Source organism: Triticum aestivum, chromosome 2D (assembly GCF_018294505.1).
Source record: "Triticum aestivum cultivar Chinese Spring chromosome 2D, IWGSC CS RefSeq v2.1, whole genome shotgun sequence".
Classification (NCBI taxonomy): Eukaryota; Viridiplantae; Streptophyta; class Magnoliopsida; order Poales; family Poaceae; genus Triticum; species Triticum aestivum.
The window spans coordinates 451992135-452064223 of NC_057799.1; the positions used below are offsets into that span (position 1 = coordinate 451992135).

Sequence of the window (72089 nt, forward strand, 5' to 3'; positions counted from 1 at the left end):
TCCATGTGCTTAAACCGAATCACACAGAACAAGGGAGCACCTAGCTCTGATACCAATTGAAAGTGCTAGTTATCGACTAGAGGGGGGGTGAATAGGCGATTTTTATGAAAGCCTTCAAAACACGGGGGCTTTGAAGACAAACACAAGAAATGAACCTATTGATATGCAGTGGAAGGTAGACTACACTAGACAAGCCATAGTCAAGTAAGTAATGAACTGAAAGCACGAAGACTATTAGCAGCTAGGTAGAATGGACCAGGATGGAAGATAGTATGAAGCCAATCAACAGTGAAGCCAATCAGATCAAGCAAGCAAGCAGTGACTTCACGAAGGCATACTGTAAGTAAAGAGAGGTAAAGGATAGAACCAGTTGCTTGGTGAGGACAAGGATTTGTTGGACCAGTTCCAGTTGCTGTGACAATTGTACGTCTGGTTAGGGAGGCTGAGATTGAACTTAGAAGACCGCGTCTTCACCTTCTTCCCCTTGAGCTAAGAACACTTAGTCCTCACCCAATCACTCTGGCAAGTCTTCAAGGTAGAATTCCAAACCTTCACAGACTTCGTTCACTGGCAATCCACAATGACCCTTGGATGCTCAGAACGCGACACCTAACCGGCTGGGGGATTCACAGTCCTCAAGTGTAACAAGTCTTCAGGTCACGTGGACAGAAAGACTTCGGTGATGCCTAGCACTCTTTGGCTCTGGGTGTTTCGGGCTTTGTCCTCGCAAGGATCTCTCTCTCAAATGCTTTGGAGGTGGGTTGCTCTCAAACGACAAAAGTCGTGCACTAACTCTGAGCAGCCACCAATTTATGGTGTAGGGGTGGGCTATTTATAGCCAGGAGGCAACCCGACCTGATTTATCTGAAATGACCCTGGGTCACTAAGGAACTGACACCTGTCCAACGGTCAGATTTCAAACACACGCGGCAGCTTGACTTGGGCTACAAGTAAAGCTGACTCATCCAGCTCTGGATAAGATTTGCTCTCATTGTCTTCGCTCGAAGACATAGGATTTGGTTGAGCATCACTTTAGTCACTCTGACTTTGTTCACTTGGATCCCACTTAACAGTACGGTGGTTCCTATGACTCAACAAAGAAGAAAAGGAAACAACTATGTCTTCGCACTCCATAGTCTTCACGTGAATGTCTTCTCAAGTCATAATCTTTGTTGTGAATATCTTCACAGACCACCATTATCTTCAATGTCTTCACACATTTTTAGGGGTCATCTCTGGTAGGTAAACCGAATCAATGTGGGACTACTATCTGTGTTATCCTGCAATTCTCACAAAGACATTAGTCCCTCAACCAAGTTTGTCGTCAATACTCCAAAACCAACTAGGGGTGGCACTAGATGCACTTACACTTATGCTAAGTATATGAAAGATATTGATACAAATAAAAGAAAGATACCGGAAGCTGATATTTCCACCATGCTTGCTAATTATACTTTTAAAGGTGGAATACCAAAGAAACTAGGAGATCCAGGAGTACAAACTATACCATGCTCCATTAAAAGAAACTACATTAAAACTGCTTTATGTGATCTTGGAGCCAGTGTTAGTGTTATGCCTCTCTCTTTATATCGTAGACTTGATTTGAATAAGTTGACGCTACTGAAATATCTTTGCAAATGGCTGATAAATCAACTGCTATACCTGTCGGTATTTGTGAGGATGTGCGTGTTGTGGTTGCAAACGTTATTATTTTAACAGACTTTGTTATTCTTGATATTCTTGAGGACGATAGTATGTCGATTATCCTTGGTAGACCCTTTTTGAATACTGCAGGGGTTGTTATTGATTGCAACAAAGGCAATGTCACTTTTCAAGTTAATGGTAATGAGCATACGGTACACTTTCCGAGAAAACTACCTCAAGTCCACAGTATCAATTCTATTGGAAAAAATCCAACAATTACTATTGGAGGTTTTGAATTTCCTCTTCCTACTGTCAAGAAGAAATATGATATTATTATTATTGGGGACGTGCATATCGCCGTTGAGGTAACCTAGTGTTATTCAAAAATTCTTCGGTTTCATGCGATTCGGAATGAGTTTGTTAACAAGACTTGATCAACCTTGTTAGTGGATTCCTTTTGATGAGCATGAGGTGGATGAAGTTACAAAGCACAACTCTCTGTACCCTCCTTTTACTTTCTGTTATTTAGATTAAATAACACAAAAATAGTATTTTCTGTCTGTTTTCTGAATTATCCTTGCAATAAAAAATACCCTGAAAATAAAAGTTCTCCAAATGTCCTGAAAATGAAATATGATTTTTTGTAGAATATTTAAGAATATCTGGCACTGAGAACACACCAGAGGGGGCCACCACCTGGCCACGAGGGTCCAGGGCGCGCCCCCTGCCTCATGGACCCCACGTGGCCCCCCTCCACTTATTCCTGCACCCACTCACTTCGTATTCCTCCAGAAAAAATCCACACACAGCTCAAACCCGTGTTCTAGCTTGTTTTGCTGCGATTTTCATCTCCTTGCTCAAAGCTCCACTCGCAAAACTGCTTTGGGGGATTGTTCTTCGGTATGGCTCTCCTCCAATGGTCCAATTAGTTTTTGTTCTAGTGCTTTATTTATTGCAGATTTTTGTTGCTTAGGTGACCCTGTTCTTGAGCTTGCATGTCAAATTTATATGGTCCCAAGTAGTTTTAATGCATGATATAGTCTCTAGGCACTTGTGGGAGTAGTTGCTATCAATCTTGTTGAGTTTGGTTCACTTTTATTTCGAGTCACTAAAAATTTCAGAAATTTTTCAGAGGAAGAAATATGTTTAGGAAAATGTACCAAGGTGGTTCATCAAGGAAGCAAGCCCCAAGGCTCGCGATACGTGAGCCGGACTATGAACTACCAAGAGAAGCTCAAGTACGGCCTTGTGAATGGTCGTCAGAAGATTTTATGGTCCAAGCAGGCATTAAGGAGGAATTTGACGCGTATGTGCGTAACGCTGAACATGAGGGCTTCGTGTCAGATAAGTGCCCCCAATATTACTACCTTACTGATTCCTTTGTGAGAAGGTTTAAATTTACATCATCACGCAATTCTCACACTGTTCTATTTGACCTTTATGATAAATCTTATACCATGGACCTGGAAGATTTTAATACTGCTTGTAAACTCCCGCAATGGGGTAATGTTAGTGAACCTCGCAAGTCTGAATATAAAGACTTTCTTGCTAGTTTAACTGTGGGGGAATCTAGAGAAATCACGCAAGCTACCATAGGGAGCATTCATTTTCCTTCCATACATTATTTTGCTCTCTTTATAGGTAGATGCATTAACGGTAAGGATGAGGCTTGTCACATGTGCATTCCAGATCTTAGTGTCCTCAAGAGTGCAGTATTAGGAGATAAACAATATAACTTGGGGGCTATTGTTGCACGAAGGTTGCATCATAACAGTATAAGTGGAGATTTGTTTGGGGGAATTTATGCAACCCGTTTAGCTAATTATCTTGAGGTACCCATTCGTGAAAATGATATGGAGTTGCCTCCTGCTTATCTAGATTTTAATGCTATGGTTCACCATCAGTTTGTTGAGAGGAATTCATAGTCTCTCCAGTACCGACTAATCTTTGACAGACGTCATGTTGTCCATATTGCTCTCCCTGCTCCTACTTTCTTTGACTTTCAGGCAAAGGGGAGATATGTCATAACCAGAGAGGAGGCGAACGAGTACGAGAGGAGGACGGAGGCAGCTCACCTCCAAGTTGCAGATCTTGAGGCAGTAGCTGCTGCATCTCAGTACGACCCCAGTTACAACTTTGGATATCCGCCAGGCCAGCCGTGGCCATAGACCAACTTAGGCCAAAAGCCTAATCTTGGGGGAGTACATATTTCTCACTGATATTACATTCATGTTCACACACTCATTCTAGTAGTCGGTGCTCATACTTTTTAATTGTACTATCCATGCTAGTTTATTTTCTTTTCTAAACTTCTTCTTGTGTGTTTGAAAAACCTTAAGAAAAACCAAAAAACTTAGTTGTAGCTTTTAGCTAGTTTACTTTTCATGCCAGTAGTAATAATTAAAACAAAACCCAAAAAGATTTCTCGTTCTTCTTTTGCTTGTTGGGAGCTTTCCCATGTAAATAGTTTTATTTCTTTTCTTTTCTTTGGGGGTTGAGAGGAGAAGACCATGATGAAAATGTTGAAGTGACTCTTATATGCATTATTGTTGATTTAACAAAGAGCCCATATTACCTTGTCTTCTCCTTTGTATTAAATGATTGCAGATTCCAACTTAGTACAATGCACGTGCACTATTATTATTATCCACACCGTTCGGTCGTGCAAGTGAAAGGCAATAATGACGATATATGATGGACTGATTGAGATGAGAGAAGCTGGTATGAACTCGACCTATCTTGTTTTGTAAATATGATTAGTTCATCATTCCTGATTCAGCCTATTATGAATGAAACATGTTTGCAATGACAATTGGAGATTATAGTCTCATGCCATGCTTAATTAGCTAGGAGTTTATAATGGTTTACCTTGCGTGCCAACATGTTATTAAAATGGTTGTGATGTGGTATGATAGGGTGGTATCCTCCTTTGAACGATTCGAGTGGCTTGACTTGGCACATGTTCACGCATGTAGTTGAAACAAAATCAACATAGCCTCCATGATATTTATGTTCATGGTGAATTATATCCTACTCATGCTTGCACTCAGTGTTGATTTATTTTAATGCATGTTCATGACTGTTGTCGCTCTCTAGTTGGTCGCTTCCCAGTCTCTTTCTAGCCTTCACTTGTACTAAGAGGGAATACTGCTTGTGCATCCACTATCATAAACCCCAAAGTTATTCCATATGAGTCCATCATACCTTCCTATATGCGGTATCTACCTGCCGTTCCAAGTAAATTTGTATGTGCCAAACTCTAAACCTTCAAATGAAATTCTGTTTTGTATGCTCGAATAGCTCATGTATCAACTAGGGCTGTCTGTATCTTCCATGCTAGGTGGGTTATTCTCACGAGGAGTGGACTCCGCTCCTCACTCGCGAGAAAATGGCCGGTAACCGGGATGCCCAGTCCCATGCTCAAATCAAAATAATTGCAAACAAAACTCCCCCAGGACTATTGTTAGTTGGAGGCACCCGTTGTTTCGGGCAAGCCATGGATTGATGCTTGTTGGTGGTGGGGGAGTATAAACTTTACCATTCTGTTTGGGAACCGCCTATAATGTGTGTAGCATGGAAGATATCAAGATCTCTTGGTTGTTATGTTGACAATGAAAGTATGCCGCTCAAAATATTATTTATCTCTATTTCAAAAATCGAGCTCTGGCACCTCTACAAATCCCTGCTTCCATCTGCGAAGGGCCTATCTATTTACTTTTATGTTGAGTCATCACCCTCTTATTAAAAAGCACCAGTTGGAGAGCACCACTGTCATTTGCATCCATTACTATTAATTTATATTGAGTTTGACTATGATTGGATCTCTTTTACCATGAATTACAATGTCTAGTCAGTCCTTGATCTTCAGAGGTGCTCTGCATTTATGTTTTGCGGTCTCAGAAAGGGCTAGCGAGATACCATCTTGTTATATCATATTATGATTGTTTTGAGAAAGTGTTGTCATCCGAGATTTATTATTATTGCTCGCTAGTTGATTATGCCATTGATATGAGTAAACATGAGACCTAAATGTTATTGAGAATGTGGTTAGTTCATAATCTTCAATGAAAACTTGAATGATGGCTTTACATATTTGCAAGAACAAGAGCAAACAGAGTTTTAAAGGTTTTTCTTTATCACTTTCAGTTTGTCAACTGAATTGCTTGAGGACAAGCAAAGGTTTAAGCTTGGGGGAGTTGATACGTCTCCATCGTATCTACTTTTCCAAACACTTTTGCCCTTGTTTTGGACTCTAACTTGCATGATTTGAATGGAACTAACCCGGACTAACACTGTTTTCAGCAGAATTGCCATGGTGTTATTTTTGTGCAGAAATAAAAGTTCTCGAAATGACCTGAAACTTCACGGAGAATATTTTTGGAATATATAAAAATACTGGCGAAAGAATCAACACCAGGGGGTCCACACCCTGTCCACGAGGGTGGAGGGCGTGCCCCCTGTCTCGTGGCCCCCCTGAGGCTCCACCAACGTCAACTCCAACTTTATATATTCACGTTCGGGGAGAAAAAATCAGAGAGAAGGATTCATCGCGTTTTACGATACGGAGCCGCCGGCAAGCCCTAATCTCTCTCGGGAGGGCTGATCTGGAGTCCGTTCGGGGCTCCGGAGAGGGGAATCCGTCGCCGTCGTCATCATCAACCATCCTCAATCACCAATTCCATGATGCTCACCGCCGTGCGTGAGTAATTCCATCGTAGGCTTGCTGGACGGTGATGGGTTGGATGAGATTTATCATGTAATCGAGTTAGTTTTTTAGGGTTTGATCCCTAGTATCCACTATGTTCTGAGATTGATGTTGCTATGACTTTGCTATGCTTAATGTTTGTCACTAGGGCTCGAGTGCCATGAATTCAGATCTGAACCTATTATTTTTCATGAATATATGTGAGTTCTTGATCCTATCTTGCAAGTCAATAGTCACCTACTGTGTGTTATGATCCGGCAACCCCGAAGTGACAATAATCGGGACCACTCCCGGTGATGACCGTAGTTTGAGGAGTTCATGTATTCACTAAGTGTTAATGCTTTGGTCCGGTACTCTATTAAAAGGAGGCCTTAATATCCCTTAGTTTCCAATAGGACCCCGCTGCCACGGGAGGGTAGGACAAAAGATGTCATGCAAGTTCTTTCCAATAAGCACGTATGACTATATTCGGAATACATGCCTACATTACATTGATGAACTGGACCTAGTTATGTGTCACCCTATGTTATAACTGTTGCGTGAGGAATCACATCCGACATAATTATCCATCATTGATCCAATGCCTACGAGCTTTTCACATATTGATCTTTGCTTAGTTACTTTTCGGTTTCCATTGTTACAATTACTAGAAAAACTGCTATTGTTACTTTTGCCACTGTTACCGTTATTTCCATACTACTTTGCTACTAAATACTTTGCTGCAGATATTAAGTTTTCCAGGTGTGGTTGAATTGACAACTCAACTGTTAATACTTGAGAATATTCTTTGGCTCCCCTTGTGTCGAATCAATAAATTTGGGTTGAATACTCTACCCTCGAAAACTGTTGCGATCCCCTATACTTGTGGGTTATCAAGCAGCAACCAGAAAAGTATGCACGCCATTAATGAACTGGGGAGAGCGTCGATCATCGTACATCCATTGCAGGTTCATCTTCATTACACAACACCGAAAAGACCAAATTAATACCAGTTCATACATAAAGTTCATACACACTTATTCTCATAAAACAACATACAAACTCTCTAGCTAAAGCATTTAAATGGAACAACAAATGCGATCAAGATCGTAACTAAGGTAACAATTGATCCAACAGCATAGTGATACCAAGCCTCTTTAGTAACGACATATTTTCTAATCTTTCTAATCTTCAAACGCATTGCATTCATCTTGATCTTGTGATCATCAACGACATCGGCAACAAACAACTCCACTTTCATCTTCTCTTCTTCAATTCTTTTCAATTTTTCTTTCAAATACTCATTTTCTTTTTCAACTAAATTTAACTTCTCAACAAGAGGGTCGGTTGCAATTTCTGGTTCACATACCTCCTAGATAAAAATATCTATGTCAACTTGATGGGCATAATTGTCATAAACACGGAATGCAACAAATAGTTATAAAAGAGAATATACCATATCCGAATCATAAACCGGACGAGGCCCGACGGGGACGGATATCAAAACCATGCCACTATGTATAACAAACAACGTACGGGTAAGAAAATTATACAAGTAACTATCTAAATCACACAAACATGGTTTTTTTATAAAAAGGATAAGAACAAGAGGCTCACCAAGGTGGTGCCGCCGATCGACGGTGGTTAGGACGGGGACAGGAAGGCACTAAGTAAACCACACCTACCTATGCAAACTAAGAAGTTAATTTGAGTTCAAATTGCATATAAATCAAATAAACTCCCACATATAATTACCCCCAAACTAAAACCCACAAATCACTATACTTATAGAGCATTACAAGAGCTAATCTGGCAATCAGAGATGAAAGGACAAAGTTGCTAAACTTTGTGAACACTTGGATGGTTTCAAATCTTGTCAAATTTTGGCAGAAATGAAGGATGAGCTCGAGTAAGAGGGGAAGAACAGAGAGGAGAGGAAAGGGGAAAATGGGCTCGGGCTGGACGAAGGGTTTATATAGGGGCATCTTCAGTCCCAGTTGGTTATACAAACCGGAACTAAAGGGGCTCGCGGGGCCCCAGCCTAAGCCAACCTGCCACCACCCCTTTAGTCCCGGTTTGTGACACGAACCGAGACTAGAGGTACGCCACGAACCGAGACTAGAGGTACGCCACGAACCGGGACTAACGACGCCCGCATCCTAGCCATTGAAACCGGGATTAATGATCACATTAATATCGAGCCGTAATCAAACCGGGACTAATGAGGTGAACGTAAGACCGTTTTTCTACTAGTGGAGTATCGCGGCGAGGGGCTGCATCATGCTGCCTTGAGGAGGGGATGAATTCCTTCAGCTTGCTTCGATCGATCCTGTCCTGTTTGGAGTTTTATATGTGCAAACAAAGGACACGGCCCGTTTGCTAGGAGTGTCACACGGGCCTTTAAGTGGAAGGAACCATTTCCGGCAACAAATTTGACGAGATTGATCATATACCAAATTTGATATAATTTCCATACGGTAGTTTTTTTTTGCGGGAACTTTTCCTTACGGTAGGTTTCAATCATTTTTTAGGATACACTTATTATTCGACACGATCTCGCCAATAACACATCTCAAAGAAAATTTATTACAATGGAATAAGGACTCTCCTAGCTGACGAACATTGGTGTTACTCAAAAAAAAAGCTGACGAACATTTGCTCAGCAGGATGACAATGGTGAACGATTTTGGGCAAAAAAAATTTTTTTGAAAAACTGGCAATTTCTTCGTAAAGAAGACAATGTATTTTATCAAACGGCTGCGAGGGTGTTCGCTGAGAATTCCTTCCTAGCGAACATTCACCAGTTGTTTCACAAAAGAAGAACATTCACCAGTTAGCATTATTGTAGAGTAAGCAGTGGTTAATTAGCATTACTGTATAGAATCTCTCCTATCTAAAAAAGATAAGAGCATCTAGAACATGACCCCCAATACCCACCCCAAACGCCCGGGCAGGCTGCCCGTTTTTTGGCCACCCAACCGGGCACCCCATAGCCGGCCCAAAAGCCCGGACTGACCGACACTCTTCGTACCCGGCCCATATCTGAGGTGGATATGGAGACGCCCATGCACGCCCGGACACGCCCGCTCCTCCTTCACTCAGAGGAAAAAACAGCACGATAAATAAAATCAGGCCCTTCCAAGCCATGGATGAGTTCAAGCAAGAGAGTAGAAGGTGCATGCAACGGCAAAATTCAGCTTTGCATGCCATCCTTCTTCGGATGATGCCTTGCAATTGCATGGCACATGGAAATAGAGTACATGTGCCGGAAGGGAACGTTTGGTTTTTGGATGTATATACACTCTATATGGAAAAATAAATTAGCAATTCAACAAAAAGTCAAAAAATCTGAAAATACTTTTGAAATAAATTTGACCTCCTATTATACTTGTGAGAAAATTTCACAAAAATAAAATCATCCTTTGACTTTTTTTCAAAAAGACAATTTTTTGGTCAAAATAGTGTGAATAGTGACCTATAATAGCAAATATTTTTTGTCTTTTTTGCCCTGAAGTTGATGTTGGTTTTTTTTCGTGAAAATTTATATACTAGTGTAAAACAAAGTCAAGTTTAATCTACCCGCAAAACATATGTGTGTTGAAGACACAGAAAAAACATTAATTACCCACAAAAAAGAAAAGAAAAACATTAATTGCGCGCACGTCTAGATAGTTTTATGGATTCAATAGTCCTCTAGGAAGGCGATGTTACTGGCAAAGCGTGCGGACACGAAGTTGTGCCAGTTCTCCTGGTGCAGGACGTTCTTAGCGGCGCCCCTCCTCCTCGACATCACCATGTCACAGCTGAGCGCGTCGCCCGCGGCGTCGCCCAGCTTGCTGGCAGCTCCGGCGGGGGCATCATGTCCTGCGACGAGGTCTCCCAGAGCGCCGTCCACGGTGCTGCCCATACGGCCGTAGGAAACCTTGCACTCGGCGAGGTCGGAAAGCAGGCCTCCGATGAGCTTGACCGTAGACGTGATGCTGTGCGCGGTGGCGTTGGCGGCGATGATGGCGAGATCGCGCGTGTTCCTTGCGGCGGCGGCCGCCGCCGGGTCGTCGGAGGAGAGCACGCCGACGCAGTAGTCGTAGCCAGGGTACATGTTGTACAGCAGAGAGGAGCACATCGAGTTCATGATGGCGGCAGGCGAGGCCGTCCTGTTTGAGTTGGGGACCAGCCTCGCGATGTTCCTGGCGAGCAGGACCAAGGCCGCGTTGGCCGAGTTCTCGTGCGCCAGAAGATTCTTGGAATAGCCCCACCTGAGCATCACGGCGAGGGTGCAGTTGGAAGGGCCAAGATTGTACGCGTCCAGGAGCTTGTCCCCCGGCTTGCGCCCGGCGACGAGGTCGCCGAGGGCGCTGGCGACCTTGCCGCCCATGTCGCGCGCGTAGGATTCCGAGCATCTCGCGAGCTCGTGGGACAGGTCGTCGATGAGGTCGACTGTACGCGTGACGTTGTGCGCGGTGGCGTTGGCGGGGATGATGGCGAGGTCGCGCTCGTCCTTGGCGGAGGCGGCGGAGGCCGGGTCCGAGGTGGAGAGCACGTTCACGCAGTAGTCGTGGCTGGGGTAGGCGCAGGTCTTTGCGAAGACGGAGCATGTCGCGTCGATGATGGCAGGGGAGGGCCCGGGGTCGGCCATGGCAGCGGCGGCGAGGAGGACGGAGGCGAGTATCGCGGCGAGGGGCTGCATCGTGCTTTTTTTCTTTTGTGTCTATAGGCTTCGATCGATCTTGGCGTGTTTCGAGTTTTTTATACAGTTTTGCTAACAAAGGATGCGGGAATTTAAGTGGAAGGAGCAGTTTCCGGCAACAAATTGATGAGATTGATCATATATCAAATTCCAATATAATTTCCTTACGGTTGGTTTCGTTTCTTAGGACACACTTTTTTCAAGTGGAATTTTTAGGATACACTTACTCCACACGATCTTGCCAATAACACGTCGCAAAGAAAACTACTACCTCCGTCTTGGTGAAAGAAGTCATTTGTGTAGTTTTGGGTCGACGATTTAACTCTCTAAATATGTATTATATGTGATAAGAAATATATATTTAGAAATTACATCCGTGTAGAAATCTAGTGATATACTTTTCATGACATATAACACATATTTAGTTGCTCAAATCGATGACCTAGAATTACGCGAGTGACATATTCACCTAGACGGAGGTAGTACAATAGTATAAGGACCAGAGCAGTCATAAGCATCGTTTCCCCCGAGAGCTCCCGTGTCGCTCCCGCGGGCGGCTCGGGAGCAAACCCTAGCCGCCGCCGCCAGCTCCCCACCGACCGTCCCTCCCCCCTCGCCGCCGCCGCCGGCAGTCGCCGGGCAAAGCCCGCGCGGCTCGGCGGCGGGGGGGGGGCTTTCTTCCTCCTTCGTCAGGGGCCGGTGGCCTCGACTGGAGCCAGAGCGGCTGCGCATGCTCGGGGTGGCGCCGGGGCTTCTGGGCGCGCAGAGCTAGCGCGTAGGAGGCACGCCGGAGGGGATAGCTCGAGGCCGTGTGGATCCAGCGCATTCTGCGCGCGGTGGTGCCTGGTTACCGCGTCCATTTCGCGGGCTCGATGGGTGGCGGCATCCGGAGGAGCGAGGCGACGGGCGCGCGTGGCTCGTGAAGGCGCCGCGAGCTGGCGCTGCGGGGGCGCGTGGCTCGCGGAGGCGCGGAGGGCGCGACGAGCTGGCGCCGACGGAGGCGACGGGTGCATGGCTGGACTCGGCGCGCGGGGGCGCTCGTCTGCAAGGGAGCGCGGCGAGCGGTGGCTACGTCATGACGCGGCGGCCAGATCCGGGCGCAGCGTGTGGATGGTGCTCTGTCGTCGCCCCCGCACGGATCTGCGGTGCTGGTCAGGGGTGGCGCGCGTGGGGCCCCGGGACACCCATATCTGGCGTGTAGGAGGCGAGCTGGGTGGGAGGACTCCGGGCGACGCGGATCTGGGTGTGATGACCGCGGATGGTTCGTGACCGCGGGCGGTGCTGGAGCAGAGGGGCTCCGGCCGTGGTTTGGATGCGAGCTGCAGGACCCGTTCTGGTCTCTGCAGGCCCGTCGTCGGTGGAGGCTTGATGGTGGCCCTACACAGCGGTGGTGCGCTTGTTGTGTGTGGGGTGCGCGGTCCAGTGAAGGCAAGGGTCGACTTCGGCCTGCTGCGTGGGAGTGGCTGCCCGGGTGAAAGCCTGGCCGGTGCTGGCCGGTCGACGGCGACGGCGCCTGTGGGCGTCGCCATCCTCCTTGGAAGCGTCGTCGGGAATCTCACAGCCGGATCTTTCGGATCAAGTACTTCGGGTGAAAACCTAGATCCTGCTGCAGGGTCGGGCGGTGGCGTCGTCTTGACCGTCGTCCCCTCTTTAGGGCGCCGTCTTGAAGACTTTGATCCCTGTGGTGCCTTCCTACGACTGGACGTGCACGGTGGCTTCTGTGGCAATGATGACGGCGGTGAGCAATGCCGGAGGCGTGGCCCTGGTCGTGGTAGCCGGCTCTTCTTCTTCGGCGCGTCTGTGGGAGTGCCTCGACTGTCTGTTGATGTGAAGTCAAAGCCGTGGTGGGGGACCAGTGGTATACGATGACGTGTGACAGGTGGTTCGTTCGGTGATCCTCCGTGACGCCACCCCTGCCCAGTTTCCTTAGTAGTTCACCGTCGGAGTCGGAGCTGCGCTGCCTAGTGTGGTTTGTAAGGAGTGTTGTGCTGCAGCTTCTTGTGCTGATGTTTTTCTTTTTGTCTTTTGATCTTCGGATCCTCTGATCCTAGGACCTTCACCATCTTATTGTTTTTCATTGCTTTCTGCTATTATCAATGAATGCCAGCAGTGCTAGATCTTTCAAAAAAATAGTATAAGGACCCTCTTAGTACGTTCGCTTCGCTCGGCAGGATGACATTGTGAATGATTTTGGTGCCAATTTTAGTTGAAGAATGTGGCAATTTCTTCAGACTTAGCATGACAATTTCTTACAGAAGACAATTTATTCCTAAACTGGCTTTTGCTGGGGATTCCTTTCTACTCACTCCGTTCCTAAATATTTGTCTTTTTAGAAATTTCAACAAATAACTATATACATAGCAAAATGGGTGAATCTACACTCTAAAATATGTCTATATATACCCGAATGTGGTAGTTCATTTAAAATTTCTAAAAACAAATATTTAGCAACGGAGGGAACAGCGAACATTCGCCGGTTAGCACTACCATATAATAAACGGTGCTAGTTAATTAGTTTTCTTATTTGTTATCGCCGCATGCCGGCCTGTATAGAATTATTTGGTATAAGAAAAACTCTACCAAATGCTCTAAAAATCGTTTTACCATACTGGCAAGCAAGCTCGTACGTTGCAACGGAAGAATAAGTATTCATGCATCTTGTTTGTGAAAGAAAAAAATGTAAATTATCCTTCCCTAAATCTAAGGAACGTAATAGTAAGATAAATATTACAAGCTTAATGAAATCGCAAGTTTGAATTGTGGTGCAATATTGATGAGTGTATGATAATCCTTCAAGCCAGGTAGTCTGCGGATGCACATCAGAAGAAGAAAGAAAAAGGTTGTACCTGTGACAATTCATATGATTGTGCACTGACAAAAAAGAATTTAAATTTACATGCACTGCATAATACTCCCCCCTTTCTTTATATAAGGTATATTTGTTTTTTAAAAAGTTAAAGGAGTGCGTGTTTGACCGAATAGAAAAATATATCAATATCCATGATATGGAATTTATATCATTTGATCCATCATAAAAAGTAGTTTCATATTTTATCTATTAGGTATTGGAGATGTTATTATTTTATTCTATAATCTTGATCAAACATTCAAAAGGTTGACTTGCACGGAAGTCATTACACCTTATATTCTGGAATGAAGGGGGTATAGCAGTAGCAAAACGAAGATCGACGGGAGGCGATAGAGCATTGTACCCCATGTATTTGAAGCGACCGTCAATACTCTTAATAATACAGCATTGTACCCATCTTCAAGCGAGGTAGTCTGTGGCGCCGCTCCGGCTAGCTGCCCGTGGCCAAAGTCCGACTATTTAAGCCAGTCGACGTCCCCAACCCTAGCCACAACCTCTTTCTCCCTCTGCGCCGCCAGCCTGAGCATATTTCTCTTTGTCTCCACCTCCCTCTTCCTTCGCCGTCTGACATGGCCCGACAGAAGAAGACCACCTACCCTATGCTAACGCCAGAGCACCACTTCCAGATCGAGGATGAGATCCGGGTGAGGTGCATCGCCCGCATCGCAGCCAGCCTGCCTCTGGTGCCCTGCTCACCGAGGTGGGTGTCGTGCATGCCCGTGTGGCTGGTCGCGTCTGAGGAGGAGGCCGAACGACACTCCCCACAGGAGGCCGAGCAGCAGGCGACGCAGCCCAGGCGCTGACGGTGTTCCAGCAGACATTTCTTTGCCAGCGCCGGTCTTTGTTGATGAGACCAAGGAGGAGGAGGACGACGCCAACTCGATTAAATCTAGTTTAATTTAATGTTTTTATATGTTGTAATTAATGTAATCTGCGGGCTGTTTATTTTTTATTTGAAAATCTAGTTAAAATGTGAAATGTGTCCGTCTGTGTTAAGCGCAGGGCTGGCAGATAAAACCGCACTTCGAGGTCCGCCTCACCGACCCAAACTGACAAATCCCGCGTCCGTTGGGGGGGCGTGTTGGGGTTGGCCTAAGCCCATGACAGGGTTGGGTTGGGGGGGCGTGTTGGGGTTGGCCTAAGCCCATGACAGGGTTGGCCTAAGCCCCTGACAAATCCCGCGTCCGTTTGGTTCCACGTAGGACGCCAATGGGATAGTCCAAGTTGTTTTTTTTAAAACGAAGGCTCGCGAAGAGCCCGGCTTTGAATTAACAAAGCCATCAACCGGCCAGGAAATACAAACACAAACAGACCCCACGACCAAACGATACAAGGGGACACTCTAGGAAGCTTACAACTCAACGGGTCGCATAAGCTCAAAAAGAATACAGGAAAACAAAGCACGAAGCTTGTCCTAGCCGAAGACTACAGCCAAACATCCATCTAGGGATGAGGCACACATGAGCACGACGAGGACCTGCTTGCAACAGAGTGTGGCAAGTGAGCCCGACCACGCCCAAGTAAAGACAACACACATCCGCCGTCTCTCTCGCCGCAGAGGGACCCTTCCCTCTCGCCATGGCTTGCAAGGCGCCGTACCCGGCGGACTTGAGAGACGCTCACCCTAGAGCAGGGGACGTGCCAGCTTCGGGACCTGGAGCAGCCGCAGCACATCACCACTTGAACATTCGAGCACTCCGCGACTGCCGCATCGCCACAACCTAGAACGCCTGAGAGCTGCAGGAAAACCACCAGGTGCAGCTACAGAAGAAAGACAGCAGAGGCATCAAGTAAACCGACAGGCCATCGAGGAGCATTGCCAGGCAGCTGACGGGGACGCCTACAGCCATGCCGAAACTCGTGAAACCGCCGTCACCGGACCACCCAAGCCACCCAAGCTCCGACCTTTGAACCCCTCACCTGAACGCAACCCTCCCCAGGCGGCGCCCCCAAGGAAGACACGACGCACAGCGCGCCGTCGCCGCCCAATCCAAGCCGGATTTTGGGCTTTCACCCGGGAGGAGGAACAGGGGTGGAAAGGGGAAGGACCTTCTGCAGCACCTCCAAGGAGGAGACGGCGTCGGGGACGTCGCTGCTGCCAGGCTTGGCCGGCCAACGGGCCGGCCAACGGTTTCCCGCGGCCCAAAACCAGACCACCGGTCACCCACCCACATCATACCGGCGCTCGGAGGGAGGGTGGCTCCTCCCCTGTCTCCCTCGTCCCCGCCGCTTCTCGCTAGTCCAAGTTGTCACCATGTCTGTTTCTCCTAGCCTCGTAGACCATGTTGGTTAATGTAGGAATGGAACTGCACGATGGAGTCATCAAATCCATTCTCAGATGCTGAATATTGTCATATCCACATAATTTCAGGTTGACCTACTTGGCCTTTTCTTTCTGGCAATGAGAACACTCCATCGTCTATGTAGAACAAAAGGATATCATAATGGAGCACAAGTGGACCTTATTTGCAGTGAGGTTAAGACTGATGACTGAGTTGCTGGGAATGGGAAGCATGTCTCCATGAATTAAGGTAGCCTGACGCTTCTACGAGTAGTTCAGATGAGCCATCCAAGCCCTGAGAACTCCAACGATTCAAATGGGTTTCATCCAGGCCTTCAAAACTCCAAGGTTTTGAATGGGTTGACAAAATACCATTCTGCAGCACCTATCCACAGTAAAGAACCTCAATACGGCGCAACAATTGAGAGTTGCTGTTTCAACTATGTTCCTATTTTTTTCACTTCAAATTTCTTAACTGAGCCGAGCATTGACTGACTGGTAACTTCCATCAGCAGCCCATCATATCTTCATCTTCACTAAATTCTGATGATATTCAGCTTGCATGATTCTTTCAAGCAAGTAGCTTTAAACAAATCTGGGAAACGAAAGGATATAAGAATAATAACCAATTACATGCCCAAGGATAAATCATCATGTTAAAGCTGCAACTATGCCGCAGTATGTGCAACTGTGCCATTCGTGCATATGCAATAAAATTAGTTATTACACTGCAAAATGGTCAAATTACCAAGAGAAATGTTTGAACATATGCAAAGCAAAATAAGAGGTGGACACTTCCCATTTTACTCACCAAAATAGTAGTACTACATAGTGGAGAAGAGTGAACCTATGAACTGCAATAAAGCTTAAGCGGGATTTTCAATCCTACTGCCTGACCGGCCACAGATAACCATGCTGGCAAGTATTGCAGAGATCGATCTTTATCTCCCAGTTTATGAAGAAGCAACTTCATCCAGTCACTGGTTCCACATGGATGCAGGGTGAACCATGGCCTACTTAGGTGGGGATGCTCCTGTAGGAGTGCAAGAACAGCTCAATCATTTTTAATGAGTCTAAGCTTTCAACTGATTAGTAAACAAGAAAGCATGTATGTGTATTACATATCATTATCAATGATCGGCTACAAACAGTCCATACCTCTCGAGTAATAAATGTCCACTTTGATTCGTTTAACAACTGAAGTGAATGAGGAGGAAGATCCTTTTTTATCTCATCTAAAGTTAGCAGCTGCCCACCTAAGGACAAGTTGCAGACGTTGGCTATCAAAAAGGAAGCAGAGGAAGTAAATATCCAGTAATGTTCTGAAATGTGCATACCAGCCTGAAGACCTTGAAAGTATAGCACCGGAACCTTGTAAGAAAAGCTGTAGACAATATGGAAATCATAAAGATGAACATTATCCCTAGAGCTCTGAACCTGCCAAGAGAAAGAAATCATGGCTGGCGTATATTTAAATTAGGAACTGAAGATTTTTGCTTTTATAAGAAATTGAAAGTTTATCGCGAAAAGGATCGCAGTTATCTCAGCCCTTGCAGAAAAAACTGAGAACTAGTACTAGTAGCTAGTAAATGATGCGAGGCCAATGTGATCCTTTCTATTCCGTGCTTTACCACCCCAAAATCACAGGCACAAATGAAAGAACTAAATTTGGAACTTGGCATCGTGCATCACTATAGGTTGCTACAAGATATTTACATTTCTTCTCATGTGTGCTCATAATAGATTTGCGATGCAAGTCACTGAGTCTCTGGGGTATGGTCAATTCAAATTGCTGATTTACGCGGCTATTTAATGATTTGATGAAACTGCTACACTTTTATAGGATAGATATATACTGAACATATGAAACAGCTGGGGTGCAGAGCAATGTAATATAGCAACATGCTGGTAACAGAAACATATGATACTGGAATAGAAATACCCACTGAAAACTTACCGAGGTATCATGCCCTACAACATCATCATCAGGGACAGGGTCGTCACTGCTCTCCTCAATCTGTTCCAGAAGGAGACATTCAGTGAATTACTAAAACGCGCAACTTCATATTACTATCAGATAGCCAAAGAAAATAACAGCCCGCCCACCTGGCTTCCTGCACGAATTCGATAGACTCCTTCGAGGGCTACAAACCCCTCTGTCTGCAGAAAACAAGCCAATCCATGGGTTATCGCAAATTCACAGTCCTAAATCTTGCACAGTGACATAAAAAATAACAGAAGAGATAGCAAAGAGATGAGGAGGTCAAGTCTGTTGAGCATTTGACCTCAGATGGCACCCCCATCTTGCGGCAAGGCCTCCACTCCCAGTCGGGAAGAGCGTCGACATCAATCCCCCTCCACTTGGTGACCAGGGCCTTCGCTGAGGCGTTGAACTCGTCGAGTGACAGAGTCCCGTCGCACGCGGAGGAGCTCCCCATTGCGAAGACGAGCGCGGTAAGCAACGACCAACGAGGCGGTCAAGAATCCCCCCTGGCTCTATTTGGAGACGAGTTGAGTTCAGCGGCCGAACCAGTCGATCGATCGATCGAGATTCCGTCGCCGATCCGGAGTCCCGCGGGCTGCGGTGCTGTGCTCGGAAACAAACCTAGTCCTTCTCGAATTGGACTAGTGGTGGGCTGGTGGCGGTCTGCGCGGCGGGCGGGGACGGAGAACGCGGGGCCGTTGCTGGATAGGAGGCGCGCGCGGCTGGGGCGGAGGCGGCGGCGTCGCCGCAGAGGTGGGAGGTGCGTCAACGTCGGCTCGTCGGCGACGTGCCTCCGACTCCGGCGGTAGAGTGAAATTGTGTATCACTGCACATTTCTAAAAGAAACCCTGATAAAACTGGATACCCGGCGCCGGGCAGGGAGTCCCGGAGAGGTGAAGGTTTAGGCATAGGAAAATCATAGGAATAGAAAAATTATAAAAAATAAAATGACATGTATCTCAAATTCTATGAGTAGGAATAAGAAAGAAGATGCCCTTCGATTCACATTATAGGATTTGTTTTATTGAGTCTAGGCTAATGTTTATTTTTTATGAAATGTGAAGGATAGAAAGAATTCTTTCATAAGAATAGGATTTCATTCTACCAATCAAAGAGCTCTAAAGGAATTTTTTTTATAAAAATTATGTCTTATAAAATTTCTACAAGATTTTTCTTAGGAAACGGCTGGGGCGGCAGCGGCGTGGCCGAGGTGGGAGGTGCGTCAGCGTCGGCTCGTCGGCGACGTGCCTCCGACTCCGGCGGAAGAGTGAAATTGTGTATCACTGCACATTTCTAAAAGAAACCCTGATAAACTGGATACCCGGCGCAGGGCAGGGAGTCCCGGAGAGGTGAAGGTTTACGAAACGGCCCCTCAAGTACCTCGTATTACATCGATTCTCTCTTTCCAAGGTTCATCTGATCTACCGTGCCAGCCCATGCAGCGAGCTCTCCGGCTCCGCTGCAATGCCACTGCGACGGCACCTACGACGTGTAACATGAGACGTGCTGCACAGCCGGCCGCGGTGGAGGATGGACGGGTGGAGATCGCTACCGGGGAGGAACCACCGAACACGAACAACCTGTCTGTCTATGCAACACAGGCGCCCAGCCAACAACCATGGACATACATACATGTCCCAACCTGTTCTCAGTCCTACAAGGCTACAATAGACATTACCCAGACACCCATCACGAAACAAAAATAGGGCACAGCGAAAAAAGTTTATTCATGCTTCTAGGAAAAAAATATTCTTTTTTTTGCAGGAAAAAAAGATTATTCATGCTCTAGAATTGCAAGTTTCTTGCGGGCAAAGGCGAACAGGCAATCAGAGTACATACGTACAGACCAAAATAATTTAGAAAACGACACGTCAAACACTAGCCTGCAGCAATAAAAAAGAAATTTTGAAACAAGTGTGGGAAAAAAAAAACTCCGACAGCCGCGGACAGGGGAGAAAATCTTGCTGGCTCGCCGACCATAGCATTCGGCGTCATCAGGCTAAGTGATGCCGAAACAGCGAGGCCATCTCAATCTACAACAGGAGATGGGAGTTCGTCAGGTGGACAGTGAAAATATACAGGTTGATTCACTTCCCAAGCAAATGGTGTACTTACAGCAGTTATGGCGGTCTCAGCACCTTTGTTTCCAGCCTTGCCACCAGCACGATTTAGCGCCTGCAGCATGGATGTGTGTGATTTAGCATTTATTTTCACACAAGATTGGTTAGGCAAGGACCGAAGCGGACAGACGCAAAACGATCACATTATGCGCACGGCAATTGCGCCATAAAGCAAGTAGGACAATTCACACTTCTGCATCAATACTACACACACGATGGAACCAAGTTGACATTACTTTACAGGACGCATATCAACAGGATTGCTTCACTTATCAGTATGTGCAAGCGGAGAGAGGCATCTTCTATTTGAATTGACATATTGCACAGGAGCATGAACAATAACATCCAAGTTACCTCCAGAAATACTATTCTTCTGATGGTAGCATCATTCATGATACAGAAAAACTACTTCCTCCGTTCACTTATGTAAGTCGTTTCAGACAACTCAAAATGGGCTGTTTTGCACATTGTCTGAAATGTCTTCAAGGTCTTATAAAAGTGAACAGAGGGAGTAGCTAACTTAAGTAAATGGGTGAAACAGTTACCAGACAGGATACAGAATTATGCTTTTATGGAACATTTCAGAAGATATGTATGCTATTGAAATTGATTTGCAGATTAGAGGTGACACAGCCCACTATGATGCTGTTGCAAACTAGTTAACAGAATCATGAATTACCTGGTCCATGTCATCACAGGTCAGAACACCAAATACGCAGGGGACGCCTGTGGTAACATTAGAGAAGCAATCAGCCAGATTCTGAATTTTAAGTAGCTGCAAATTGTAATCACCAGACAGAGAAAACAACACAAGGTAAATTCGTCGGATGACACAATTTCGAATCAAATAATCTTTACTCACACTAGTCACTGGGTACATAATTCTCTAAGTTATACAAGACATGCATGGATATCTGTAGCTGTTTTAGCTTTGTATGTTCATTGAGCATCAATAATTATCAAAAAGTTTCCCATCTAGTTATACCTATCAACAGCTGGAAAATTAAATGTGAACCCATGTCCATATGCACCCTTAGTGACCTTACTAACAAGAAATACAACAACTGGAACATAAATGGACTCACAGAATAAGTTCTCTACAACCCAACTGGCTTGATAAAAGGAGACTAAGAGATAAAAGCAACATACCAGCAGACAATCCAGCATTGAGTACACCTGAAGCAGCAGAGTTTGCAACAGCATCATAGTGGGTTGTGTCACCTCTAATCTGCAAATCAATTTCAAAGACCATAGAAATCAAATAGCAGCAACACGATAACTATGGGTTTGCGAAGCATAGGTTTTAGCTGGTATTACTATGACAACAACACGACCAGCACGATTAATAGAGGGAAATACTTAGCAAACTTGGCATAAGCTAGCCTAACACTGCTTAAAAGACAGACAAGTGGCAGAATCATGCTTAAGATATGTTATAAGACAATACAATATATGTGGAAGTCCTTACACTGCTTAAAAGATAACTTCCCACAAGTTACAGAATCATGGTTAAGATATGTTAAAAGACAGTAAGATGTATGTGAAAGCCTCCTAAAGACAGTTATACATGTAAATAGAACATGTCAGCAGCATACAGCTTATCCAGATTTTTATTGTGATTTTCTGATTTATAAATTACAGATAATGCGATAGCCTCTACCTCATAGACAGCGGAAGAAGAAAAGGGCATAAAAGTATGCTGGTCTCTTCGACTTTTGAGATTTAATCATCTGACAAAGACTTACCACAGCCCCAATGCACAAAATTGCATCATACTTTCCAGACTTCCCAAGCTTCTGTGCTGCAACAGGAATTTCAAAGCTGCCAGGAACACTAACAACCTAAAAAAGAAGTTGAAAATTAGAGTGATGCATGGAAAAATGGTTGCATAACTTATTTAGGAATAAGGTAGTTTTTAATCAGTGTGCGGATGAAGCATCATGTACCATGTATATTGGTGTAGATTTATTTATACCTGAGATTTCTAAGAGAAGCTTTACATGGAAAACATCCCATTTAAAGATACATCATGCCAAAGATTATGTTAGAGTGATAAATTTGTTATATTAGTGACCCTACACCCATGTAAAAAGTTCATCAAAGTGAAGATCAAAGTAGTTCATAAACATGTATACATGATTGTTGAAAGAACAGGAACAACATATTAATCCTGTGAAGTGGTTAAGTCATCCAACAAGAGTAGGTGCATGCTGAATTGGTGATTCATGAGCAGTAGTTCATGAAACAAGTGTTTTGGCCCCAGCAACAGTTAAAGGCAACAAAACATTATTCTTCCAAAGGCACATTGTTTTTCTTTTTCCTTTTTTGCAACCATGAGCTGGGAGACTGAATTCGTTTGGGCAAGGGTACAAACAACATCACCTCTTTAATAACCGAACACAGGATGGGTTGTTAATGAGGTTCAAGATATGTTTGCATTTCAACATGGCCAAAAGCAACTTCGATTTAAACAAGTGAATAAAAATACGCACTGTGATATTTTCTGCTTTGACGGAGTATCGCTCGAATGCCTCTAAAGCCCCCTGCAGAAGCAAGTTGGTCACTATCTCATTGAACCGTGCCACAACCTGCAGGACGATTAAAGAGCCAGAGTTAGACAATGGAAAGGTCAATGGTGTTGAAAAACAGGAAAGTAGTGGCTCTATTTGCCAAGTATTTTCCTCTATTAATCATGCTGGTAGTGTTGTTGTCTCCAGTGATTCTATTTCTAGTTACAAGTTTTGTTCATGGCCAAGATCCTATTAACCTTAGTTCAGTACAAGTTTGATCACCGGTGATTCTATTTCTAGTTATATGTAAGCCATTAACCACCGTCTCTTATTCAAGTAAAGTCGCTCGCTGGCCAAGAGGTGGCGGCACAGAGGAGCAGTCACTCACCACGGCGAACCTGAGCCCCTCGGTGTTGGTCAGCGACCCCATCAGCCGCTGGTGCCCTGCGGCGGCTGCGGCCACGACGGGGAGCCGGGAAGCCCGAGCATCCGCGACCAGCGCGGCCGGACGAGCTGCACGAATCGAATGGCAGGAATCAAAAGCAGCAGGCCGCCGAAAGAGCAGCGGTCGAGATGGTGAACAGGAGCGTACCGGAGTTGGGAGACGGGAACGAGACGGCGGCGGCTCTGGGCGCGCGCAGAGGCGCGTTGGATAGCCGCGCGAAGGAGGAGGCCCTCGCGGCCGCGGACGATGTTGCCGGTGAGGTCGCCATATCGCCTTAGCCGCCGGCGGGTGTCGAGGAAGATCTGTCTGCGGCTGCTACTCGAGTGCGGTCGTGGGGATGTCAAAGATGTGTTGCCTTTTCACCTGTGCAGAACTGCAGTCCAGGTTAGGTGCGTTTCAGAGTGGCATTTTGGTCAAAACGATGAGCTTTTGGTCGAATTTCAATCCAAACCAAAAATACGAGTCAAAATTTGGAAGTTTGAGAAACGAGGTTACAAAAATTTAGATTAAGAGAAAATTCTGGAATCGCAAGGCGAATAAAAATCTGTATAATCCGACGGCTGAATATTAAATGAATTTTATATTTATATTTTTAGAAGTGCAAGAACAAAAGAGTCATTGGCCTTTGTCAGATCGGTGGTAATATGACTATCATTGTTATCTTGGATTAGCCAGTTGGTTAGGTTATTTAATTATGGTGAAATCTTTCTTTGCCTTTGTCTAAGAAAATCAAGAATCGTAGTGCAAACAAAAAGAAATTCTAACATTCAAATACTAAACGGTAATGCTATCTGGCTGACGTTCCCTCGGAAGGGGATGGCAAACAAAAGTTGTTTGCTGATAGTTTTAGTTGCGACACGGGATCAAATGACTGTGACTTCTAGCCATTTTTGCTAAAAATAAATCTTTTCAGAATTTGTCATGTTCTTCTAAAGAAACTGTTGACCCTCATACAACTAAAACTGCCAACAAAACGTTCGCAAATGTCACCCCCTCCCAGCGAACGTTCGCCAGGTAAGATGGTCCATATACTATAAGAAAAAAAACTAGATTCGGTCGACTGATATCTCTTCACACGGCGACCGCCTCAGCGGTCGTCGGATCTGAGTTTGATCGGACGCCCGGTAAAGCACAACAGAAACAGAAAGTCTGGTTGCAAAGGTTGGCGCACCTCAACACAAGAAAAGGTTCGGCGAGGAAGGCAATAGGGCTTCTTTTGCAAAGTGTCCGAGCGTAACAAAAGCCTTGATGCTGTCACAGCTCAGCGCGAGGTTGGGTGATCGTGTCGCACTCCATCTAACACCTGAGGAGGCGGTTGATCTTATAAGTTAAATTAGTTTATACTTTCAAACGTGCAAGAACACGAAATCTTTTGTCAAATCAACGGTAATATAACCAACACATAGGTTATCCATCTGGATTTAGGTTCTAAACTTAACACAGCTGCTAGCATTTTCCCTATTCATTCAGTGGCACGGCAGCAACTATAGATAGGCTGTGCTCGGCTGAAAAATGCTTCGGACTGGTTAGATGTACTCCTTTTGTTTCTAATGCAGTGCATATAACTTTTTTGAAGAAGTCAAATATCTCAAACTTTGACCAAGTATTTTAAAAAAATATTTACATCTAAAATGTCAAGCATATATTATTGAAGAAGTAGTTTCATACTTTATATATGGAAAAAGTCCAAAATAAACCTTGAACTTGTAGGTGAACGCTAAATTAGATCCTGAACTCTCAATCTCTGAAATTAGCACACCAAACTCTGTGATCCCGGTCTATTTTGAACCCTGAGGGGATTTAGCTGGTATTCGCTGAATTGGGTCGGCCCATTAAAGCATCTCCAACCGGCGCACAACACGTCGCGCGCTAAAAACTACTTTGCCGCGCGTCCATCGCCTGGTTTGGCGCGGCGGGCAGTGCTGGCTCCTGCAGCTCGCGCGACTCTCGCACTAACAACATATGCATTCCAAACACAAGCAAAAAAGATCAAACACAAACAAAATAAATCAACAAGTTCAATTTCGTTATTACAACTCAAAAAAATAATTTATCGTTCAATACAACAAATAGTTCAATAATACAACAAATAGTTCAACAATCAACATCAAACGCACAAATCATGATGCTCTTTGTTGGCCATTCCAAGCTCACCACTCCTCAATGAGATCCTTCTGAAGATCATCATGCGCTGCGGGACGTCGAATGGCATGGTAGGGGGCTGTAGGGAATCGTAGCATAATTTTAAAATTTTCCTACGCTCACCAAGATGCATCTATGGAGTCTACTAGCAACGAGGGAAGGGAGTGCATCTACATACCGTTGTAGATCGCGAGCGGAAGCGTTCCAATGAACGTGGATGACGGAGTCGTACTCGCCGTGATCCAAATCACCGATGACCGAGTGCCGAACGTACGGCACCTCCGCGTTCAACACACGTACGGTGCAGCGACGTCTCCTCCTTTCTTGATCCAGCAAGGGGGGAGGAGAGGTTGATGGAGATCCAACAGCACGACGGCGTGGTGGTGGATGTAGCGGCTCTCTGGCAGGGCTTCGCCGAGCTTCTGCGCGAGAGAGAGAGGTGTTGCAGGGGAGGAGGGAGGCGCCAAAGGCTGTAGTGTGCTGCCCTCCCTCCCCCCCTTTATATAGGCCCCCAAGGGGGGTGCGCAGCCCTAGGAGATGGGATCTCCAAGGGGGGGGGGCGGCGGCCAAGGGGGGAAGGGGTTGCCTTGCCCCCCAAGGCAAGGGGGAACTCCCCCCCCTAGGGTTCCCAACCCTAGGCGCATGGGGGGGAGGCCCAAGGTGGCGCCCCAGCCCATTAGGGGCTGGTTCCCCTCCACTTTCAGCCCACGGGGCCCTCCGGGACAGGTGGCCCCACCCGGTGGACCCCCGGGACCCTTCCGGTGGTCCCGGTACAATACCGATAACCCCCGAAACTTTCCCGGTGGCCAAAACTGGACTTCCTATATATAATTCTTCACCTCCGGACCATTCCGGAACCTCTCGTGACGTCCGGGATCTCATCCGGGACTCCGAACAACTTTCGGGTTTCCGCATACATATATCTCTACAACCCTAGCGTCACCGGACCTTAAGTGTGTAGACCCTACGGGTTCGGGAGACATGCAGACATGACCGAGACGCCTCTCCGGTCAATAACCAACAGCGGGATCTGGATACCCATGTTGGCTCCCACATGTTCCACGATGATATCATCGGGTGAACCACGGTGTCGAGGATTCAATCAATCCGTATGCAATTCCCTTTGTCAATCGGTATGTTACTTGCCCGAGATTCGATCGTCGGTATCCCAATACCTAGTTCAATCTCGTTACCGGCAAGTCTCTTTACTCGTACCGCAATGCATGATCCCGTGACTAACGCCTTAGTCACATTGAGCTCATTATGATGATGCATTACCGAGTGGGCCCAGAGATACCTCTCCGTTTACACGGAGTGACAAATCCCAGTCTCGATCCGTGCCAACCCAACAGACACTTTCGGAGATACCCGTAATGCACCTTTATAGTCACCCAGTTACGTTGTGACGTTTGGCACACCCAAAGCACTCCTACGGTATCCGGGAGTTGCACGATCTCATGGTCTAAGGAAAAGATACTTGACATTGGAAAAGCTCTAGCAAACGAAACTACACGATCTTTTATGCTATGCTTAAGTTGGGTCTTGTCCATCACATCATTCTCCTAATGATGTGATCCCGTTATCAATGACATCCTATGTCCATAGTCAGGAAACCATGACTATCTGTTGATCAACGAGCTAGTCAACTAGAGGCTTACTAGGGACAGGTTGTGGTCTATGTATTCACACATGTATTACGATTTCCGGACAATACAATTATAGCATGAATAAAAGACTATTATCATGAACACAGAAATATAATAATAACCATTTATTATTGCCTCTAGGGCATATTTCCAACAGTCTCCCACTTGCACTAGAGTCAATAATCTAGTTACATTGTGATGAATCGAACACCCATTGCGTCCTGGTGTTGATCATGTTTTGCCCTAGGGAGAGGTTTAGTCAACGGATCTGCTACATTCAGGTCCGTGTGTACTTTACAAATATCTATGTCTCCATTTTGAACACTTTCACGAATGGAGTTGAAGCGACGCTTGATATGCCTGGTCTTCCTGTGAAACCTGGGCTCCTTCGCAAGGGCAATAGCTCCAGTGTTGTCACAGAAGAGAGTCATTGGGCCCGACGCATTGGGAATCACCCCTAGGTCGGTAATGAACTCCTTCATCCAGACTGCTTCCTGTGCTGCCTCCGAGGCTGCCATGTATTCCGCTTCACATGTAGATCCCGCCACGACGCTTTGCTTGCAACTGCACCAGCTTACTGCTCCTCTATTCAAAATATACACGTATCCGGTCTGTGACTTCGAGTCATCCGGATCTGTGTCGAAGCTAGCGTCGACGTAACCCTTTACGACGAGCTCTTCGTCACCTCCATAAACGAGAAACATATCCTTAGTCCTCTTCAGGTACTTCAGGATATTCTTGACCGCTGTCCAGTGTTCCTTGCCGGGATTACTTTGGTACCTTCCTACCAAACTTACGGCAAGGTTTACATCAGGTCTGGTACACAGCATGGCATACATAATAGACCCTATGGCCGAGGCATAGGGGATGACACTCATCTCTTCTATATCTTCTGCCGTGGTCGGGCATTGAGCCGTGCTCAATTGCACACCTTGCAATACAGGCAAGAACCCCTTCTTGGACTGATCCATACTGAACTTCTTCAATATCTTGTCAAGGTATGTACTCTGTGAAAGACCAATGAGGCGTCTTGATCTATCTCTATAGATCTTGATGCCTAATATGTAAGCAGCTTCTCCAAGGTCCTTCATTGAAAAACACTTATTCAAATAGGCCTTTATACTTTCCAAGAATTCTATATCATTTCCCATCAATAATATGTCATCCACATATAATATGAGAAATGCTACAGAGCTCCCACTCACTTTCTTGTAAACACAGGCTTCTCCATAAGTCTGTGTAAACCCAAACGCTTTGATCATCTCATCAAAGCGAATGTTCCAACTCCGAGATGCTTGCACCAGCCCATAGATTGAGCGCTGGAGCTTGCATACTTTGTTAGCATTCTTAGGATCGACAAAACCTTCCGGCTGCATCATATACAACTCTTCCTTAAGGAAGCCGTTAAGGAATGCCGTTTTGACGTCCATCTGCCATATCTCATAATCATAGTATGCGGCAATTGCTAACATGATTCGGACGGACTTCAGCTTCGCTACGGGTGAGAAAGTCTCATCGTAGTCAACCCCTTGAACTTGTCGATAACCCTTAGCGACAAGTCGAGCTTTGTAGATGGTCACATTACCATCTGCGTCCGTCTTCTTCTTAAAGATCCATTTGTTTTCTATGGCTCGCCGCTCATCGGGCAAGTCAGTCAAAGTCCATACTTTGTTTTCATACATGGATTCTATCTCGGATTTCATGGCTTCTAGCCATTTGTCGGAATCCGGGCCCGCCATCGCTTCTTCATAGTTCGAAGGTTCACCGTTGTCTAACAACATGATTTCCAGGACAGGGTTGCCGTACCACTCTGGTGCGGAACGTGTCCTTGTGGACCTACGAAGTTCAGTAACTTGATCTGAAGCTTCATGATCATCATCATTAACTTCCTCCCCAGTCGGTGTAGGCACCACAGGAACATTTTCCCGCGCTGCGCTACTTTCCGGTTCGGAAGGGGTGACTATCACCTCATCAAGTTCCACTTTCCTCCCACTCAATTCTTTCGAGAGAAACTCCTTCTCTAGAAAGGACCCGTTCTTGGCAACGAAGATCTTGCCTTCGGATCTGAGGTAGAAGGTATACCCAATAGTTTCCTTAGGGTATCCTATGAAGACGCATTTTTCCGATTTGGGTTCGAGCTTTTCAGGTTGAAGTTTCTTGACATAAGCATCGCATCCCCAAACTTTTAGAAACGACAGCTTAGGTTTCTTCCCAAACCATAATTCATACGGTGTCGTCTCAACGGATTTAGACGGTGCCCTATTTAAAGTGAATGCGGCAGTCTCTAAAGCATAACCCCAAAATGAGAGCGGTAAATCGGTAAGAGACATCATAGATCGCACCATATCCAATAGAGTGCGATTACGACGTTCGGACACACCATTTCTCTGAGGTGTTCCAGGCGGCGTGAGTTGTGAAACTATTCCACATTTCCTTAAGTGTGTACCAAATTCGTGACTTAAATATTCTCCACCACGATCTGATCGTAAGAATTTTATTTTCCTGTCACGTTGATTCTCGACTTCACTCTGAAATTCCTTGAACTTTTCAAAGGTTTCAGACTTGTGTTTCATTAGGTAGACATACCCATATCTACTTAAATCATCAGTGAGAGTGAGAACATAACGATATCCTCCGCGAGCCTCAACACTCATTGGACCGCACACATCGGTATGTATGATTTCCAATAAGTTGGTTGCTCGCTCCATTGTTCCGGAGAACGGAGTCTTGGTCATCTTACCCATGAGGCATGGTTCGCACGTGTCAAATGATTCGTAATCAAGAGACTCCAAAAGTCCATCTGCATGGAGCTTCTTCATGCGCTTGACACCAATGTGACCAAGGCGGCAGTGCCACAAGTATGTGGGACTATCGTTATCAACTTTACATCTTTTGGTATTCACACTATGAACATGTGTAGCATCACGTTCGAGATTCATCAAAAATAAACCATTGACCAGCGGGGCATGACCATAAAACATATCTCTCAAATAAATAGAACAACCATTATTCTCAGATTTAAATGAGTAGCCATCTCGAATTAAACGAGATCCAGATACAATGTTCATGCTCAAAGCTGGCACTAAATAACAATTATTGAGGTTTATAACTAATCCCGTGGGTAGATGCAGAGGTAGCGTGCCGACGGCGATCACATCGACCTTGGAACCATTCCCGACGCGCATCGTCACCTCGTCTTTTGCCAGTCTCCGTTTATTCCGTAGTTCCTGATTTGAGTTACAAATATGAGCAACCGCACCGGTATCAAATACCCAGGAGCTACTACGAGTACTGGTAAGGTACACATCAATTACTTGTATATCACATATACCTTGGGTGTTGCCGGCCTTCTTCTTGTCCGCTAAATATTTGGGGCAGTTCCGCTTCCAGTGACCACTTCCCTTGCAATAAAAGCACTCAGTCTCGGGCTTGGGTCCATTCTTTGACTTCTTCCCGGTAACTGGCTTACCGGGCGCGGCAACTCCCTTGCCGTCCTTCTTGAAGTTCTTCTTACCCTTGCCCTTCTTGAACTTAGTGGTTTTATTCACCATCAACACTTGATGTTCTTTTCTGATCTCTACCTCAGCTGATTTCAGCATTGAATACACCTCGGGAATGGTCTTTTCCATCCCCTGCATATTGTAGTTCATCACAAAGCTCTTGTAGCTTGGTGGAAGCGACTGGAGGATTCTGTCAATGACCGCGTCATCCGGGAGATTAACTCCCAGCTGAGACAAGCGGTTGTGCAACCCAGACATTCTGAGTATGTGCTCACTAACAGAACTGTTCTCCTCCATTTTACAGCTGAAGAACTTGTCGGAGACATCATATCTCTCGACCCGGGCATGAGCTTGAAAAACCAGTTTCAGCTCCTCGAACATCTCATATGCTCCATGTTTCTCAAAACGCTTTTGGAGACCCGGTTCTAAGCTGTAAAGCATGCCGCACTGAACGAGGGAGTAATCATCAGCACGCTGCTGCCAAGCGTTCATAACGTCTTGGTTCTCAGGGATTGGTGCTTCACCTAGCGGTGCTTCTAAGACATAATCTTTCTTGGCTGCTATGAGGATGATCCTCAGGTTCCGGACCCAGTCCGTATAGTTGCTGCCATCATCTTTCAGCTTGGTTTTCTCTAGGAACGCGTTGAAATTGAGGACAACGTGGGCCATTTGATCTACAATACATAGTGTAAAGATTTTAGACTAAGTTCATGATAATTAAGTTCATATAATCAAATTATTTAATGAACTCCCACTCAGATAGACATCCCTCTAGTTATCTAAGTGAAACATGATCCGAACTCAACTAGGCCGTGTCCGATCATCACGTGAGACGGACTAGTCAAGATCGGTGAACATCTCCATGTTGATCGTATCTTCTATACGACTCATGCTCGACCTTTCGGTCCTCCGTGTTCCGAGGCCATGTCTGTACATGCTAGGCTCGTCAAGTCAACCTAAGTGTATTGCGTGTGTTCCGAGGCCATGTCTGTACATGCTAGGCTCGTCAACACCCGTTGTATTCGAACGTAAGAATCTATCACACCCGATCATCACGTGGTGCTTCGAAACGACGAACCTTCGCAACGGTGCACAGTTAGGGTGAACACTTTCTTGAAATTATTATAAGGGATCATCCTACTTGCTACCGTCGTTCTAAGCAAATAAGATGCAAAAACATGATAAACATCACATGCAATCAAATAGTGACATGATATGGCCAATATCATCATGCTCCTTTGATCTCCATCTTCGGGGCACCATGATCATCTTCGTCACCGGCATGACACCATGATCTCCATCATCATGATCTCCATCATTGTGTCTTCATGAAGTTGTCACGCCAACGATTACTTCTACTTCTATGGCTAACCGTTTAGCAACAAAGTAAAGTAAATTACATGGCGTTATTCAATGACACGCAGGTCATGCAAAATAATAAAGACAACTCCTATGGCTCCTGCCGGTTGTCATACTCATCGACATGCAAGTCGTGATTCCTATTACAAGAATATGATCAATCTCATACATCACATATATCATTCATCACATCTTCTGGCCATATCATATCACATATATCACTTGCTGCAAAAACAAGTTAGACGTCCTCTAATTGTTGTTGCAAGTTTTTACGTGGTTTGTAGGTTTCTAGCAAGAACGATTTCTTACCTACGTATGACCACAACGTGATTTGCCAATTTCTATTTACCCTTCATAAGGACCCTTTTCATCGAATCCGTTCCGACTAAAGTAGGAGAGACAGACACCCGCTAGCCACCTTATGCAACTAGTGCATGTCAGTCGGTGGAACCTGTCTCACGTAAGCGTACGTGTAAGGTCGGTCCGGGCCGCTTCATCCTACAATGCCGCCGAAACAAGAAACGACTAGTAGCGGCAAGAAGAATTGGCAACATCAACGCCCACAACTTCTTTGTGTTCTACTCGTGCATAGTAACTACGCATAGGCCTGGCTCATGATGCCACTGTTGGGAATCGTAGCATAATTTTAAAATTTTCCTACGCTCACCAAGATGCATCTATGGAGTCTACTAGCAACGAGGGAAGGGAGTGCATCTACATACCGTTGTAGATCGCGAGCGGAAGCGTTCCAATGAACGTGGATGACGGAGTCGTACTCGCCGTGATCCAAATCACCGATGACCGAGTGCCGAACGTACGGCACCTCCGCGTTCAACACACGTACGGTGCAGCGACGTCTCCTCCTTTCTTGATCCAGCAAGGGGGGAGGAGAGGTTGATGGAGATCCAACAGCACGACGGCGTGGTGGTGGATGTAGCGGCTCTCCGGCAGGGCTTCGCCGAGCTTCTGCGCGAGAGAGAGAGGTGTTGCAGGGGAGGAGGGAGGCGCCAAAGGCTGTAGTGTGCTGCCCTCCCTCCCCCCCTTTATATAGGCCCCCAAGGGGGGTGCGCAGCCCTAGGAGATGGGATCTCCAAGGGGGGGGCGGCGGCCAAGGGGGGAAGGGGTTGCCTTGCCCCCCAAGGCAAGGGGGAACTCCCCCCCCTAGGGTTCCCAACCCTAGGCGCATGGGGGGGAGGCCCAAAGTGGCGCCCCAGCCCATTAGGGGCTGGTTCCCCTCCACTTTCAGCCCACGGGGCCCTCCGGGACAGGTGGCCCCACCCGGTGGACCCCCGGGACCCTTCCGGTGGTCCCGGTACAATACCGATAACCCCCGAAACTTTCCCGGTGGCCAAAACTGGACTTCCTATATATAATTCTTCACCTCCGGACCATTCCGGAACCTCTCGTGACGTCCGGGATCTCATCCGGGACTCCGAACAACTTTCGGGTTTCCGCATACATATATCTCTACAACCCTAGCGTCACCGGACCTTAAGTGTGTAGACCCTACGGGTTCGGGAGACATGCAGACATGACCGAGACGCCTCTCCGGTCAATAACCAACAGCGGGATCTGGATACCCATGTTGGCTCCCACATGTTCCACGATGATATCATCGGGTGAACCACGGTGTCGAGGATTCAATCAATCCGTATGCAATTCCCTTTGTCAATCGGTATGTTACTTGCCCGAGATTCGATCGTCGGTATCCCAATACCTAGTTCAATCTCGTTACCGGCAAGTCTCTTTACTCGTACCGCAATGCATGATCCCGTGACTAACGCCTTAGTCACATTGAGCTCATTATGATGATGCATTACCGAGTGGGCCCAGAGATACCTCTCCGTTTACACGGAGTGACAAATCCCAGTCTCGATCCGTGCCAACCCAACAGACACTTTCGGAGATACCCGTAATGCACCTTTATAGTCACCCAGTTACGTTGTGACGTTTGGCACACCCAAAGCACTCCTACGGTATCCGGGAGTTGCACGATCTCATGGTCTAAGGAAAAGATACTTGACATTGGAAAAGCTCTAGCAAACGAAACTACACGATCTTTTATGCTATGCTTAAGTTGGGTCTTGTCCATCACATCATTCTCCTAATGATGTGATCCCGTTATCAATGACATCCTATGTCCATAGTCAGGAAACCATGACTATCTGTTGATCAACGAGCTAGTCAACTAGAGGCTTACTAGGGACAGGTTGTGGTCTATGTATTCACACATGTATTACGATTTCCGGACAATACAATTATAGCATGAATAAAAGACTATTATCATGAACACAGAAATATAATAATAACCATTTATTATTGCCTCTAGGGCATATTTCCAACAGTCTCCCACTTGCACTAGAGTCAATAATCTAGTTACATTGTGATGAATCGAACACCCATTGCGTCCTGGTGTTGATCATGTTTTGCCCTAGGGAGAGGTTTAGTCAACGGATCTGCTACATTCAGGTCCGTGTGTACTTTACAAATATCTATGTCTCCATTTTGAACACTTTCACGAATGGAGTTGAAGCGACGCTTGATATGCCTGGTCTTCCTGTGAAACCTTTTCTAGCCGCCGCCTAAGCATTGTGGAAATCAAGATTTTTCTTACCTTTCAGTTTTTCAACGGCTTCACAAATGTTTGCCACTTTGGGTAGATGACATCCGCAAGATAGTAGCTATAGTTGTATGTACGGCCATTTGCTACAAACTGCACCGGTGACAAATCACCATTTGCAATCTTATTCATCAGTGGTGACCGGTTGACAACATTGATGTCATTCAAAGATCCAGGCATTCCAAAGAAAGCATGCCAAATCCAAGTCTCTTGATGGGCCACCGCTTCAGGGATTATAGTGGAACCCTTTTTTTGGCCGTGGAATTGCCCGTGCCATGCCTTTGGACAATTCTTCCAACTCCAATGCATGCAATCTATTGAGCCAAGCATACCTGGGAACCCGCGAGCTTTGTTCATCTCCAATAGCCTTGCGGCGTCTTCAGTATTGGGAGATCTCAAATACTCCTGGCCAAACACTTGGACAATTCCAACTGCGAAGCGCTTGACACACATGATGGCTTGGCTCTCACCCATGGCCAAGTGATCATCAACTAGATCAGTCGGGATATTGTATGCCAACATATGCAAAGCGGCTGTCACCTTCTGAAAGGTGCTATGCCCGAGCTCTACGGCAGCATTCCTCCTTTGCTGAAAAAACCGGTCATGGCCTGAACAACTCGGTGCTCATCCTAAACCGGCGACGAAAGTACGACTCCGGGTATGTCGGATTCTCCACGAAATAGTGCCTCATCAAGCTGTTATGGGAATCGATCCTATCCCTCCAAATTTTCTGCCGACCCATAACTGAACCACCGTGCTTCGGTTTTTTATTGATGTGCATAGCTAGGATCATTGCAAGATCCTCCTCCTCTTCCATATCAAATTCTTCTTCGGAAGAATCATACAACGAACTCATCTACAATGTTCAATACTAGGCTATAAAAACTATAATCAACATGCACCAAATTCATGAAGTTTGAGCAATACATACCTTGCGGGCGTTTTGTCGAACACCTTGCGGGTGCCGAGCGGCAGTGAGTGGCCGGGCTGTTCGTCGGAGGACTGCCGCGCGCGAGGGGCGGCAGTGACTAGAGGGAGACGGAGGAAGCCGCCGCGGCGCGGGGATAGGCCGGGGGAGCGTCGGAACGGTCGCCGGAATAAATGGGGTGGCGCGGGCGGCGGCGGCGCCGCGGCTGGATGGGGTAGGTGGAGTTGCGAGCGAGCGCTCAAGAGTCCAGCACGCGGGAGTGGGCGCAGCAAATAAGCGGCGCGCGATGGCGTTTCGGCCCGCGCACTGAACTATATATGCCACGCGCGCGGTTTTTACGCCTCCGCTGGAGCGCCCGGAGCGGTAGCGCGTGCGCAAAAACTGATTTTCAGCGCGGCGCTTATATAGCGCTGCTGTTGGAGATGCTCTTAGTGTAGTCGCTCGCCCTCTCTGGTTTTTCTTTGTTTATTTTTTTCCTTAGTTATACTTTGTTTTTTCACTGGTTTTATCTGGTTCTTCTTACTTCGTTATACTTTTGATTTTTTTTTTGTTTCTTTCTTGATTTTCTTCATATTGTTTGTTTTTTCGCTTTTGTTTTGTTTCTTTACTGGTAACCGCTCTTCTTTTTTTACACATGTCCAATTATTCTCAGTAGCCAATGTAAATTTTTAGCGCACACATGAAATATTTTTTTGATACACTTTTGACATTTTTCAGATACATTATTTACATTTATTTTAAATACATGTTTTTCTAGGTACGTAACTGAAGCAGCGTCGCTGGCCTGGAGCAGGGAAGCAACGACGGGCAAGATGAGGAGCAGGGCGATCTGCATTTTTTTTTTTCACGATCTGCATCTGCAGTGCCCTGCACCTGAATGGCTTGGTCATCCTGGTCGAACTTCAAGCTGCATCTGAGATAGATACAGGAGCTAACAGGAGGAGCAACAGAGTGGGAGTGTGGGTGTGAGGGTGAGTGTGTGAGGAGTAATATTTTTTTAATACACGGTAATATTTTTCCAAATACACGGTTTACATGTCCTAACGACAATAATTTTTTTATAAAACTACACGAACATTTTTGTACAATGTTACACTTTTTTAAAATTATATACACTTTTTTCAAACACATGCCACGTATATTCTTTTTAAGGGTCTGACACATTTTTTTACATCACTCAAACATCTTTTTTACATTGTATACACTTCTTTTTGAAAATGTCACAAGCACATTTTTTTAAACTCGTGAATATTCTTGAAATGTTACAATTTTTTGGAATGGACGAAACATTTGTTTGAATCACACGAATATTATTTTACATTGTACATACATTTTTATGAAATGCCACATACATTTTTGTAAACTCGTGATGTTTTCAAAGTCCGACGCTTCTGTGTGCGCTTAAATATTGTGGGCCTCTAATTATGTCACTCATAGTCTTCTGTTCTACTCTCTCCGTTCCTAAATATTTGTCTTTTCTAGAGATTTCAACAAGTGACTATAATCTACGCTCTAAAATATATCTATATACATCCGTACGTGGTAGTCCTTTTGAAATCTCTAAAAAGACAAATATTTAGAAACGGAGGAAGTAGTGGCTAGCGGGGTGAGTTCAATTCTGCCAGGTCCCAAGATCGAGTCTGTCCGCACGAGTCATTTTGTTTTGGAATTTTTACATCACGCTTTGAGAAAGAGAGACTTTTCAGGGTTTTTTTTTGAGACAGAGAGACTTTTTAGGTCGCGTGTCAAGAAAAAGAAAAAAAAACTCGCTTCATGCCTGGTAGGCCAGCCCAGTCGAGCCCGCAGCGAATAATCCGGGAATTTAACATGCCACGTCAATAATCCTGTTTGGGAACTCCTCAAGGTTCAAAATAGACCGGATTAGAGAGTTCTGTGTGCTGAATTCCGGGATTTGAAGTTTGGGGTTCGATTTAGCTTTCATCTATAAGTTCAACGTTTGTTTTGAACTTTTTCCTTCTATATATTTGATATTATAGAAGCACAACGATCCATCACAAAATTCCAGCAGCAAACAGCCAAACACAGATAAAATCACAGGGTCGCCGTTTCGACGGCCCTGCGGTTGAGCCCAAACTTTAGCCGCATATAAAGTTTTCCTTCTCTTCATCCATTGTCAACATGGCACACCCGTCGTTCAGACTTTAAAAAGCACAGGTAAAATTTAAACCAGACACAGAAAGGCCGCCTCCAAAGCTTTGGAGGCAGCAGCAGGCAGGCACCGGAGACATATCTTTCATTTCCTCACTAGGGCTAAAAGATGGTATAGGCCGATCCAGGCTATCTAAGGAGACGAATCAAGCTTTTGGACTTTGTTAGCCCTTTCGTGGTTGTCAGAGTGGCGACCACCCCGCTTCCCACCACCGTGGTGCCTTCCGCCGCCACCTCTGTTGTTCTTCCAGTCCCTGGGAAGTCCACAGCAAGGGAACAACAGTGTTATCTCATGAACATGTTAAGCAAAAAAGAAACACGGCATACGGTTTGCCCTACCACTGAAATGTTTTCAGTCTGGACCAAAGAATTTCGTACGCGTAGGCTTATAGAGATTAAAATTTTGGTGGTGGACAACATTATTCTAGACACAACTATGGTTCCTTTCTTGCACAGCATTAGGTTTTCTTCTTGATGAAATTTCAATAGCTATGATCCAATTTATACCCAGTTTATACTACAACGAGGAAAAAATTAAACAGCATCAACAATCTCAAATATAAAAAAATTATAGTACCTTCCTCCCCTGTTACTTCTATTATTGTTATTGAATCTCCCTTGGCCACCCTTTATTCCACTCCAATAATCTTTCTCAGCTTGTCCTGCATTGAAATAGTAGGTTCATCAAATAGAGATTAATCATAACCTTCAAATCTGCTAAATTATACTGACATTTCAATACCCAGTTTAATTGATAGTTTTACAGGAAAGAACGGAGCACACCGATGAAAATTATTTCAGGCGTAAACCTGAACCATCCGAAACTCACGTTTGGATGAAAAACAATTACTACATGTAACAGCAATTATATACATATTGTCACACATAAACTACAGAACCAACAGGTACTATAAGAAGGAATCTACTTGCATCGTGCCTTAAGTTACTTCATTCAATAAGACCCCAAAAAAATTGAGAGAAGCTGAAGTATTTACCAGACACAGGTTCCAAAGTGACAAGGTGGCCCTTCATAACCAAACCACCTTCATCCGCAAGAGCTGCAAATGCACGGGCCTTTTCCGCGGCCGTCGATTCCTCAAACCTAAGGTATCCTGAATCATCCCCCTTACTGAAGTCCACATACTTCAAAAAGGGAAGAAATCGAGAAAAATATTAAAGTTTGGTATAAACAAATGTCATGTGATAGAGAATTGTGTTTAATCGAAGATGTTACAGAAAATACAAAGCAAACATGATATATAATTTAAGAATTCATGCGTATTAGCCTTCTTCGGGGATGCATATAACATCCTTGAAAAGATTAATAGACCGTCTTTTGTATTCCCTATAAATATGGTTAGACATTATTCTTGGTATAGTCCAGTTAACCAGATAGATGTGCAACATCTAGTGAAAATGAATTACACTTTTCAAATACATATTCAAACAAAAGAAACATTTCTGCAACAGTGACCTAAATAGAATCAAACCACAGCATTATTGGCAGCCAACAATTGGAAGATCTGTCTGTGTATAACAGTATCTTGTGATTTACAAAAGTACATGATTCTACAACTTCACAAGAACTAAAAGCCAGCTCAGTGCATGTTTGGTAGTGGTTCCGCAATCTGTGGTAAACCATAGATGGAACTGTAAATGAAATTTGCCTGTTCCAGACATGTTATGCATTGAATTGCTTAGATAATCCAAAGGTGGAGGTGCATGTGAGTTGAACGTCATGAGTGACATTTGAACTTTCTAATTCTGTGCTTGTTCCAGCAAGCTTGGGAGTTAATTTTTTTTTACTACAAAACCTAAGGTGGAGATACATGTGAATCAAATATTATGACAGTTTTAAGTTAAAACTTCTGATTTCTCTGCTTATTATTTTAGTAAGCTTAAGAGTTAAATCTGCAATAACCTCACAGCAAAACAGGGTATCTTACAGGTCATATACTCACCTAGTAATAGTATGTAAACAAAGATTGCTGGTCATGGTATGAGAACAAACTGTAAAGAAAAAGAAGGACCGCCAGAAATCAAATTACCCGCACTGTGCCAAATTTGGCAAAATATTCTTTGAAGTCCTCCCTTGAAACTGGCTCCTTGTCATTTTCTGAAGGGCTTTTATCATCCTTTTTAACAGATTGTGCATCTGACCCTTTCAACTCCTCAGCATCATCTGACTTCTCTTCCTTGGCATCAGTGTTCTCAGGGGCCTTCTCTTCAGAAGCTTTCCCCGATTCCTCCACAGAATCGGAAGCCCCTTCCTTCTTGTCGCTATTATCAACTTTGTCCCCACCATTTTGTTCTGTGTCACCATCAGCTAGAATTCTCTTCAGCTTGAAAGACAGAATCAGACCTTTTGGGTATCTATACAACCAAATATTGATGATTCACAGGGTCAAGTCAAACTCTAGAAACTAAAAATAGCATGTTACATATTGTTAGTACAGAAAGTTTACCCTTCGTCGTGACCGTTTTTATTAGGGTGTGTATTAGGGTGCGACTTCTCATAAGCTTCTTTCTTAGCCTCCATTTCAGCATCAAATTCCTTCCTGTATTATGCCAACATCGGATAACACGTTATTGATACATAGTTATTAATAAAGTCAGCAATGTGAAAACTATAGACACTGCATCATGATTCTAAAATGTAAAGAGGAAATGTAAGAGGAGATGTACAAAATCTTGCATCTAAGTATCTAACCAACATCAATTGATAAAGAAAGAGCATGCAAACAAATATATTGGGAATAAGCCCAAAGAACGAGAACATAAGTTATGTCACTGGTAAAATGGTAAGCATGAGAAAAAAGAGCTTGAATCGGTAGTTATCTTACTTTGTTTTTATTTCCAGATCCGCTCCTGCAAAACTAAGTTTGTTATTCATGATATTGTTCGCTTCATCTTCTTCCGAAAATTCGACCAAAGCTGTGCCGCAGAACTGCCTCTTGTCAGAAACATGTTTTGGTAGCCTTACGCTGTTAACCTGTGATGCACAGTTCAGAAACAACATAGCACCATCAGCATTTATGTTACACGATTCATGTATTTATAATGATGCTGCGTCAACTTGCAAGTTTGCCAAACTATCATATCAACTGAATATAACATGCATAGTGCATCTAACTGGACATTTCCAGTTCAAAGTAACTGATAAATGTGTTAATGAAAGACTGAAAGTTGAAGCAACACGCGATGTGTAAACTAGCGGTTCTAGCCTATCCTGTCAAGTCTGGTACTCAAGGTTATACAAATAACATACCTTGCCATACTGAGTAAAGAAAGATTGAACATCTTCCAGCTTTACGTTGTGAGGAAGTGGTGACACAGCAATTGACCTCGAGTCAATTTGCACTATAATCTCATCTGGCTTCAACAACTCGTTAGCTCTCCCAACTCTCTTCCCTGTATAAACAAAAAATTGATATCAGTTACGGAACCATATAACTCGCATATTTCTGTAAGAGAAACTGAAGCAAGACATGTTCATTTTGGCCTAATTTGCACCATGCAGCAACCATCCACTTTAACAGGTGAATTAACTAGATCGTAATGAAGATTTGATCAAATATAAGAATAAATCATCTACAGTACTTAACTATGAACTACAGAGTTCACCATGTCAGTCACTACATGAAACTGGAAAACGGAATATTGAGCATGATTGGTTTGATGCCAAAAGTTGGCATGCCAATATTTGGCAAATGCCAAATGTTGGGTAGTGATTGGTTGGCTACCAACTTTTTTTCTCAACCTCACAAAAAGTTGCCAACATTTGGCAAATTTTGATTTTGCCAAATGTTGGCTTGCCAAATATTGGCAGTGCCAATTGTTGGCATCAAACCAATTATGTTCATTATCCTTCCACTCAGAAGTTATGCTTCTTCAGTATTGAAACAGGAACCCCACTGCAGATCACTATAGATTCGCATGTCATGTAAACGGGCTGACAGGCTGTCTGGAATAACTTCCTTACCGTCCTCGGAGACACGGAGGGCCGCGGAACACCGCAGCACCTTGGCGACCGCGAGCACCGTCGTCTCTGGCACGCCGTCCTCCTTCACGGTGGCATCTAGGCCAAGGTGCGACCTCATCTTCGCGAAGGAGCAGATAAGAGCCAAGCTCACCACTGCTTGATCCGAAACCCCCCAAAAAAGAGCACCAAAATTAGCACCGGTACCACAAAAAGCAAAGCAGCATGATCATGAAAACAGTGAGGAATTCGTACATCCATCCTCGCTTTCCTCGACGGTCTTCCGCAGGAAACCGTCGCGGGGGAGGTTGCTGTCGCTGAAGTAGAACTCCACCTGCGGCTCAAAACAGAGGCGGGGAGAATAAGCAACCACGACCCAGAAATTTCAGGGGGGACGCTGGGATCGGAGACGGGGTAGGAGCTCCAAACCTGGCGGAGGACATTCTTTGCCTTGGTCTCGTCGAGGGAAACCGCGGGAGCTGGAGCGGGGGCGGCGGGGGCGGCGGCGGGGGCGGCGGCGGGGGCGTCTGTTGTCGCCATGGCTAACGCGTTTGGGCCGGAAGGGGCGGATGCGCTAGGGTTTAGGAGTATGGCGGGTACTATTCGGGTTTAGGGTTATTTAGCTGCGACGAAATAGAAAAGGTATCTGCCTGGGAAGGAAGGACAGGCGTGTGGGGTGTGAGGTGTGCGTCCGGGCCTGTATGGGCTGAGCGTCCACGTCTTCCACGCATTTGGGCTTTGCTAGGATTATTGAGTTGGACAGGGCCAGAAACCGTGGGTTCATTGGGGTGCAGGCCTGCTACGCGGAGAGATTGCGTATCTTCTTTCCATTAATAGAAGGAGTTAATGAAAAATTATATGCTGTTGGTATTAGGGCTGCAAGAAAAACTCAAGGCTCGTGAGCCGCTTGAGATCGACTTGTTTTTTGACTCGACTCGAGATCTTTTTTCTTTGCGGAAAAACTTTCAATCTATTCATCTTCAATTATGGCAGTACAACGAACACCAGAAATAAAAATTACATCCAGATCCGTAGACCACCTAGCGATGACTACAAGCACCGAAGCGAGCCGAAGGCGCGCCGCCGTCATCACCCCTCCATCGCCGGAGCCGGGCACAACTTGTTGTAATAGACAGTCGGGAAGTCGTCGTGCTAAGGCCCCATAGGACCAGCACCCCAGAACAGCAACCGCCGCCGATGAAAAATAGCGTAGATCGGAAGAATCCAAACCGAAGACACACGAACATAGACGAACAACGACGAGATCCGAGCAAATCCACCAAAGATAGATCTGCCGGAGACAGACCTCCACACGCCCACCAACGATGCTAGACGCACCGCCGGAATGGGGGCTAGGCGGGGAGACCTCTATTCCATCTTCAGGGAGCCGCCGCCGTCTCGCCTTCTTGAGTGGGACACAAACCCTAACAAGATTAAAAAAACAACTAAAAATGGAGCCCTCTCACCGGCCCTTGCCAGGATCCACCGCGCCTCCATGGCCCTAGGGCCACCGGAGACGAGGCGGACCTGCGCCGGCGCCGGCGAGAGGCACGAACCCTAACTTTCTTTCTTGGAGGAGGAGGAGGAGGCGGAGCCCTGGCTATAATTAGGTCAAATCATAGTCAACGTCACCATGGCAAGGGTAATCGGCCACAGACCATCATCTCTCTAAAATATGATATTTTACTCGACTCGAAAAGAAACGAGCTAAGTTTGAACACTTTATGTAGCTCGATCAAGAAACGAGCCGATCTTGAGCCAATGTTGGCTCGCTCGATTTTAGCTCGATAACTCAATAGAATATCATTATATGTTAAATGATCATGCCATATATTAAATGAAAATAAGATAATTTATTACCATATATGTTGTCCATAATTTTTCTCCATTTTATTTACCGACGAACATGGAAACTTAATTAAGTGCAGAGAAGATTTAGGCCTAATTATGGCATATGGTCGACTATGTGTTAAATATCCTATATTTTTGGCAAAGGTTCCTAGCATATTCACCTTAATTTTTTTGTTTTTCATCGATAGATTTATAATTTTTACCATCTCATTTAGCTCGAAGCTAGCTCGAGATCGACTCGAGATCGTTACAAGCTGAGCACGAGTCATGTTCTACAGCTCGATCATGAGCTTCACTCAGTTTGAGCTCGCTCGAATTTTCTTAGCCAACTCCAACTCGCTCGAGCTCGACTCGTTTGCAGCCCTAGTTGGTATCTATCCTCGGTGGGCGACTTTTGCGAAGACCATATCCGAATTGCATGGCAAGAAACAGAGCTAGAAAGGACGTGGAGAGGGCATTTGGTGTGCTTCAAGCTTGTTGGGGAATTATGCGCAGCGCTGCAATGATGTGGGAATCAGAAACTTTGTGGCAGCTGATGACATGTTGTGTTATTTGATGAGGGTGATGGTGTAGCCCAAACTAATGATTTTGAAGCACCTGGAGAACAGGTTGAAATCCCAGAAGATCAAGATGCAACTCAGCTTATGACCTTTCTGCAGCTGCATCAGAATCTTCGAGATCATCAGGTGCACAAGCAGCTACTCAATGATTTTGTCGAGCACATGTGGACCCATAAATTTTATGTAAACACTATTTTATGCTCGGTATTGACCAACATTTGTTATGTACGTGCGACATTGGTTTGCATGATCAACGTGCATGGATTTGCATGGATTTGAGAGTCCGGATTTGAGAGATGTGGATGCCCGGAGATCAAGATGCAACTCAGCTTATGACCTTTCTGCAGATGCATCAGAATCCTCGAGATCATTAGGTGCACAAGCAGCTACTCAATGATCTTGTTGAACACATGTTGACCCATAAATGTTATGTAAACACTATTTTATGCTCGGTATTGACCAACATTTGTTATGTACGTGCGACATTGGTTTGCATTATCGACGTGCATGGATTTGAGAGATGTGAATGCCCGGAGTGAAATATGAGGGCCAGTCGGGATGCATCCACGGGTGTGCCCGGGCTCTTCCGCGGGCGTATAGGGGGCCAGATTTACCAAGTCCGGCTGTGCATGCTCTCAAAAAGTAGTTAACTATGTATGTTGTGCCGATACTTGAGCTAGTTTTTGTAAGTCTGCGTTTTAGAGGAAATGTTGCTTTGTGGTTACAAACTTATGAAGCTATGCATAACATTAATAGTTGGGAAGAACTAGTAGTAGTTTTTTCTCAAAATTTTGGTAGAGACACGTGTCATATGCATTTCAAAAGCTTGGAGCATACAGCCGAACTCCCCAAATTGACGGAGCGGATGCAGGACCACTCATCAGAGAAGAAAAAAGTTGACCCAAACGTACCCCTCAAAGCCTCCCAAAAGCCCAGGTGTACAGGAGAAAAGGTGAGAGACATGACTGTGAAAACAAAAATTGAGCGGACGCGCCCAGGGCCGAATTAGGTGCATGCAGCCGTAGATGCTCTTAGAGCGTCTACAGTAAAAGAGTATCATCACAAATTTGAGCAACTTACGCATGAAGTGTTGGTATATAACATAAATTATGAGGAATTTGTTACCAAGTTTGTAAAAAGGGATAAAACGTAAAATTCAGTCAGGTAGAAGTTTACATAAGCGTAGGACTGTTGATTCGGCTTTGTCTCTTGCTCAAACACAAGAAGAGGAGGCGAAACTTGCATCCAGCTCACGCTACAGAAGTGATTTCAAGTACTCTGCTCGAAGTGATTACAAGACGTGCAGTCCAAAGAGTCAACTTGCTCTATAATCTCATCTGGCTACAGCAGCTCGTTAGCTCTCCCAACTTTCTTCCCTGTATAAAAGAAAATGAAAATCAGTTACGGAACCATAGCACTAGCATATTTCTACAAGAGCAATTGAAGTAAGACATGTTCATTCTGGCTAATTTGCACCATATGCAGCAACAGTCCATTTTACCAGATGAATTAGCTAGATTATAATGAAGATTTTTACCTAACGTAAGAATAAATCATCTACTTCGCGATGAACTACAGAGTTCACCATGTCAGTCTTTACATAAAACTGGAAAGTGGAATATTATCCTTCCACTCAGAAGCTATGCCTCTTCAGCATCGAAACAGTACCCCACTGCAGATCACTATAGATTTCGATCTCATGTAAAGGGACTGACAGGCTACTGGAAAATAACTTCCTTACCGTCCTCAGAGACGCGGAGGGTCGCTGAACCTTGGCGACCGCAAGCACTACCGTCTCAGGCACGCCGTCCTCCATCACGGTGGCATCTAGGCCAAGGTGCGACCTCATCTTGCTGAAGCAGCAGATGAGAGCCAAGCTCACCACTGCCCAATCCCAAACCCACCAAAAAAGAGCACCGAAATTAGCATCAGCACGACAAAAAGCATGATCATGAAAACAGCGAGGGACTCGTACATCCATCCTCACTCTCCTGGACGTGGTGCCGCAGGAAACGGTCGCGGGGGAGGTTGATGTCTCCGAAGTAGAACTCCACCTGCGGCTCAAAGAAGAGGAGAGAAGAATAAGCAACCTTGACCCAGAAATTTCAGGGGGCCGCGAGACGGCTGGGATCGGAGACGGGGTAGGAGCTCCAAACCAGGCGGAGGACATTCTTTGCCTTGGTCTCGTCGAGGGAAACCGCGGGGGCTGGGGCGACGGCGGCGGCGGCGTCTGTTGTCGCCATGGCTAACAAGTTTGGGCCGGAAGGGGCGGAGGCGCTAGGGTTTAGGAGTACGGCGGGTACTATTCGGGTTTAGGGTTGTTTATGTAGCTGCGACGAAATAGAAAAGGTATCCGCCTGGGGAAGGAAGGACAGGCGTGGGGGTGAGGCGTGCGTCCGGGCCCGTATGGGCTGAGCATCCACGTCTTCCACGCATTTGGGTTTTGCTAGGATTAGTTTAGACATGGCTAGAAACCGTGGGTTCATTGGGTGCAGGCCTACTACGCACAGAGATTGTGTATCTTTTCATTAATAAAAGGAGTTCGTTTGTCTAAAAAAAAAGGAGTTAATGAAAAAAAAATTGTTGTTCGTATAACATGTAACATGAGCGCAGGTGGCATTACACGATGACCCTAGCATGCGAGGAGGGATGCTCAACCCCAAGTGCAACGCCTACATCTCAGGAAGGATTATTGTCAATCCTTTAGCACGAGCCTTCGCCCATAGCCATGGTTGATCTTTGATTTTGTCGGCGTCCTGGGAACGGGTACCCAGACTTGCCTGCCTGCGGTCCATGGCGTGGCTCCATCAACGACCCGGTACGGCCTAGCTTCAGCAACAACAACTGAAGACCCTCGCGAGGGGGACGACACCAAGACCTTCCTAGGGGACGGCCTCACTAGATTGGCTCCCGAGAAGCGGAGATATCAATGCAAGGAGCACCTCACGAGGTTCAGGTGACGTGAGCCATGACGACCAAGGCCAGGCGGGCGCCAGCGGGCGCAGTGTACCAGTTTCCTCTTTGGTGCTATGGAGGCAAGCGCAGGTGCAGGGTCCCAAGGAATCAACCAAAGGTTTCCATATCGGTGCAACGAGACCAAGACCGCCAGGACGGAGGTCATCGCGGAGCCCACCGCGGCGTCACCACCAGAGCCTTTTGCAGGCAAAGACTACTTTTGTCAGGATAGCATGTACTAGTTATCCCCCTTCAAATTTGGCCGTTGTGGGATCCCTTCCCGCCTAACATTTGGAAAGAGGACCAAGGCCACTATAAATAGGACTTAGCCACCATCATAGACGGGACGGATCAATTCCACCCTGACCATATCACCAGCTCATCAAGCTCAAGAACACCTAACCTCCGGAGGCTGTTCACCCACTGTACTAGTTCATTCTCAGCCCCTCGAGGCAATCCACCACAAAACTGGACTAGGGTATTACACCGCAAGGTGGCCCGAACCAGGATAAACTGTTGTGTCTCTTGTCCCTTGGGTTCGTCGAGCTAGCGTCGAGTTAGGCCGTGGAATCGTTGAGCAGGCAGACTGGGAAGAGAGAGTTCTTCGCACGCACCCCAGAGTTCGAACCTCTCAAGGGTCTGCGGAACTCCGAATCCGACATTTGGCGCGCCAGGTAGGGGTGCGTCGAAGCCTCCCTTCTGTCAACCGACTCGCCGCCGCTTCACCGCCTCCATGGCTGATGCTCGTCGGACCCGTGCTGAGCGTCGAGCCGCTCGCGTCGCCCAGACGGCGCCCGTCGGCGGCCTCCCCGTCGTTCTCCATCACCTGCTGCCAACGCCGCCACTTGCCTAGCGGGACACGAGTAACAAGCTTCATCGTTGCACCCCTCCGTGCGGCGAGATGGACGCACCGCCACCCCGTCATTGACTCCGGCTGGTTCGTCGTCCCACGCTCGTCATGGCCTAGCCAACGCGCAGGCCGCGTTGCTCATGGCGCGTGAGCTCCTGTGCTACCGCCTCGTCGACGACCTCTACGAAGACTGGCTGGACGACATCGCCGAGCTTGTCAGCGCCGCAAGGGGCTCTCCTGCACCGTCCCTCTCGCTGCCTCGCCCGATGCCCGCTGCGGGCGACGTAGCTCATGGAGCACCTCTGCCACCTCCCCGTCAGGACATCGCCCTCGGTCTAAGGCGCGCGGCCCCATGGCGTGACCCGCCGTGCAGGGCGCCCGCGCGCGAAGAAGAAAGCTGCCAGGAGGTCCAGCGGCCGCAAGAAGGTGCTCCAGCGCTCCCTGCGCCACCACGTCAAGGCCGCGCGCCGCCTGCGGTGGTGGCGCGCGGGCATCAAGATCAGGCTCCACTTCCACGACGGGCTCTCGTGACCACCGCGAGCTGCCGAGCCTTCACTCCTGAGCTACGCAACGTCGTCTGGCCAGGCAAGTTCAAACCCGACCTGCCTCCGCGCTACGACGGCACCCCCGACCCTGCGGAGTTCCTGCAGCTTTATGAGATGAGCATCGAGGCGGCCAACGGTGAAGAGAAGGTCATGGCGAACTGGTTTCCCATGGCCCTCAAGGATGGCGCGCGCTCGTGGCTCCTGAACCTGCCCCTGGGACCGATCTCCTCCTGGGGCGAGATGCGCGAGCGTTTCGTCGCCAACTTTCAGGGCACTCGCGACCGTCCACCTGCCGTGGGCGACCTACGACGCATCAAGCAGCAGCCAGGGGAAACCCTGCAGAAGTACATCCAGCACTTCAACATCGTTCGCCTCAAGATCCCCAAGGTTTCAGACGAGGCCATCATCTCGGCGTTCTCCGATGGCGTCCGCGATGTCAAGATGAAGGAGGAGCTTGCCATCCATGAGGACCTGTGCACGGCTCTGGAGATGTTCAACATGGCAACCAAGTGCACGAGAGCTGAGGAAGGGCGCCTCGAGCTCCCGGCGGCCGACCTAGAAGACAAGAAGGCCAAGGCCAACGACGTGAAGCGCAAGGGGGCAGCCGTGCTCGCGGATGAACCGGAGATGAAGCGCGGCTGCGACCACCCAGAATCATCCAAGGGCAGCCGTCCGTTCTGCGTCTTCCACAACGTACACAGCCACAACACCAATGACTGTCAGGAGCTTAGGGCCGTACGCGATGGGCGCCTCGGTCGACACCCCGAGTGCAACGATCGGGGCTACAACCATGAAGGAGGTAGAAGTGGAGGACGCTGGGACGACCGCGGCCCCCGCCAGGAGTGGCGCGACCAGCCTCGTGAGGACCACTGGCAAGGCTAGCCTCGCGAGGGCGTCTGGAGAGACCAGCCTCGTGAGGACCGTCCTCAGGGCAACGCCGGCCTCCCTCCGCTGCCACCACCACCAAGAAGGAACGACGACCACCACCAGGACGAGGGGGCTGGAGGCTTCCAGGAGCCGCATGCCATCGCCTGCATCTTGGGCGACGCTCAGGTCCCAGCCTCACAGCGCATCTTCAAGCAGTTCGCTCGCGAGGTGCACGCGACCCTCCCCACTCCCCAGGCTCGAGGCCACACGTCCGCTCAGGTGGTCCAAGTGCACCATCACCTTCAGCTCGTCCGACCATCTCAAGTGCGTGGCAACTGTCGTCGCCCTCCCGATGCTTTGCTCGCCCATCATCAGCAATGTCCTTGTCACCAAGATCCTCATCGATGGCGGTGCAGGGCTCAATGTTCTTTCCATCAAGACGTTCGACCGCCTCCAAGTGCCATATGACCAGCTGCAACCCACCAAGCCTTTCTCAGGAGTGACCGACGGCTCCACCATCCCGATAGGGCAGATCCGCCTCCCTGCCACCTTCGGCCAGCACGGCAACTACCGCACCGAGCTCATCGACTTCGACGTCGCCCACATCCGCCTTCCGTACAATGCCATCCTTGGATATCCGGCCCTGGCCAAGTTCATGGCGGTGACCCACCATGGCTACAACGTCCTTAAGATGCCAGGGAACCACGACATCATCACGATCGCCTGCGAGGAGAAGGACGCGGTGTGCTCCCTCGAGCGCGCCTACCAGGCCGCGGCAGTCAAAGACCCAGACAACGAAGGCGCCATCTACCCTCCTGAGGCTGTCCCCAAGAAGAAGAAGCAGCTACTCCGCCAAGAGCCTCAGGAGAGCGGTGTCTCCAGCGGCACCACCTCAGGACATGCGCCCACGGATGGGGCGCCTCCCTCTCTCGCATAGGAAGGCGCGCCTGGCGCCCTCCTCAGGCTGGGCTCGGGGGCTCTCTTCTGGAGGGCCTCGGACTTAGCCAATGTCACGAGGGAGGCGCTCGGGCACCACATGGAGGCATGCTTCATCGCACGCTTCCCTCACGAGGGCACAAGGCACGGGGTGCCAGGTGCTTAGGAGTTCATCACCAAGGTGACCGAGGAGCTTCAAGAGGCGAGAGCCATGCGCGGCGACCGCCGCCCACCACCTGGCGTGGCTCCTTGTCCTGGCGAGGACAACGAGCTGCGTGTCTGCGTCAAAATTCCAGGGCTCAACAGAGCCGCATCCCAGGAGCGCTTCTGGCCATCGCGCGTTGGTCGGTGTGAGGGTCCGCCTCACAGCTACGTTCGCATGCCCTTTGGCCTACCGAGCGCAGCTGTTACCTTCCAGCGCCGCCTACGAAGCATCATGGCGGCTCAGGAGGCCAGGCACCACGCGGTCCTAGCGGAGATGGCGACGGTTCTTCACGAGCCTCACGAGCCTCCAGAGCCTCCCGAGGTTTAGGACCCAGGCGGCTCGTGAGGAGCAACCTCTTCAGCACGCATCTTCAGCTACTTCAACATCTCTTCAGCAACGGTGCCAGGTGTTTCCGGTTTATTCAGTTGGGGGCGCCCCTGGGGCTGCATTACCCCCAAACCGCATGGGCCTGTCCCTGCTATTGGGGAACGCAGTAATTTCAAAAAAAATCCTACGCACACGCAGGATCATGGTGATGCATAGCAACGAGAGGGGAGAGTGTTGTCCACGTACCCTCGTAGACCGAAAGCGGAAGCGTTAGCACAACGTGGTTGATGTAGTCGTACGTCTTCACGATCCGACTGATCCAAGTACCGAACGTACGGCACCTCCGAGTTCAGCACATGTTCAGCTCGATGACGTCCCGCGAACTCCGATCCAGCAGAGCTTCACGGGAGAGTTCCGTCAGCACGATGGCGTGATGACGGTGATGATGTTGCTACCGACGCAGGGCTTCGCCTAAGCACCACTACGATATGACCGAGGTGGAATATGGTGGAGGGGGGCACCGCACACGGCTGGAATAGATCAACAGATCAACTTGTGTGTCTAGAGGTGCCCCCTGCCCCCGTATATAAAGGAGCAAGGGGGGAGGCGGCCGGCCAGGAGGAGGGCGCGCCAAGGGGGGAGTCCTACTCCCACTGGGAGTAGGACTCCTCCTTTTCCTTGTTGGAGTAGGAGAGGGAAGGAAGGGAGAGAGAAGGAGAAGGAAAAAGGGGGGCGCCGCCCCCCTCCTTGTCCAATTCGGACTAGAGGGGGAGGGGGGCGCGGCTGCCCTGGCTGCCCCTCCTCTTCTCCCACTAAGGCCCATGAGGCCCAATTAACTCCCCGGGGGGGTTCCGGTAACCCCCCGACACTCCGGTTTTCTCCGAAACCACTCGGAACACTTCCGGTGTCCGAATATAGTCGTCCAATATATCGATCTTTATGTCTCGACCATTTCGAGACTCCTCGTCATGTCCGTGATCATATCCGGGACTCCGAACTAGCTTCGGTACATCAAAACACAAAATCTCATAATACCGATCGTCACCAAACTTTAAGCGTGCGGACCCTACGGGTTCGAGAACTATGTAGACATGACCGAGACACGTCTCCAGTCAATAACCAATAGTGGAACCTGGATGCTCATATTGGCTCCTACATATTCTACGAAGATCTTTATCGGTCAAACCGCATAACAACATACGTTGTTCCCTTTGTCATCGGTATGTTACTTGCCCGAGATTCGATCGTCGATATCTCAATACCTAGTTCAATCTCGTTATCGGCAAGTCTCTTTACTCGTTCCGTAATGCATCATCCCGCAACTAACTCATTAGTCACATTGCTTGCAAGGCTTATAGTGATGTGCATTATCGAGAGGGCCCAAAGATACCTCTCCGACAATCGGAGTGACAAATCTTAATCTCGAAATACGCCAACTCAACAAGTACCTTCGGAGACACCTGTAGAGCACCTTTATAATCACCCAGTTACGTTTTGATGTTTGGTAGCACACAAAGTGTTCCTCCGGTAAACAGGAGTCGCATAATCTCATAGTCATAGGAACATGTATAAGTCATGAAGAAAGCAATAGCAACATACTAAACGATCAAATGCTAAGCTAACGGAATGGGTCAAGTCAATCACATCATTCTCCTAATGATGTGACCCCGTTAATCAAATGACAACTCATGTCCATGGCTAGGAAACTTAACCATCTTTGATTCAACGAGCTAGTCAAGTAGAGGCATACTAGTGATACTCTGTTTGTCTATGTATTCACACATGTACTAAGTTTCCGGTTAATACAATTCTAGCATGAATAATAAACATTTATCATGAAATAAGAAAATAAATAATAACTTTATTATTGCCTCTAGGGCATATTTCCTTCAGTCTCCCACTTGCACTAGAGTCAATAATCTAGTTCACATCGCCATGTGATTTAACACCAATAGTTCACATCACCATGTGATTAACACCCATAGTTCACATCGTCATGTGACCAACACTCAAAGGATTTACTAGAGTCAGTAATCTAGTTCACATCGCCATGTGATTAACACCCAAAGAGTACTAAGGTGTGATCATGTTTTGCTTGTGAGAGAAGTTTAGTCAACGGGTCTGCAACATTCAGATCCGTATGTATTTTGCAAATTTCTATGTCAACAATGCTCTGCATGGAGCTACTCTAGCTAATTGCTCCCACTTTCAATATGTATCCAGATTGAGACTTAGAGTCATATGGATCGGTGTCAAAACTTGCGTCGAGGTAACCCTTTACGACGAACCTTTTGTCACCTCCATAATCGAGAAACATATCCTTATTCCACTAAGGATAATTTTGACCGCTGTCCAGTGATCTACTCCTAGATCACTATTGTACTCCCTTTCCAAACTCAGTGGTAGGGTATACAATAGATCTGGTACACAGCATGGCATACTTTATAGAATCTATGGCTGAGGCATAGGGAATGACTTTCATTTTCTTTCTATCTTCTGTCGTGGTCGGGCTTTGAGTCTTACTCAATTTCACACCTTGTAACACAGGCAAGAACTCTTTCTTTGACTGTTCCATTTTGAACAACTTCGAAATCTTGTCAAGGTATGCACTCATTGAAAAATTTTATCAAGCGTCTTGATCTATCTCTATAGATCTTGATGATCAATATGTAAGCAGCTTCACCGAGGTCTTACTTTGAAAAACTCCTTTCAAATACTCCTTTATGCTTTCCAGAAAATTCTACATTATTTCCGATCAACAATATGTCATTCACATATACTTATCAGAAAGGCTGTAGTGCTCCCACTCACTTTCTTGTAAATACAGTCTTCACCGCAAGTCTATATAAAACCATATGCTTTGATCAACTCATCAAAGCGTATATTCCAACTCCGAGATGCTTGCACCAGTCCATAGATGGATCGCTGGAGCTTTGCACACTTCGTTAGCATCCTTTGGATCGATAAAACCTTCAGGTTGTATCATATACAACTCTTCTTCCAGAAATCCATTCAGGAATGCAGTCTTTACATCCATTTGCCAGATTTCATAAAATGTGGCAATTTGCTAACATGATTCGGACAGACTTAAGCATCGCTACGAGTGAGAAGGTCTCATCGTAGTCAACTCCTTGAACTTTGTCAAAACCTTTTTCGACAAGTCTAGCTTTGTAGATAGTAACACTACTATCAGTGTCCGTCTTCCTCTTGAGGATCCATTTATTTTCTATGGCTTGCCGATCATCGGGCAAGTCAACCAAAGTCCACACTTTGTTCTCATACATGGATCCCATCTCAGATTTCATGGCCTCAAGCCATTTTGCGTAATCTGGGCTCATCATCGCTTCCTCATAGTTCGTAGGTTCGTCATGGCCAAGTAACATGACCTCCATAACAGGATTACCGTACCACTCTGGTGCAGATCTCACTCTGGTTGACCTACGAGGTTCAGTAGTAACTTGATCTGAAGTTACATGATCATCATCATTAGCTTCCTCACTAATTGGTGTAGGAGTGACAGGAACATATTTCTGTGATGAACTACTTTCCAATAAGGGAGCAGGTACAGTTACCTCATCAAGTTCTACTTTCCTCCCACTCACTTCTTTTGAGAGAAACTCCTTTTCTAGAAAGGATCCATTCTTAGCAACGAATGTCTTGCCTTCGGATCTGTGATAGAAGGTGTACCCAACTTTCTCCCTTGGGTATCCTACGAAGACACAATTCTCCGATTTGGGTTGAGCTTATTAGGATAAAACTTTTTCACATAAGCATCGCAACCCCAAACTTTAAGAAACGACAACTTTGGTTTCTTGTCAAACCACAGTTCATATGGTGTCGTCTCAACGGATTTAGATGGTGCCCTATTTAACGTGAATGCAGCTGTCTCTAATGTATAACCCCAAAACGATAGTGGTAAATCGGTAAGAGACATCATAGATTGCACCATGTCTAATAAAGTACGGTTACGATGTTCGGACACACCATTACGCTGTGGTGTTCCAGGTGGCGTGAGTTGCGAAACTATTCCGCATTGTTTCAAATGAAGACCAAACTCGTAACTCAAATATTCTCCTCCACGATCAGATCGTAGAAACTTTATCTTCTTGTTACGATGATTTTCCACTTCACTCTGAAATTATATGAACTTTTCAAATGTTTCAGACTTATGTTTCATCAAGTAGATATACACATATCTACTCAAATCATCTGTGAAGGTGAGAAAATAACGATATCCGCCGCGAGCCTCAATATTCATCGGTCCACATACATCAGTATGTATGATTTCCAACAAATCTGTTGCTCGCTCCATTGTTCCGGAGAACGACGTTTTAGTCATCTTGCCCAAGAGGCATGGTTTGTAAGCATCAAGTGATTCATAATCAAGTGATTCCAAAATCCCATCAACATGGAGTTTCTTCATGCGCTTTACACCAATATGACCTAAACGGCAGTGCCACAAATAAGTTGCACTATCATTATTAACTTTGCATCTTTTGGCTTCAATATTATGAATATGTGTATCACTACGATCGAGATCCAACGAACCATTTTCATTGGGTGTATAACCATAGAAGGTTTTATTCATGTAAACAGAACAACAATTATTCTCTAACTTAAATGAATAACCGTATTGCAATAAACATGATCAAATCATATTCATGCTCAACGCAAACACCAAATAACATTTATTTAGGTTCAACACTAATCCCGAAAGTATAGGGAGTGTGCGATGATGATCATATCAATCTTGGAACCACTTCCAACACACATCGTCACTTCACCCTTAACTAGTCTCTGTCTATTTTGCAACTCCCGTTTCGAGTTACTACTCTTAGCAACTGAACCAGTATCAAATACCGAGGGTTGCTATAAACACTAGTAAAGTACACATCAATAACATGTATATCAAATATACTTTTGTTCATTTTGCCATCCTTCTTATCCGCCAAATACTTGGGGCATTTGCGTTTCCAGTGACCAGTCCCTTTGCAGTAGAAGCACTCAGTTTCAGGCTTAGGTCCAGACTTGGGCTTCTTCACTTGAGCAGCAACTTGCTTGCCATTCTTCTTGAAGTTCCCCTTCTATCCCTTTGCCCTTTTCTTGAAACTAGTGGTCTTGTTAACTATCAACACTTGATGCTCTTTCTTGATTTCCACCTTCGTCGATTTCAGTATCACGAAGAGATTGGGAATCATTTCCGTTATCCCTTGCATATTATAGTTCATCACGAAGTTCTAGTAACTTGGTGATAGTGACTAGAGAACTTTGTCAATCGCTATCTTATCTAGAAGATTAACTCCCACTTGATTCAAGAGATTGTAGTAATCAGACATTCTGAACACATGCTCACTAGTTGAGCTATTCTCCTCCATCTTGTAGGCAAAGTACTTGTCAGAGGTCTCATACCTCTCGACACGGGCATGAGTATGAAATACCAGTTTCAACTCTTGGAACATCTTATATGCTCCGTGGCGTTCAAAACAATTTTTGAAGTCCCGGTTCTAAGCCGTAAAGCATGCTGCACTTAAACTGTCAAGTAGTCATCATATCGAGCTTGCCAAACGTTCATAACGTCTGCATCTGCTCCTACAATAGTTCTGTCACCTAGCGGTGCATCAAGGACATAATACATCTGTGCAGCAATGAGGTTAATCCTCAGATCACGGACCAAGTCCGCATCATTGCTACTATTTTTCAACTTAGTTTTCTCTAGGAACATATCAAAACATAAACGGCGAGCAACAACGCGAGCTATTGATCTACAACATAGATATGCTAATACTATCAAGACTAAGTTCATGATAAATTAAAGTTCAATTAATCATATTACTTAAGAACTCCCACTTAGATAGACATACCTCGAGTCATCTAAATGATCACGTGATCCCAATCAACTAAACCATGTCCGATCATCACGTGAGATTGAGTAGTTTTCAATGGTGAACATCACTATGTTGATCATATATACTATATGATTCACGTTCGACCTTTCGGTCTTCAGTGTTCCGAGGCCATATCTGCATATGCTAGGCTCCTCAAGTTGAACCCGAGTATTCTGCGTGTGCAAAACTGGCTTGCACTCGTTGTAGATGAACGTAGAGCTTATCACACCCGATCATCACGTGGTGTCTCGGCACAACGAACTTTGGCAACGGTGCATACTCAGGGAGAACACTTTTATCTTGAAATTTAGTGAGAGATCATCTTATAATGCTACCATCAATCAAAGCAAAATAAGATGCATAAAAGATAAACATCACATGCAATCAATATAAGTGATATGATATGGCCATCATCATCTTGTGCTTGTGATCTCCATCTCCGAAGCACCATCATGATCACCATCGTCACCGGCGCGACACCTTGATCTCCATCGTAGCATCGTTGTCGTCTCGCCAACTATTGCTTCTACGACTATCGCTACCGCTTAGTGATAAAGTAAAGCAATTACAGGGCGATTGCATTGCATACAATAAAGCGAGAACCATATGGCTCCTGCCAGTTGCCGATAACCCTGTTACAAAACATGATCATCTCATCCAATAAAATATAGCATCATGCCTTGACCATATCACATCACAACATGCCCTGCAAAAACAAGTTAGACGTCCTCTACTTTGTTGTTGCAAGTTTTACGTGGCTGCTACGGGCTGAGCAAGAACCGTTCTTACCTACGCATCAAAACCACAATGATAGTTCGTCAAGTTAGTGCTGTTTTAACCTTCTCAAGGACCGGGCGTAGCCACATTCGGTTCAACTAAAGTTGGAGAAACTGACACCCGCCAGCCACCTATGTGCAAAGCACGTCGGTAGAACCAGTCTCGCGTAAGCGTACGCGTAATGTTGGTCCGGGCCGCTTCATCCAACAATACCGCTAAACCAAAGTATGACATGCTGGTAAGCAGTATGACTTGTATCGCCCACAACTCACTTGTGTTCTACTCGTGCATATAACATCTACGCATAAAACCTGGCTCAGAGGCAACTGTTGGGGAACGCAGTAATTTCAAAAAAATTCCTACGCACACGCAGGATCATGGTGATGCATAGCAATGAGAGGGGAGAGTGTTGTCCACGTACGCTCGTAGACCGAAAGCGGAAGCATTAGCACAACGCGGTTGATGTAGTCGTACGTCTTCATGATCCGATCGATACAAGTACCGAACGTACGACACCTCCGAGTTCAGCACACGTTTAGCTCGATGACGTCCCGCAAACTCCGATCCAGCAGAGCTTCACGGGAGAGTTCCGTCAGCACGATGGCGTGATGACGGTGATGATGTTGCTACCGACGCAGGGCTTCGCCTAAGCACCGCTATGATATGACCGAGGTGGAATATGGTGGAGGGGGGCACCGCACACGGCTGGAATAGATCAACATATCAACTTGTGTGTCTAGAGGTGCCCCCTGCCCCCGTATATAAAGGAGCAAGGGGGGAGGCGGCCGGCCAGGAGGAGGGCGCGCCAAGGGGGGAGTCCTACTCCCACCGGGAGTAGGACTCCTCCTTTTCCTTGTTGGAGAAGGAGAGGGAAGGAAGGGAGAGAGAAGGAGAAGGAAAAAGGGGGGCGCCGCCCCCCTCCTTGTCCAATTCGGACTAGAGGGGGAGGGGGCGCGCGGCTGCCCTGGCCGCCCTCCTCTTCTCCCACTAAGGCCCATGAGGCCCAATTAACTCCCCGGGGGGTTCCGGTAACCCCCCGGCACTCCGGTTTTCTCTGAAACCACTCGGAACACTTCCGGTGTCCGAATATAGTCGTCCAATATATCGATCTTTACGTCTCGACCATTTCGAGACTCCTTGTCATGTCTGTGATCATATCCGGGACTCCGAACTACCTTCGGTACATCAAAACACAAAAACTCATAATACCGATCATCACCAAACTTTAAGCGTGCGGACCCTACGGGTTCGAGAACTATGTAGACATGACCGAGACACCTCTCCGGTCAATAACCAATAGCGGAACCTGGATGCTCATATTGGCTCCTACATATTCTACGAAGATCTTTATCGGTCGAACCGTTATGACAACATACGTAATTCCCTTTGTCCATCGGTATGTTACTTGCCCGAGATTCGATCGTAGGTATCCACATACCTAGTTCAATCTCGTTACCGGCAAGTCTCTTTACTCGTTCCGTAATACATCATCTTGTAACTAACTCATTAGTCACTTTGCTTGCAAGGCTTCTTATGATGTGCATTACCGAGAGGGCCCAGAGATACCTCTCCGATACTTGGAGTGACAACTCCTAATCTCGATCTATGCCAACCCAACAAACACCTTCAGAGATACCTGTAGGGCATCTTTATAATCACCCAGTTACGTTGTGACGTTTGATAGCACATAAGGCATTCCTCCAGTATCCGGGAGTTGCATAATCTCATAGTCGAAGGAATATGTATTTGACATGAAGAAAACAATAGCAATAAAACTGAACGATCAATATGCTAAGCTAACGGATGGGGCGTGTGCATCACATCATTCTCCTAATGATGTGACCCCGTTTTCAAATGACAACTCATGTCCATGGTTAGGGAACTTAACCATCTTTGATTAACGAACTAGTCAAGTAGAGGCATACTAGTGATACTCTGTTTGTCTATGTATTCACACATGTACTAAGTTTCCGGTTAATACAATTCTAGCATGAATAATAAACATTTATCATGAAATAAGGAAATAAATAATAACTTTATTATTGCCTCTAGGGCATATTTCCTTCACCTACGGCATATATCGTTCTTGCATCTATCTGAACTAGCTTTACCTCCTCCCATAAGATGATTTATGTTGTCACCTGCTCGCATGTCGCCCTTCGCGGCCTCCCGCGTTGCTGGCCGGCCTCCTGTTCATCTTGCAATGGGGGCTACACATGCTGGCATGGCGCTTGTGCTCGGGTCCGTCCCTGCAATGCTGATAAACCTGAGAGATCGAGCTCTGGCTCGCGGCCCGTCCCGCGGATCACCAGATCCTCAGTGCCTTCATCTTCTTGCAGAAAGTTCAGAGGCAGGGCAGCAAACGCGATTATGAGTTATGTTCTCCCCCCGGACTAACCCACGGGAATCTCCATAGCTTAGCTATGGGTGGCCCTGCCAGCTGCCCCTTTTTCACGCAATCTGCTTGCGCGTTAAAGAGGGGCTCCCGAGCATCGCGCCTCGGGATCTCCTACTGACTCTCCAGCCCTCACCCCCTGGCCTTGACCACGGCATCGCGACCTGGCATACCAGCGACGGCTGAGCTTCGCTCGAGGGTCGGGACCCGAGGACGTAGAGCACTTAGATGAGCGAGGAAAGGGAAGGCTGGCGTAAGCCTACTTGGTAGCACCACCGCTAAAATGCAAAACGGGCGCCGCACAAAGGAATCGCCTCAGGCTCGTTAAGATAAGTCACCTATTCATGTTAGCGTGATGCCGCTGTCTGGAATTTTCGACTCTTCTAGCCTCGCTGCGGCAATGCCGCCTTCCTTTTCAGCCTTCGGGAAGCTGCTTGCACGCCAAAGGGGACCTCTTGAGCATCGCGCCTCAGGAGCTCTTACCGGACCTTGGGCCGCTCACCTCCTGGCCGTGACCACGGCATCGCGACCTGGCATACCAAAGCTTGCCTGGGGACTGGGACCTGCCGGCGTAGAGCGCTAAGCTACCGCGAGGACAAAAAGGGGGGACAATGCCGAAGCAAGATACGCAACCGCAGCATTATAACAGGAATAATAAACATTGGAGCAAGAGCATTATAGGTACTTTACATACCCCCACGGGGTTTGACTCGATTCCTCGTGGGGAACAAAATAAGAAAAACCTCAAGGAGCCCTGACTACGGGCATCGCCGTCGACGCCATCATCAACAGTGGGCCACGAGAGGCCGACGCCAACCCCATCCAGGTCATCGGCGACATCGAGCGGATGCCGCAGCCGCGCTCCGGGCACGGCGGGAGCTCGGGGGCACGTAGCTGTCGTCGCTTGACTCCGGGGACTCGCTAAGATCGGGAGAGTCGCTGGACTCCCAGGAGTCGTCGCTGCTGCTAGAGAAGCTAGCGGCCGGACCGGGAGCAGGCTCAACGCCCGCTGCCGTGCCATGCTGGCGGCTTCCTCCGGGGCAGCACTCCAGGCGGCGGCCTTCCTTGTCGAAGACCTTGAAGAACAACGTGGAGGCGTTGTCATACTCGAAATGGATGGCGAGGGGCCCCTCCGCGCGACAAGCGCGGGCGACCTTGCCCCATCCTCGGGTCATGAAGATTTTGCCCGGGGAGACGACCTCGACTTCCGTCCCTGTGGACAGACTACAGCACCCGGCGTGCTGCAGCCACAGCTCGAGTGGTCCCCTCGGCGGCATCTCCTCGGCGAAGAACCATGGAAACCGAATCCACGTGCGTGGGGGCATCGCCGCCCACACCACGAACTCACGCGAGGAGCCTTCAGCGTGGGTTCGCGGGCCCGCACCTCACGCGACCTCAGCCTGGCCGCCACGGCCGTGGCTGGCGTGACGCGGGGCGCTGCCGCCTCCTCTGGAGCCTTGCGCCTGGGCGTACAGGGGAAGTTGGAAGCCGGGTGGGGGTCGCTCGTACCAAGGCCGCGCTACCACTAGCCTGTCGCCGGCGCCGTGGGGGCGGCTCAGCCTTTTCTTCGGTGGGAGCAATCCCTGCCCCTCGAGGGGAGTTTTCCCTTTCTCTGCCGCAGAAAACCTCCTAATCGGCGCCATGGGAGCCACAACAAGACGGCGGGGCGGAGAGGAAGAAGAAAGAGCGAGCGACGAGAAGAAGGAGATGAGCAAAGGGGGCTCCGCCCCTCTCCTCATTTATAGCCAAGAGGATGCCAACCGCCGGCCTCCACGATCGCACATAATGATGGTTTTCTTTGCATGCAGCAGAGTCTCGTCAAGTCGAATGGTTGCCGAGGCAGCATGGGGAATCGGAGGCGCTCACGTACCATCAATCGCCATGTGTCAACCAAGGTCGCATGCGGTTGGGGCCTGCGGCGCTCCGCCCTTGCCCTTTGGCTTTGCCTCAAAGCCAAGTTCAAGCGCGCCTTGGGCCCGGGGGCTGCTGTCGGCATCCTGGGAACGGGGGTACCCAGACTTGCCTGCCTGCGGCCCACGGCGTGGCTCCATGAACGACCCGGTACGGCCCAGCTTCAGCAACAACAACTCAAGACCCTCGCGAGGGCCAAGCCTCGTGAGGCGGACGACACCAAGACCTCCCTAGGGGACGGCCTAACTAGGCTGGCTCCCGAGGAGCGGAGATATCAATGCAAGGAGCACCTCACGAGGTTTAGGTGGCGTGAGCCATGACGACCAAGGCCAGGCGAGCGCCAGCGGGCGCAGTGTACCAGTTTCCTCTTTGGTGCTATGGAGGCAAGCGCAGGCGCAGGGTCCCGAGGAATCAAGCAAAGGTTTCCGTATCGGTGCAACAAGACCAAGACCGCGATGACGGCAGGACGGAGGTCATCACGGAGCCCACCGCGGCGTCACCGCCAGAGCCTTTTGCAGGCAAAGACTACTTTTGTCAGGATAGCATGTACTAGTTGCCCCCCTTCAAATTTGGCCGTTGTGGGATCCATTCCTGCCTAACATTTGGGAAGAGGACCAAGGCCACTATAAATAGGACTTAGCCACCACCCTAGACGGGACGGATCAATTCCACCCTGACCATCTCACCAGCTCATCGAGCTCAAGAACACCTCACCTCCTGAGGCTGTTCACCTACTGTACTAGTTCATCCTCAGCCCCTCGAGGCAATCCACCACAAAGCTGGAGTAGGGTATTACACCGCAAGGTGGCCCGAACCAGGATAAACTGTTGTGTCTCTTGTCCCTTGGGTTCGTCGAGCTAGTGTCGAGCTAGGCCGTGGAATCATTGAGCAGGCAGACTAGGAAGAGAGAGTTCTTCGCACGCACCCTAGAGTTCGAACCTCTCAAGGGTCTGCGGAACCCTGAATCCGACAGATTTCCTGTAGGACGTGTGATGTAGAAGGTCACGTTCCATCAATATGCATGCATTGCGGTGGCACCTGATGAACCACGTAGACAACCATGATGAGAGAGGAGAACCCATGTCGATGGTCGTTGGGGGCATTCTGGTAGGTAGCCATCCACCACTCAGAAAAGGCTCGCCGTCTGGCCGGGGAGCGATGTCAGAGGCACCAAGGCAACACATCATGCCATACATGTCGTGATAAGGAGTGGCCTGCAAGTAGGTGTTGTAGATTTTCGTGCATTTGATCACAGGGAACGCATCTGCCATCGTGAGGGAGGCCGCATCTAGATAGGCGATTCGTCGTCCAACATCAATCTCGGAAGGTAAGCCAGGTGAAAACCTTGATGCGGAGAGGTGCCCATGTCTTCCAAGTGATGCGCCAATTCAGGTCATGGGTCGGTCCTTGGAATAGCGCAAGATAGCAAGACTTGGGGGAGTAGTTTTGCCAGAGCAGACTTAGTCCAACGCCATCATAGAGTGTTTGGCACATTTGAAAGGCCGATCTAGCGAACACGCCTCCATAGCTCCACGTATTGGACAAGTGCAGTCAGGCCAAGGCCACCCTGGATGTCTCACACCCAGGCGTGATCACAGAGGCCTTGGCGCACTATGCGGCCGCGACAACGCCGCTGGGGGACCATGGCGTGTACGAGGGATGCAATGTCGGTGATGGAGTTCCCAGAAAGCCCATTGGTCGGTCCAAAAAGACAGGTATTTCCGTCTCCTAATGACCAACATGTAGATGCCCGAAAAATTTGCAACGCCACATAATCAAAAGGTGGGAGAAAGTGGCTCCATGGGCACGAGGGATCCATGCATTGCAGCCAAAGCTAGCGCGTGCACATGGCAACACCGGCCCTGTGCAGGTCCTGCACGCCAGGCCTGCCCTGGAAGATGGAATCCCCGGAAAGCCATGGGCCAGTCCAAAAGCGACAAGTATTTCTGTCTCCTAATGACCAGGATGTAGATGCCAAAGATGGCAATACCTAGATATATTCTTGTTTTTGTGCCTAGCTAGGGGCGTTAAACGATAGCGCTTGTTGGGAGGCAACCCAATTTTATTTTTGTTCCTTGCTTTTTGCTCATGTTTAGTAATAAATAATTCATCTAGCCTCTGGTTAGATGTGTGTTTATGTTTTAATTAGTGTTTGTACCAAGTAAAACCTATAGGATCTTCTTGGATGATAATTATTTGATCTTGCTGAAAAAAACAGAAACTTTCTGCTCACGAAAACAATTGTTAAAAATCACCAGAAAGTGATAAATACTGATTCCAATTTAAGTGGATCAATAAACAAATTATATAGGTCTTTCTATTTTTGTAGAATTTTTGGAGTTACAGAAGTATGCGTTTGATACAGATTACTATAGACTGTTCTGTTTTTGACAGATTCTGTTTTTCGTGTGTTGTTTGCTTATTTTGATGAATCTATGGCTAGTATCGGGGGGTATGAACCACAGAGAAGTTGGAATACAGTAGGTTTAACACCAATATAAATAAATAATGAGTTCATTACAGTACCTTAATGTGGTTATTTGTTTTCTTATACTAACGGAGCTCATGAGATTTTCTGTTGAGTTTTGTCTTGTGAAGTTTTCAAGTTTTTGGGCAAAGATTTGATGGATTTTGGAATAAGGAGTGGCAAGAGCCTAAGCTTGGGGATTCCCAAGGCACCCCAAGGTAAAATTCAAGGACAACCATGAAGGAAATATGCCCTAGAGGCAATAATAAAGTTGTTATTTATATTTCCTTATATCATGATAAATGTTTATTATTCATGCTAGAATTGTATTAACCGGAAACTTAGTACATGTGTGAATACATAGACAAACAGAGTCTCACTAGTATGCCTCTACTTGACTAGCTCGTTGAATCAAAGATGGTTGAGTTTCCTAGCCATAGACATGAGTTGTCATTTGATTAACGGGGTCACATCATTAGAGAATGATGTGATTGACTTGACCCATTCCGTTAGCTTAGCATTTGATCGTTTAGTATATTGCTATTGCTTTCTTCATGACTTATACATGTTCCTATGACTATGAGAATATGCAACTCCCGAATACCGGAGGAACACTTTGTGTGCTACCAAACGTCACAACGTAACTGGGTGATTATAAAGGTACTCTACAGGTGTCTCCGATGGTACTTGTTGAGTTGGCATGGATCAAGATTAGGATTTTTCACTCCGATTGTCGGAGAGGTATCTCTGGGCCCTCTCGGTAATGCACGCCACTATAAGCCTTGCAAGCAATGTGACTAATGAGATAGTTGCGGGATGATGCATTACGGAACGAGTAAAGAGACTTGCCGGTAACGAGATTGAACTAGGTATTGAGATACCAACGATCGAATCTCGGGCAAGTAACATACCGATGACAAAGGGAACAACGTATGTTATTATGCGGTTTGACCGATAAAGATCTTCATAGAATATGTAGGAGCCAATATGAGCATCCAGGTTCCGCTATTGGTTATTAACCGGAGACGTGTCTCGGTCATGTCTACATAGTTCTCGAACCCGTAGGGTCCGCACGCTTAACGTTTGGTGACGATTTGTATTATGAGTTTATGTGTTTTGATGTACCGAAGGTAGTTCGGAGTCCCGTATGAGATCGGGGACATGACGAGGAGTCTCGAAATGGTCGAGACGTAAAGATCGATATATTGGACAACTATATCCGGACATCGGAAAGGTTCCGAGTGATTCGGGTATTTTTCGGAGTACCGGAGAGTTACGGGAATTCGCCGGGGAGTATATGGGCCTTACTGGGCTTTAGAGGAAAGAGAGATGGGAGGCTGCGCGCCCCCACAAGGTCTAGTCCGAATTTGACTAGGGGGAGGGGCGGCGCCCCCTCCTTCCTTCTCTTCTCTTTTCCCTTTCCTTCTCTCCTACTCCTACTACATGGAATGGGGGGAATCCTACTCCCGGTGGGAGTAGGACTCCCCAAGGGCGCGCCATAGAGAGGGCCGGCCCCTCCCCTCCTCCACTCCTTTATATACGGGCACCCCATAGACACAACAATTGATCATTGATCTCTTAGCCGTGTGCGGTGCCCCCCTCCACCATAATCCACCTCGGTCATATCATAGCGGTGCTTAGGCGAAGCCCGGCGTCGGTAGCATCATCATCACCGTCATCACGCCGTCGTGCTGACGGAACTCTCCCTCGAAGCTCTGCTGGATCGGAGTTCGTGGGACGTCATCGAGCTGAACGTGTGCTGAACTCAGAGGTGCCGTACGTTCGGTACTTGGATCGGTCAAATCGTGAAGACGTACGACTACATCAACCGCGTTGTTCTAACGCTTCCGCTTTCGGTCTACGAGGGTACGTGGACACACTCTCCCCTCTCGTTGCTATGCATCACCATGATCCTACGTGTGCGTAGGAATTTTTTGAAATTACTACGTTACCCAACAGTGGCATCCGAGCCAGGTTTATGCATAGATGTTATATGCACGAGTAGAACACAAGTGAGTTGTGGGCGATATAAGTCATACTGCTTACCATCATGTCATACTTTGGTTCGGCGGTATTGTTGGATGAAGTGGCCCGGACCGACATTACGCGTACGCTTACGCGAGACTGGTTCTACCGACGTGCTTTGCACACAGGTGGCTGGCGGGTGTCAATTTCTCCAACTTTAGTTGAACCAAGTGTGACTACGCCCGGTCCTTGTGAAGGTTAAAACAGCACTAACTTGATAAACTATCGTTGTGGTTTTGATGCGTAGGTAAGAACGGTTCTTGCTCAGCTCGTAGCAGCCACGTAAAACTTGCAACAACAAAGTAGAGGACGTCTAACTTGTTTTTGCAGGGCATGTTGTGATGTGATATGGTCAAGACATGATGCTAAGTTTTATTGTATGAGATGATCATGTTTTGTAACCAAGTTATCGGCAACTGGCAGGAGCCATATGGTTGTCACTTTATTGTATGAAATACAATCGCCATGTAATTGCTTTACTTTATCACTAAGCGGTAGCGATAGTCGTAGAAGCAATAGTTGGCGAGACGACAACGATGCTACGATGGAGATCAAGGTGTCGCGCCGGTGATGATGGTGATCATGACGGTGCTTTGGAGATGGAGATCAAAGGCACAAGATGATGATGGCCATATCATATCATTTATATTGATTGCGTGTGATGTTTATCTTTTATGCATCTTATTTTGCTTAGATCGACGGTAGCATTATAAGATGATCTCTCACTAAATTTCAAGGTACAAGTGTTCTCCCTGAGTATGCGCCGTTGTGAAAGTTCGTCGTGCCGAGACACCACGTGATGATCAGGTGTGATAAGCTCTACGTTCACATACAACGGGTGCAAGCCAGTTTTGCACACGCAGAATACTCAGGTTAAACTTGACGAGCCTAGCATATGCAGATATGGCCTCGGAACACTGGAGACCGAAAGGTCGAGCGTGAATCATATAGTAGATATGATCAACATAGTGATGTCCACCATTGAAAACTACTCCATCTCACGTGATGATCGGACATGGTTTAGTTGATATGGATCACGTGATCATTTAGATGACTAGAGGGATGTCTATCTAAGTGGGAGTTCTTAAGTAATATGATTAATTGAACTTTAATTTATCATGACCTTAGTCCTGATAGTATTTGCATAACTATGTTGTAGATCAATAGCTCGCGATGTAGCTCCCCGTTTATTTTTGATATGTTCCTAGAGAAAAATAAGTTGAAAAATGATAGTAGCAATGATACGGACTTGGTCAGTAATCTGAGGATTGTACTCATTGCTACACAGAAGAATTATGTCTTTGATGCACCGCTAGGTGACAGACCTATTGTAGGAGCAGATGCATACGTTATGAACGTTTGACAAAAAGCTCGGTATGATGACTACTTGATAGTTTAGTGCACCATGCTTTATGGCTTAGAACCAGGACTTCAAAAACGTTTTGAACGCCATGGAGCATATGATATGTTCCAAGAGTTGAAATTGGTATTTCATACTCATGCCCATGTCGAGAGGTATGAGACCTCTGACAGTACTTTGCCTATAAGATGGAGGAGAATAGCTCAACCAGTGAGCATGTGCTCAGATTGTCTGAGTACTACAATTACTTGAATCAAGTGGGAGTTAATCTTCCAGATAAGATAGTAATTGACAAATTTCAATAGTCACTATCACCAAGTTAATAGAACTTCGTGATGAACTATAATATGCAAGGGATGACAAAAGTAATTCCCGAGCTCTTCGCGATGTTGAAATCGGCGAAGGTAGAAATCAAGAAAGAGCATCAAGTGTTGATGGTTAACAAGACCACTAGTTTCAAGGAAAAGGGAAAAGGAAAGAAGGGGAACTTCAAGAAGAACGGCAAGCAAGTTGTTGCTCAATTGGAGAAGCCCAAGTTTGGACCTAAGCCTGAGACTGAGTGCTTATACTGCGAAAGGACTGGTCACTGGAAGCAGAACTACCCTAGATACTTGACGGATAAGAAGGATGGCAAAGTGAACAAAGGTACATTGGATATACATGTTATTGATGTGTACTTTACTAGTGTTTATAGCAACCCCTCGGTATTTGATACTAGTTCAGTTGCTAAGATTAGTAACTCGAAACGGGAGTTGCAAAATGAAAAGAGACTAGTTAAGGGTGAAGTGATGATGTGTGTTGGAAGTGGTTCCAAGATTGATATGATCATCATCACGCACTCCCTATACTTTCGGGATTAGTGTTGAACCTAAATAAGTGTTATTTGGTGTTTGCGTTGAGCATGAATATGATTTGATCATGTTTATTGCAATACAGTTATTCATTTAAGTTAGAGAATAATTGTTCTTCTGTTTACATGAATAAAACCTTCTATGGTTATACACTCAATGAAAATGGTTTGTTGGATCTCGATCGTAGTGATACACATATTCATAATATTGAAGCCAAAAGATGAAAAGTTAATAATGATAGTGCAACTTATTTGTGGCACTGCCGTTTAGGTCATATTGGTGTAAAGTGCATGAAGAAACTCCCTGCTGATGGGCTTTTGGAATCACTTGATTATGAATCACTTGATGCTTGCGAACCATGCCTCTTGGGCAAGATGACTAAAACGCCGTTCTCCAGAACAATGGAGCGAGCAACAGATTTGTTGGAAATCATACATACTGATGTATGTGGACCGATGAATATTGAGGCTCGCGGCGGGTATCGTTATTTTCTGACCTTCACAGATGATTTGAGCAGATGTGGGTATATCTATTTGATGAAACATAAGTCTAAAACATTTGAAAAGTTCATATAATTCCAGAGTGAAGTGGAAAATCATCGTAACAAGAAAATAAAGTTTCTATGATCTGATCGTGGAGGAGAATATTTGAGTTACGAGTTTGGTCTTCATTTGAAACAATGCGGAATAGTTTCGCAACTCACGCCACCTGGAACACCACAGCGTAATGGTGTGTCCGAACATCATAACCGTACTTTATTAGATATGGTGCAATCTATGACGTCTCTTACCGATTTACCGCTATCGTTTTGGGGTTATGCATTAGAGACAGCTGCATTCACGTTAAATAGAGCACCATCTAAATCCGTTGAGATGACACCATATGAACTGTGGTTTGGCAAGAAACCAAAGCTGTCGTTTATTAAAATTTGGGGTTGTGATGCTTATATGAAAAAGTTTCATCCTGATAAGCTCAAACCCAAATCGGAGAATTGTGTCTTCATAGGATACCCAAAGAGACTGTTGGGTACACCTTCTATCACAGCTCCGAAGGCAAGATCTTTGTTGCTAAGAATGGATCCTTTCTGGAGAAGGAGTTTCTCTCGTAGGAAGTGAGTGGGAGGAAAGTAGAACTTGATGAGGTAACTGTACCTGCTCCCTTATTGGAAAGTAGTTCATCACAGAAATCTGTTCCTGTGACTCCTACACCAATTAGTGAGGAAGCTAATGATGATGATCATGAAACTTCAGATCAAGTTACTATCGAACCTCGTAGGTCAACCAGAGTAATGTCCGCACCAGAGTGGTACGGTAATCCTGTTCTGGAGGTCATGTTACTTGACCATGACGAACCTACGAACTATGAGGAAGCGATGATGAGCCCAGATTCCGCGAAATGGCTTGAGGCCATGAAATCTGAGATGGGATCCATGTATGAGAACAAAGTATGGACTTTGGTTGACTTGCCCGATGATCGGCAAGCCATAGAGAATAAAATGGATCTTCAAGAGGAAGACGGACGCTGATAGTAGTGTTACTATCTACAAAGCTCGAATTGTCACAAAAGGTTTTCGACAATTTCAAAGTGTTGACTACGATGAGTTTTTCTCACTCGTATCTATGCTTAAAGTCTGTCTGAATCATGTTAGCAATTGCCACATTTTATGAAATTTGGCAAATGGATGTCAAAACTGCATTCCTTAATGGATTTCTTAAAGAAGAGTTGTATATGATGCAACCAGAAGGTTTTGTCAATCCAAAAGATGCTAACAAAGTGTGTAAGCACCAGTGATCCATTTATGGACTGGTGCAAGCATCTCAGAGTTGGAATGTACGCTTTGATAGTGTGATCAAAGCATATAGTTTTATACAGACTTGCGGTGAAGCCTGTATTTACAAGAAAGTGAGTGGGAGCACTACAACGTTTCTGAGAAGTATATGTGAATGACATATCGACGATCGGAAATGATGTAGAATTTTCTGGAAAGCATAAATGAGTGTTTGAAAGGAGGTTTTCAAAGAAAGACCTCGATGAAGCTGCTTACATATTGAGCATCAAGATCTATAGAGATAGATCAAGATGCTTGATAAGATTTTTCAATGAGTACATACCTTGACAAGTTTTTGAAGTAGTTCAAAATGGAATAGTCAAAGAAAGAGTTCTTGCCTGTGTTGCAAGGTGTGAAGTTGAGTAAGACTCAAAGCTCGATCACGACAGAAGATAGAGAGAGAATGAAAGTCATTCCCTATGCCTCAGGCATAGGTTCTATAAAGTATGCCATGCTGTGTACCAGACCTATTGTATACCCTGCCCTAAGTTTGGCAAGGGAATACAATTTTGATCTAGGAGTAGATCACTGGACAACGGTCAAAATTATCCTTAGAAGACTAAGGAAATATTTCTCGGTTATGGAGGTGATGAAGGGTTCATCGTAAAGACTTATGTCGATACAAGCTTTGACACCGATCTGGATGACTCTAAGTCACAATCCAGACACATATTGAAAGTGGGAGCAATTAGCTAGATTAGCTCCGTGCTGAGCATTGTAGACATAGAAATTTGCAAAATACATACGGATCTGAATGTGGCAGACCCGTTGACTAAATGTCTCTCACAAGCAAAACATGATCACACCTTAGTACTCTTTGGGTGTTAATCACATAGCGATGTGAACTAGATTATTGACTCTAGTAAACCCTTTGGGTGTTGGTTACATGACAATGTGAACTATGGGTGTTAATCACATGGTGATGTGAACTATTGATGTTAAATCACATGGCAATGTGATCTAGATTATTGACTCTAGTGCAAGTGGGAGACTGAAGGAAATATGCCCTAGAGGCAATAATAAAGTTGTTATTTACATTTCATTATATCATGATAAATGTTTATTATTCATGCTAGAATTGTATTAACCGGAAACTTAGTACATGTGTGAATACATAGACAAACAGAGTCTCACTAGTATGCCTCTACTTGACTAGCTCGTAGAATCAAAGATGGTTGAGTTTCCTAGCCATAGACATGAGTTGTCATTTGATTATCGGGGTCACATCATTAGAGAATGATGTGATTGACTTGACCCATTCCGTTAGCTTAGCATTTGATCGTTTAGTATATTGCTATTGCTTTCTTCATGACTTATACATGTTCCTATGACTATGAGATTATGCAACTCCCGAATACCTGAGGAACACTTTGTGTGCTACCAAACGTCACAACGTAACTGGGTGATTATAAAGGTGCTCTACAGGTGTCTCCGATGGTACTTGTTGAGTTGGCATGGATCAAGATTAGGATTTGTCACTCCGATTGTCGGAGAGGTATCTCTGGGCCCTCTCGGTAATGCACGTCACTATAAGCCTTGCAAGCAATGTGACTAATGAGATAGTTGCGGGATGATGCATTACTGAACGAGTAAAGAGACTTGCCGGTAACGAGATTGAACTAGGTATTGAGATACCGACGATCGAATCTCGGGCAAGTAACATACCGATGACAAAGGGAACAACGTATGTTATTATGCGGTTTGACCGATAAAGATCTTCATAGAATATGTAGGAGCCAATATGAGCATCCAGGTTCCGCTATTGGTTATTGACCGGAGACGTGTCTCGGTCATGTCTACATAGTTCTCAAACCCGTAGGGTCCGCACGCTTAACGTTCGGTGACGATTTGTATTATGAGTTTATGTGTTTTGATGTACCGAAGGTAGTTCGGAGTCCCGGATGAGATCGGGGACATGACGAGGAGT

General features: G+C 46.4%; 3 protein-coding genes across 4 annotated transcripts; all 3 read right to left on the reverse strand.

Annotated features, from left to right (window-relative positions):
• Positions 1–15178: 15178 nt before the first annotated feature.
• Positions 15179–19027, reverse strand: LOC123053773 (ubiquitin-like-conjugating enzyme ATG10). 2 transcript variants are annotated; one of them, XM_044477322.1, is made up of 7 exons: positions 18451–19027; positions 18272–18325; positions 18123–18182; positions 17503–17602; positions 17324–17421; positions 16977–17198; positions 15179–16760 (listed from the first exon to the last, which is right to left on the reverse strand). In XM_044477322.1, exons 1-6 carry the CDS (start codon positions 18601–18603, stop codon positions 17013–17015), a joined length of 651 nt encoding a protein of 216 aa, XP_044333257.1. In that variant the 5' UTR covers positions 18604–19027; the 3' UTR covers positions 15179–16760; positions 16977–17012. The 2 variants fall into 2 exon arrangements, with proteins under 2 accessions (XP_044333257.1, XP_044333256.1); XM_044477321.1 differs by lacking the exon at positions 15179–16760 and having other exon boundaries at positions 16779–17198; positions 18451–19026.
• Positions 19028–19852: 825 nt separating this feature from the next.
• Positions 19853–23599, reverse strand: LOC123053774 (6,7-dimethyl-8-ribityllumazine synthase, chloroplastic). The gene is made up of 8 exons (XM_044477323.1): positions 23372–23599; positions 23168–23292; positions 22762–22857; positions 22015–22110; positions 21419–21497; positions 20949–20995; positions 20265–20324; positions 19853–20182 (listed from the first exon to the last, which is right to left on the reverse strand). Exons 1-8 carry the CDS (start codon positions 23490–23492, stop codon positions 20144–20146), a joined length of 663 nt encoding a protein of 220 aa, XP_044333258.1. The 5' UTR covers positions 23493–23599; the 3' UTR covers positions 19853–20143.
• A 13915-nt stretch (positions 23600–37514) lies between these two features.
• On the reverse strand, positions 37515–46296 carry LOC123053775 (la protein 1). Its single transcript, XM_044477324.1, has 14 exons — positions 46135–46296; positions 45954–46032; positions 45720–45862; positions 44016–44077; positions 42874–42991; positions 41823–41901; positions 41571–41723; positions 40857–40999; positions 40432–40580; positions 40054–40146; positions 39637–39961; positions 38584–38731; positions 38166–38250; positions 37515–37842 (listed from the first exon to the last, which is right to left on the reverse strand). The coding sequence occupies exons 1-14, from the start codon at positions 46219–46221 to the stop codon at positions 37722–37724; spliced, it is 1785 nt and encodes a 594-aa protein (XP_044333259.1). The 5' UTR covers positions 46222–46296; the 3' UTR covers positions 37515–37721.
• Between the last annotated feature and the right edge of the window lie 25793 nt (positions 46297–72089).

Bases quoted from the DNA above. Each gene is read 5' to 3' on its own strand.
- LOC123053773 (XM_044477322.1), bottom strand. From the start codon at position 18,603: ATGGGGAGCTCCTCCGCGTGCGACGGGACTCTGTCACTCGACGAGTTC. The intron at 18,326-18,450 runs GTCAAATGCTCA...TGTTTTCTGCAG, and splicing joins AGATGGGGGTGCCATCTGAG to ACAGAGGGGTTTGTAGCCCT. The intron at 17,199-17,323 runs GTATGGACTGTT...GCACTCCTACAG, and splicing joins GGACATTTATTACTCGAGAG to GAGCATCCCCACCTAAGTAG.
- LOC123053775 (XM_044477324.1), bottom strand. From the start codon at position 46,221: ATGGCGACAACAGACGCCGCCGCCGCCGTCGCCCCAGCCCCCGCGGTT. The intron at 45,863-45,953 runs GTACGAGTCCCT...GGGATTGGGCAG, and splicing joins CCAGGAGAGTGAGGATGGAT to TGGTGAGCTTGGCTCTCATC. The intron at 41,724-41,822 runs GTACGAATTCCT...CGGATCAAGCAG, and splicing joins CGAGGAAAGCGAGGATGGAT to TGGTGAGCTTGGCTCTTATC.
- LOC123053774 (XM_044477323.1), bottom strand. From the start codon at position 23,492: ATGGCGACCTCACCGGCAACATCGTCCGCGGCCGCGAGGGCCTCCTCC. The intron at 21,498-22,014 runs GTAAGTCTTTGT...ATTGATTTGCAG, and splicing joins TTTTGTGCATTGGGGCTGTG to ATTAGAGGTGACACAACCCA. The intron at 20,325-20,948 runs GTAATTCATGAT...TCCATGCTGCAG, and splicing joins CCTGTGATGACATGGACCAG to GCGCTAAATCGTGCTGGTGG.